Raw genomic sequence first — 53,305 nt, 5'->3', positions numbered from 1 at the left:
CTCAAGGAACTTTAAAAATTTCTCTCTGTTCTGGTTGGGAGACAACACAACACGAAATGCCCTGTTCTTGAAGCAGATGGCCGAAGTGCTTGGAATCAGCATAGAAGTTCAGGTTCAGGGAGGTCCCGGGGATCAGCAAAGAACTCTGAGTCTGGAGGGTGGGTGATGAGATTTCGTGGTCTGGCATGCTCCTTGCTTAGGCCAAATTGTAATGAAACATTGCTGAGGACCAACAGGCATGAGCTCTTAGTGTTTTTGGGGGGTTTTCAATAGAAATAACTATAGGTGCTTCACACGTGAGATTTAAATCCAGAAGAAAAGATTATATAGATGTATGTTTGAATTTCAAATGAATAGGTGCTGCGGTGCAGAGGACACATGAAGACCCAGGGCCAACCTGAGGTTACTGTCATTAGAGCGGGTATTTACAGTGGTGGCGAGGGGTGGGAATAGGATGAACAGGATAATGTTCATGCTGTGTGAGAAGTTGGAGGGAAAATGAGAGATTATCTTTTGTGGTGTAATGTTTCCAACTGTATTAACAGATTTTTTTTTGAACTGTGACTGAAACCATATCTGCTTCCTTCCAAAATTATGTTTAAAATGGGAAGAAAAGTAGAAGAATGTAGGAAATGCAGAATGGCTGTTGGGCCTTTTAGACAGGACTATGCTTTTTCAGGGGGTGTGGCTACCCCACCAAGGAGAGTCTAGGAAAAGCCAGATCTGATTAAATAGGAATAGGACAATGGGCATGTTCTGGAATCCACCAGGACTGGACCCTCTTCTTTGCTTCCAAGTCTTGAGTTACCACGTAGAGCAGGCTGGTCTCTGTGTCTGTTATCAATCAGGTGGTAGACTAATAAAGTGGGACGGTCATGAACCTGGAAGTGGGGTCACCAGAGGGATGGACACAAGAGCTGATCCAGGGAGTAATTTTAGTTTGCAGGTATCAATGTTTAGTATAAAAGCCTTATTATGCAGCATCTCTTTGGAATCCTCTCACCAAAGAAGAACGTCCTATAAGCATTGTAGATAAATGCAAAACAGCTTATCTGCAAATCTGAGTGCAGGCTGTTTTAAGTTATAGAGCTCGCTTAATTTTCCCTGTTTTACACCTCCCATTCCCTTACTATTTCATATGGGATGAACTGGAAGTCACTGACATTATGCTTTAGTCTGTCATTTTCAAAATATCAGTCTGAATGTCACCCCGAGATGCCAAACTTGGAACTGGATGCAGTAGTTGATGACACTTTGGGTGGTTCCTGTTTTGGGTGAAAGAGGGTACACATGTTTTTGTTTGTACAGGGATGGTTGCATGAGTGTCTTGTGGTGGCTGTAGGGATGATTGTTTGGAAATGCACGTGTGGAAAAGATTATGTTTCTGTTAGGCATCTATCCTCTGCATCTTTTAAACATCATTCTTATAGGTGGGGAATTTCTCACATTATAGGTCCCACCTCCCCAAGGTAAAAGATTGCTAGTTGACACTTGATATCCCATCTCCCCATCTTCTGTTGTCACAGAATCTCCACTTCTGCTGGGCATGTTACTTCCCAGGAAGACATCATTTCCAAAATGATTAAGTTCTAGCCAATGAGATACAAATAGAAATGTTATATGTTACTATCAGGAAGTTTCTTTAAGAGGGAAAGAGCAAGCCCCATTCCTCTTTCTCCCTCCTGCTGTCGGGAACACAGATGTGACAGGGCTTTAGCAGCCGTTTTGTGTCTATGAGGTGACATAGAGAATGGAAAACACCTGCTGAGGATGATGACGCATAAAGTTAAGAAACTAAGTCATTAAACCTACTATGAAGCCAACATTCTCAGTGCTTAACTATCTACCTCCACATCTTCTTTCACATGAGAAATAAACTTCTGTCCTATTTAAGCCACTGTTATTATTTAGTTATATACAGCAGAACTTAAAACCCTAACTAATTCACTTGCTCTTCCAGCCTCCCTTGTGGCTGAGGCATGGGCCTGTGACCCAGGCTCTGTTAACTACAGACGGTGGTACAGGACCTCAGTTCCAAAGAGGCAGGCCCTGAGAATTTATCTGGCATGGGTAGTGGTGGAGGGATCAGGATTTTGGAGGCAACAGTGGTGACACATTCGCCTCCAGTGCCACATGTCAGGGTTAGGAGTCCCAGTGTCTGTGCCCAGCAGTGGCTGTGGGGTTGTCTCTAGGACAGTCCCACTTGTGGTTAGGCACACTTCCTAGCTACCCAGCTTCCAATGCCAACTCCTTGGCCCTCCCAGGGATTCAGTGAGCTACCTGATACCTCTAAAAAATTATTTTCCTGTTTCAGCAAGAAGGAACACTAAAGGATATGCCACTCCCCTTAGGTCTATCTGAAGATAAACATCTTATCTTTAATACCTTAGTCTCTATCCTACCTGCTTGAAACCACTGGCTTAAACCCAAGGTTTCTGCTTGAGTTTAACCTTTAATCCTCAGTCTCCTGGGTGTGGGAGAGACTGCAGCTGTCCACCAAATCTATTCTTCTGTTGAAATATGTGTCTACCCTTGTGACTAGGTAAAGCCACACAACTGATCACAAATGGAATGTGATCACTTGTGATGTTCGCAACTTCTGCCTCACTTGTATAATGGGAAGTTGCTTCCTTGGGTTTGCTCTGTTTTCTTTCCCATACTCATGATAGAGCTGCAACCAAGGAAATGAGGAAGCAGCCTTACGAATGGCAGAGCCACAGGATGGAAGGAGCCTGAGTTCCTGAATAACTTCATGGAGCAAAACTGCCTCAACAGCCTGGACTATTCCCCATGGGACACGAAGGAAGACTAAACTTCCATTTTCTGTAGGCCGCTGGCTTGGGATCGCTATCAGCTTCGTCTTTCTCTGCTGATACAATGATAATGGAGGAATACTAGGCATGGAACTTGTAATTAACAGCAGGTAATTACAGGTCAATGGAGGAGACCCCAATGCAGGCAGCCATGTTCTCAGAATGTGTCTTGTTTTCTCATTCTAGAGGGAAAGGTGCACATTGAATGGTGTAGGAGCACTGCCATGAGGTGCCAAAGAATCCCAAGTCTTAAGAACTCTGCCAGATCCCAACCACCAGAAAATTCATCTTTTTTGGTTGCCTCAGTTTGAAGTACATACATTCTACTGCTTCTACCCCAGACTTTAAAATGTATGTCTTTACCTTTTATAATTTTGACCACAATGATTAGAAAAACTTCATTTGCAACTGACTTCATCATCACGTATTCCTTCTTTTCTTAAGGATTGAGTTATTTTGCTCCTTTTTTCCTTGATAATCACCTTTTACATTTCAAATCTAAGATTTAAGCTTTAATGTAGCTATGCCCTTTTAACTTGAGCTTCCAAATCATGAGTAGGGAAACTAAGGCCACCTGTTTTTGAAGTTCTGTTGGAATACAGCTCCATCCATTCATTTATGTATTGTCTATGGCTGCTAAGGGGACCAATTGTCACAGAGACCATATGGCCCGCAAAGCCAAAAACATTTACTGACTTATCTTACCAGTTTCATTAACTTTTAGCTCTACTAGACTTTATTTTCTTCATGTCAGATTTATTTTTGATCTGGGCATTTTTTCCCGCTCTCTCATGTCTTTTTTAAAAATTGAAGTATAGTTGATTTATGGTGTTGTGTTAGTTTCAGGTATACAGCAAAGTGATTCAATTATACACAAACACATTCTTTTTTTTCAATTCTTTTCCATTATAGGTTATAAAAAGATATTGAATATAGTTCCCTGTGCTATACAGTAGGTCCTTGTTGTTTATCTATTTTATATACGTAGTGTGTATCTGTTAATCCCAAACTCCCTAATTTATCCCTCCCTGCCCCCACCCTTACCCCTTTGGTAACCATAAGTTTGTTTTCTATGCCTGCGTATCTGTTTCTCTTTTGTAAATAAGTTCGTTTGTATCATTTTTTAGATTCCACATATAAGTGATATGTGGTATTTATCTTTCCCTGTCTTACTTCACTTAGTATGATAATCTCTAGGTCCATCCACGTTGCTGAAAATGACATTATTTCCTATTTTATGGCTCAGTAATATTCCAGTGTGTGTGTGTGTGTGTGTGTGTGTGTGACATCTTCTTTATCCATTCATCTGTTGGTGGACATTTAAGTTGCTTTCATATCTTGGCTGTTGTAAATAGTGCTGCTATGAATATTGGGGTGCATGTATCTTTCCGAATTAGAGCTTTCATCTTTTCTGGATATATGCCCAGGAGTGGGATTGCTGGATCATATGATAGCTCTATTTTTAGTTTTTTAAGGAACCTGCATACCGTTCTCCATAGAGGCTGCACCAATTTACATTCACAACAACAGTGTAGGAGGGTTTCCTTCTCTCCACACCCTCTCAAGCACTTAATATTTGTAGATTTTTTTGATAGTGGGCATTCTGACTGGTGTGAGATGATACCTTATTGCAGTTTTGATTTCCATTTCTCTAATAATTAGTGATGTTGAACATTTTTTCATGTGCCTATTGGCCATCTGTATGTCTTCTTTGGAGAAATATCTACTTAGGTCTTCTGCCCATTTTTTGATGGGGTTGTTTGTTTTTTTACATTGAGCTGTATGAGCTATTTGTATATTTTGGAAATTAATCCCTTGTCAGTCTCATCATTTGCAAATATTTTCTCCCCTCCCATAGGTTGTCTTTTTGTTTTGTTTATGGTTTCCTCTGCTGTGCAAAAGCTTTTAAGTTTAATTAGGTCCCATTTGTTTATTTTTTCTTTTGTTTCTTTTACTCTAGGAGATGGATCCAAAAAGTATTGCTGCAATTTATGTCAAAAAGTGTTCTGCCTGTGTTTTCTTCTAAGAGTTTTATAATATCTGGTTTTGTATTTATGTCTTTAATCCATTTTGAGTTTATTTTTATATATAGTGTTAGAGAATGTTCTAATTTTATGCTTTTACGTGGAGCTGTCCAGTTTTCCCAGCACCACTTATTGAAGAGACTGTCTTTTCTCCTTTGTATATTCTTGCCTCCTTTGTCATAGATTAATTGACCATAAGTGGTTTATTTCTGGGCTCTCTGTCCTGTTCCATTGATCTGTATTTCTGTTTTTGTGCCGGTGCCACACTGTTTTGATTACTGTAGCTTTGTAGTATAATCTGAAGTCAGGGAGCCTGATTCCTCCAGCTCCATTCTTCTTTCTCAATATTGTTTTGGCTTTTTGGGGTCTTTTGTGTTTCCATACCAATTTAAAATTTTTTTGTTCCAGTTCTGTGTAACGTGCCCTTGATTATTTGATAGGGATTGCATTGAATCTGTAGATTGCCATGGGTAGTATGATCATTTTAACAGTATTGATTCTTCCAATCCAAGAACATGGCATATCTTTCCATCCATTTGTGTCATCTTCAATTTCTTTCATCAGTGTTTTATAGTTTTTGGAGTCCAGGTCTTTTGCCTCCTTAGGCAGGTTTATTCCTAGGTATTTTATTCTCTTCTATGTGATGGTAAGTGAGATTGTTTCCTTAATTTCTCTTTCTGATTGTTGTTAGTGTATAGAAATGCAAGCAATTTCTGTGTATGAATTTTGTATCCTGCAACTTTACCAAATTCATTGATGAGCCCTACTAGCTTTCTGGTGGTGTCTTTAGGATTTTCTATGTATAGTATCATGTAGTCTGCAAACAGTGAAAGTTTTACTACCTTTCCAATCTGGATTCCTTTTATTTCTTTTTCTTGTCTGATTGCTGTGGTTAGGACTTCCAAAACTATGTTGAATAAAAGTGGCGAGAGTGGGCATCCTTGTCTTGTTCCTGATCTTAGAGGGCATGCTTTCAGCTTTTCATCAGTGAGTATGATGTTAGCTGTGGGTTTGTCATATATGGCCTTTATTATGTTGGGGTATGTTCCCTCTGTGCCCACTTTCTGGAGAATTTTTACCATAAATGGATGTTGAATTTTATCAAAAGCTTTTTCTTCATCTGTTGAGATGGTCATATGGCCTTCAGTTTGTTAATGTGGTGTATCACATTAATTGATTTGCAGATATTGAAAAATCCTTGTATCCCTGGGGTAAATCCTACTTTTTCATGGTGTGTGACCCTTTTAATGTATTATTGGATTCAGATTGATAGTGTTTTATTGAGAATTTTTGCATCTATGTTCATCAGTGATATTAGCCTGTTATTTTCTTTTTTTGTGATTTTTTGGTTTTGGCATCAGGGTGATGGTGGCCTCATAGAAAGAGTTCAGAAGTGTTCCTTCCTCTGCAATTTTTTGGAATAGTTTCAGAAGGATAGGTGTTAAGTCTTCTATAAATGTTTAGTAGAAAAAAAAACCCTGCATTCTACTCTCCTCCCCTCACAATTACTGTTTTCAATATCATATATTTTACATCTAATTGTTTTGTGTATCTCTTAACTGCTTATTTTGGATACAAATGATTTTATTATTTTTGTCTTTAACCTCCCTACTAGCCTTGTGTGTGGATGATTTCCTACCTTTACTGTATGTTTGCCTTTATCAGTGAGCTTTTTCACTTCATAATTTTCATGTTTCTATTTGTGGCCTTTCTTTTTTCACCTAGAGAAGTTTCCTTTAATAATTGTTGTAAAGCTGGTTTGGTGGTGCTGAATTCTTTTAGCTTTTGCTTGTCTTAAAGCTTTTTATTTCTCCATCAAATCTGAACAAGAGCCTTGCTGGGTAGAGTATTTTTGGTTGTAGGTTTTTCCCTTTCATCAGTTTAAATATATCATTCTACTCCCTCTGGCCTGCAGAGTTTCTGCTGAAAAATCAGCTGATAGGCTTATGGGAGTTCCCTTGCATGTTATCTGTTAGTTTTACTCTTGCTGCTTTTAATATTCCCTCTTTATCTTTAATTTTTGTCATTTTGATTACAGTGTGTCTTGGCGTGTTTGTCTTTGGCTTAATCCTGTATGGGACTCCCTGTGTTTCCTGGACTTGGGTGAATGTTTCCTTTCCCAGGTTAGAGAAGTTTTCAGCTATTATCTCTTCAAATATTTTCTCAGGTCCTTTCTCTCTCTCTCTTCTCCTTCTGGGTCCCCTATAATGCACATATTAGTGTGCTTGATGTTGTCCCAGAGGTCTCTTAAACTGTCCTCATTTCCTTTCTTTCTTTTTTTGTGTTCAGTGGCAGTGATTTACACTACTCCGTCTTCCAGCTCACTGATCCATTCTTCTGTATCATTTAGACTACTGTTGATTCCTTCTAGTGTATTTTTCATTTCAATTATGGTATTCTTCGTCTCTGTTTGGTTGTCCTTTATATTTTCTAACTCTTTGTTAACAAATTCTAACTTCTCACTCTGTACATCCATTCTCCTCCTGGAGAGAATGATATCTTTACTTAGTTCTTCTGAGATTTTATCTCATTCTTCCATCTGTAACATATCCCTGTGTCACCTCATTTTGTCTAAGTTGCTCTTTGTATTTTTATGTAAGTGGTAGGTTAGTTACATTTCTCAAACTTGGAGAAGTGGCCTTCTGCAGGAGATGTCCTATGCATCCCAGCAGTGCACTCCCCTCTCATCATCCAAGCTATATGCTCTAGGGGTTCCCCCTAAGAGGGCTGCATGGGTCCTTTTGTTGTGTCAGGCTATGTGGGTGGTCTGGTAAGCTTGCTTGTTGCCAGGTCCTGCCTTATGCAGATGCTCCAACTGCAGTTTAGCAGAGCCTGGCCATGAGGCAGCTGGTTACAGAAGCCTAGGGGCCAAGGAGCTAGTGCTGTCTCACTGGTTGGTAGAGCCAAGTTTCTGAAGACTCCAGGGCTGTTGCCAGATCCTGGGGTTAGTGCCATACTACTGGCAGGCAGAGCTGGTTCCTGGAGTCTGCCTGCAGGGCCCAGGGGTCCAAGACCTCATTTCAGATCATTGGGGAGGAGGTGGGAGCAGTTCCTGATACAGTTGGGTATGGGGTCCAGAGTGTCCTGAAGGTTGCATTGGCTGGCTAGTGGGCAGGGCCAGGGCCCAGCTGGTCCCAAGGTAGGGTATGGGCTGCTATTGGTGGACTCTGTGTGCAGGATGCAAGATCATAGTTTTCTTGATTCTGGTGTCTACCCCCTGATAGATGGAGCTGGTCTAGAGGCTAGTGCAGACTTCCTGGCAGGAAGGGCTGGTGCCTGCCCACTGGTGGATGGAGCTGAGTCTTGGCCTTCTGCTGGGCAGGGCCACGTCTAGGGGTGTGTCTAGAGGTGGCTATGGGTTCAGGAGTCTTTAGGAAGCCTGTCTGCTGATGGATGGAACACTGCCCCTGCTTAGTTAGTTGTTTGGACTGAGGCATCCCAGCACTGGTGCCTACAGGCTGTTGGTGGGGGGCCAGGGCTTGGTACTACTGAGCTAAGATGGCAGCAACCAACAGGAGTGTTTACTTTGGTTGAATGTTCCTAAATATGTCTGCCACTAGTATCTGTGTCCCCAGGGTAAGCCACAGCCACCCCCCACCTCTCCAGGAGGCTCTGCAAGACCAGCAGGTAGGTCTGACTCAGGATCCTAGCAAATTACTGCATTTGCTCTGGATCCCAGTATGTGTGATATTTTGTGTGCACCCTTTAATTCTTCTAGGTCTTTGTTAAACATTTCTTGCAGCTTCTTGATCCTTGCCTCCATTCTTTTTCTGAGATCCTGGATCATCTTCACTATCATTATTCTGAATTCTTTTTCCAGAAGGTTGCCTATCTCTACTTCACTTAGTTGTTTTTCTGGGGTTTTATCTTGTTCCTTCATCTGGGACATATTCCTCTGCCATTTCATTTTGTCTAACTTTGCGTGATTGTGGTTTCCATTCCACAGGCTGCAGGACTGTAGTTCTTCTTGCTTCTGCTCTGTATTTCTTTCTTGAGATTCCTTTCAAAAGAGGTGAAATTTTCACACCCTGTGTCACCTTTCACTGTTTCTCAGAGATCACCAAGGTCTCTGTTCACCCTCTTATCAGCTTCCTTGGTTCTGACAGGCTCAGGCCTTTCTTGTCTTTCTGTGGTGTTGAGAAAACACAGAGGGCAGCAGGGCTGAAAGATGAAGGGCAGCTCTGGTCTCTGCTGAGTAGGGACGGTCGACCAGAAGGAGATCACAGCAGCAACTTTACCTGCTGCCAATCAGCCTTTTGCCTGATCCACATGCCCAATTTCTCCAGCCACATGATGGTCAGGATCCAGGGGTAAGCCAAGAACTTCTTGTAGTGCAGCTGAGCCCCTTGACACAGCACAGACCACCGCCTAACTGTGCCCCTCGTTCTGGTCTAAGGGTGCTTGGTGCCTGTGATAGTGCAGGTCCCTAACTCTTTAGTTGGCTGAGACCAGCACTTCAGGGGGGTCCCTCCAGTTCATGTGCACCCTTTAAGAGTGAAATCTCTTTCCCCCTTCAGTTAATCCCCACTGGCCTTCAAAGCCAGGTGCTCTGGGGGCTCATCTTCCCAGTACTGAACCCCCAGACTGGGGAGCCTGATGCAGGGCTCAGAACTCTCACTCATGGTTTGCAAGCAGTTCCCTGACCCCAGCTACAGAGCCATGCCACAGCTCTGGGGACCTCACACACCTCAGCTAGGTGAGCTAGAGCTCAAAGTGTCTACCACTGTGTCACATTTTAGGATCTTTATTAACTATTTAATAATGCCATACATTTGTATAATGTTAGACTGTTTGTTTGAAAACATCTGTTCACATTCCATATTTCAATAAAATTGTATTGGTATTGGTAGAAAAAAAAAGGGTCATCCACATAGAGGGTATGGGATTTCATTATATCGGGAGTCCTCCCCTCTTACCCATCTTGTTGTGGTTCCTTCTTTGTGTCTTTTAGTTATAGAAGATCTTTTCTGGTAGGTCCCAGTCTTTTTGATTGATGGGTTCTTCTGCAGAGAGTTGTGATTTTGGTGTGCTCATGAGAGAGGGTGAACTCAGAGTCTTACTACTCCACCATCTTGGCTGCTCTCCGTTACTGGACTTTGTTTTAGCATACCACTTTTATCTTTAATCACTTAATTCTTAAAGACCTTTAACATTATTTTTACTGCTGTTTATGTAATAACTGCAAGAAATGGTCATCTGGACAAATATTCAACAGGATACCTCTCTAAAGCTACTCCCTGTTTTGAGCTAAGACTTGAGGCCGTGCCTTAAGATGGCCCAACTCCACTATCCAGCCACTGTTTGAGGAACCTGCTAATAAGATGGTACTCTAAAGAGCCCTACACTTTGCAGGTATCCCAACATAAAATGGCCACACGACCTCTTGACTGCACAGAGTGGCTACACTTGATCCAGCGCACTAGGCCTGCCCATTTCAGATCAGGATATCCAAGGGGCAGCTACAGCCTACTAAATGCTTAAGTTAGAGAGAGCTAATGGCTTTCCCCCAGACCTGTAGATTTTAAACCTTCTGAAATTGTATTCTTTATCTCAGATGGCTGAGATAACTATAGCCAAGGCTCTAAATCCATATAATGGCTGTAGAGTTCGCCAGGGCTTTAACGAGAAATAATTCTTTCAAATTTCCAAATTTCATTACATGTTTATTGTGCACCAGGCAGTATGATCGATATAAGAAGTATAAAGTCAAGTAAGACATGGATTCTCTCCTCAATGACTTTATGGTTGAGTTGGAGAGCAAAACAAGTAAAACAACAATTATAATACAGTGGGGGTATGTTTTATTGAGATCTAAGAACACAGATGAAGGGTATCTAAAGCAGGGAAAGCCTCCAGGAAAGGGTGACAGAAGGTAGGCCACCAGGATCCCACACTATCAGTAGACTACTCAAACCCCTTCCCCAGCACACCCAAGAGCCCCCTGAACCATGACACAGAGTACCACAAGCTGACAGGAGGCTTCCCATGAATGCTGAATTAAGGAGGGAACCAGGCACAGAAGGGCCCCCCTTCTGTAAAGACCCCATGCTAAAGAACAGAGGTACATGAAGTAGAAATAGAAAGGAGCAAGCAATAGTATAATCCCACCTGTTCCCAACCCCCCGCCACACACACACATGCATGCCCATCCACGGAGCCTCTGCAGTGGACAACAGAAGGAAAAATGGACACCCACACACACCCAACAGTCAGTCGTGACTCCAGGAAGCCAGGAGGGAATAAGACAAGACACAGCAGGTATCATTAAGGCTTTACTGGGGATCAGACAGGGCTGGGCAGGAACCACACTGGGAGGCAGGGCCTGCACCTGCACACCAGGCCAATTCTGATCTTCAGGGCAGTGCTGGGAGCTCAGAGCAGAGCTCTGTGGGCCAGGGGTCTGGTCGGGCTCCTCACAGCAGAAGCAACCATGGAAGGGAAGGATAGTCTAGTTGGCTTTAGTGCAGGAGGGATAATGTGGGGTGGGGGAGGAACTTTGCTGAAGAAAAGTGGGGAACTGAATAAAGGATGGATGAAAAGGGGGTTGGGAGGGAGATAAAGGGGGCCAAGACGGCATCTAAAGTGAAAAGAAGGAGAAAGAAAAAGACAGATGGTTCTGTGCACAGGGAGGTCCACCTGGTCTCCAGGACAATGGCTCCTCACTCCCGTCTCCTGGTTACAGGGCAGTATTTGTTGCCCCACATGGCAGTCTTTAGAAACAGAGGGCCTGGGAGGAAGCAACTGGACTTCATGTAGGCAGAGATCTTCTTCAAGCCCTGAGGGTGGGAAAAAGAAGGCCAGACCTCAGGTCTGCTGCCCCACTGGGGCTCATGCAGCTCTCCCCAAGTTTGGTACCCTGGTACAGCCCTTCCATGTGGGGTCAAATGTTGGGGCAATAGACAGCCTTTTGGGATGCTCAGCTCTGGAAAGTTGACCCTTCCAATTTCCTGTAATGCATTTGATTTCTTAATAAGACTTATCACATATGGAGACTCCACCCTGTATAAGGTGCTGTGTATCCACTAGAGATGATAATATAGGTTTAGAATCTCTACACAACTACCTGACAAGATAGGTTCTACTGTCACCATTTATCAGAAGGGAAACTGAGGCACACAGAGGATAAGCACCTCCCTCCTGGTCACACAGCTCATAAGTAATACGTCTAGAATGCAGCCTGGCTCGCTCTCACTCTCCATTCTGAGCTCTTTCTGCTGCACTCCCTTCCTCGCAGCTGAAAACAAAAAGAACAAGGTTCATTCATCATCCACTTATACAAAGAGTTAAGTCACCACTCAGGGCAGTTGCTCACCAACAGTGTGCCTGGAGGGGTATTCAGGATGGAAAAAACCAAGATGAAACATTCTGTATTTCGGATACCTGGCCCCTAGATAGTTAAGATGCATAACTCAGGAAAAACTCCAGTCACCTCAGATGTGTGCACCTTTCCATCCACAGAAAAGCACTAAAATCACTAACTTGAGATACCTGTTTTTGGGTGATTAGCAGTGATCTTTTACCAAGACTTAGAGTTGATTATTCTTATTTCCCAAACCTCCCCTCCTACTTCTTGAGAGCAGTTCCTCGGAGCTATCTGAGAGGCTGTCTCCCGGGATATAGTCCTCAGTAAGTTCCCCAAAAAAAGGGAAACCCACTGCTCTTACGTTGTTTGGGTTTTACTTTCCAGTAGACAGTTCTAGTGGCCACAAAGGGGCCCAGAGGAGACTTCTTCCCCTCACCGGAACTTTACAAGGATCTGGAGCCTTGGTACCAGCAAGGCCCCTTGTGCCGGTCCACCTCTCTACATGTCCATACGAATTTGGGTGAGTCTCTCCCGATCTCAGTTTTACCATCTTGGCTGACAATCCTGAGTTTTATTCAGTGGCAGATGAAAAAGGTACCTGACTTCTCAGTTCAGAGATACTGAGAAAGTACCCAGTCGAGAGCCACTGGGAAGGTTCAGGCTGGGTGAGTAGGTAAGGGGCTGGTTGGCATCTTTCCTTGAATTGACAACTTTAACAGAATTAGTTGGAATATAGTGTAGATACCATATAAGAGCTCTTAACTCCAAAGATAAGGGACAGAGCTCTTCCTGGCCAGGTACGGCTTTCTCAGGCAACTGAGAAACTTGCAGGAGTGGTGGAGGCCAGTCCTTTATACCACACAGCAGTCCCATAGGGAAACCCATTCTTTAATTTACAGAAAGTGGCCCATCTGGGGACACACAAAAAGATTTGGCCTCCAGTGTTCCCAGTGCCCATCGAGGCTTTAGACTGTCAGAGGGAGAAACTGAGACGTGTAAAAGACCTGAAATGACTCTAGGGTGACAACTAGGAGAGTTCAGCTCAAAAACAACACACTGGCCCACCACATACAGTTTCAATAGTAATTTATCCTGAAAAACAGACTCTGAAATGGGAAACAAAGCTTTCTAAACAAAAGAAAGAAGAGTGACAGATTGCTAACCTATGAGTAACACCACAGCCAGGTTTAGGTACATTACATACGGAGCTTATACTTGCAAATATGTAATTGGGGAAGCTATACCAAAGGAGATCTCATCCTAAAAATGGCCAAAACGGGGTTCTTTGGACATTCCAATACTGGGTTTTTTGGGTGTATACAGCTAGAGAAAGCAGGTTATAAGATCAAACAGACTGAATGGAATGCTCATTTCGATTGGTATTTAGAAGCTTCTAAAAGAGGAAATGAGAAAGTAACTTCTTGCAGAAAAGCAACAAAAAATGGCTTGAAATTATATCCGAATTTTTAAAAGGCCCCTGAAGCTGGACCTGCTCTCCATTGCTCCTCCCCGCTCCTCTGAGTGTCCACTGCAATGCTCTCCTTCATGCTATTCGTCTCTCTCTCAACTTCGTTTTTGTAACACCAAAATTGATTCCCCACAGAAAGCAACAATAATTCAAAAGCCTTGGTAAAATTGTGATTATTTTGGCCAAAAAGTTTTTAAAACTTTTTTTTTTCCAAAATTCTGACCTTAAGGAAACAAATGCCCTTCTAGGAGGAACGTGCATCATCTCCCCATGCCTTTGAGATATAAATATTCTACCTGATCTTAGGCATCTTCTACTGTGTTTTGGTAGCTTAGTCTCTGCAATTGAGAAGGTACACATATGGTATACATTTGGCAGAAAGTTGCATAGTCTGGGATTCCAAGCAGTCTTTTTGTCCAGCTACGCCAGCTTCAGGGAAACGTGTCATAAGTGGTCCCAGTCCATAAAGCGCCTTTGTTGTCTCAACCTTCCTTGTGTCCCTGTACAACAAAGGCCTTTATTTTCTTCGACTATATTTGGGAGTAAACTTTCTGGTTCTGGTGAAGGCTACATCCTTTGCACTCTCTTTTGGGGATGACTCTTGCATCTTATTGGTTTGAATCACAACTAAAAATCCTAACAATTGATCCTTTAAATTGGAAAAACTTCTAAATTGGTAAATTTTTAGAGACCTCTCATTGTAAACAGTTGTTTTATTGGTATCTATGGAAACCCAAACTAGAAGGTGGATACAAAGAAATATAATGGCTAACCTTAAGAACTCCCTTAGTTTATAGGACGGAAATCTTTAGATGGTTATTAAGAGATGGGATAAATGAAACAGACTTCGACAGCATTAAAACAACGGTTTTGATACAACACTACCAAAAAGGATGTTTTGGAGAGGCCAAAAAGACCCCTTATTGGTCCTCCTAATGTTAAAGGGTCCCAAACAAGTCCATTCTATTTACCCCAGTTTAGAAAAATTTTAAAGGCAAAAAGGTAAAAAAAATTACATTCAGATACTTGACCAGCAATTGCTCGGGGCAACATGCCAATCAATCAAGTTAAAGATTGACAAAAAGCCCTGGGTCCCTTGGCTCAACCCCTCACTGGAGACCCCAAAGCCTTTTATACAGAAATGGGTAAAATGGCCAGGGAATAAAAAGGAAAGTTTCTGGGACTCCTTATAAGACCAAGACTGGTTAATAGGGTCCAAGTGAGGGCAACAGTTAAAGGTATAAGAGTTGATAGAATTGAGATGAAAGTTTATTAAAAATTGGTGTATTTGTGTTTTTTTTAATAAATTTATTTATTTATTTTTGGCTGCATTGGGTCCTTGTTGCTGCGCTCAACCTTTCTCTAGTTGCAGCGAGTGGGGGCTATTCTTCGTTGCGGTATGCGGGCTTCTCATTGAGGTGGCTTCTCTTGTTGCGGAGCATGAGCTCTAGAGCACAGGCTCAGTAGTTGCAGCGCACAGGCTTAGCTGCTCCGCTGCCTGTGGGATCTTCCCAGACCAAGGCTCAAACCCGTGTCTCCTGCATTGGCAAGCGGATTCTTAACCACTGCCCCACCAGGGAAGTCCCAAAAAATTGGTGTATTTGAACAGGCTTTATGTAAGATGGTTCATCTCTTTTACCTGATATATTGTGGGGATGTACAATATGTCTCACTGGGGAATGCTCCCCTGCCTGGTATAAGACAGGGTATATAATCTGTCTCTCAGGCAATGTTAATTAAACATGATAAAGGAAACCAATAGGGTTACATGAGTCCACAGAGTATGAGGTAAAAGCTGCGGTCTAATATTCAGGGGCTAACAAAAGCAATAATGGAGTTTGGTTTGGGGGTTTTGTTTGTTTGTTTTGCTTTGTTTGTCCCTAGGGTAAATTGGTCTGAGTTTGACTTGTGCACTCAGAAAGAGGACCTTCTGCAAACATTTGAAGGCATGATACACTGATCCCTAAAGTTCTGGAATATGGAAATCTTTTGATTTCCAGTTTAGTTGGAAATTTTCCTTCTGATATAAGAAAACAAATTAAAGAAAATGTAGTTGGGCAAATCAATCTTTTGGTATCATTTAGGTGGCAGCCCAGTTCTTTGGGGAATTAAAAGCAACTGTGGGGACTTCCCTGGTGGTACAGTGGTTAAGACTCCAAGCTCCCAATGCAGGGGGCCCAGGTTCAATCCCTGGTCAGGGAATTAGATCCCACATGCATGCTGCAACTAAGAGTTTGCATGCCACAACTAAGGAGCCCATGAGCCGCAACTAAGGAGCCCACCTGCCACAACTAAGACCTGGTGCAACCAAATAAATAAACATTTTTTAAAAACAAAAAAATAAAAGCAACTATGTTTACCTTGCGAATCCCCACATTTCAGAAATGTAAATACAGCCCACAATGACCTGAGACTGAGCCTGATTAACTTAATAAGGTAGAACCTGAAACCAAAGGGAAAAAATAAAGGAAAAGAGGCCTTTTAAAATTCAAATGGTTAGAAAGCCTCCTTCACCCAAAATCTAATTCACAGCCTCTTTTAAGGATTTGTCAAGAATGAACGTAAATCTTAAGTCTTTTCCACGAATAGTAAAAAGCCTAAAGAGTTTCCCTCATTATCGGTTTTAGAAAGGAGGAAGCTGCAACCCACTGCAGTCACCCACTGACAGTGCGCCCTGAGGGGAATTCAGGATGGAGAAAACCAGGATGAAACATTCTGTGTTTTGGATATGGGGGACCTTAAAGAGTTAGGATGCATATCGAACAAAGAATTTCAGTCACCCCAGATTCGTGCATCTACCTACACATAGAAAAACACGAAAATCATTAACTTGAGATATTTGTTTTTCGATAATTAGCACTAATCTTTTACCAAGATGCATGCTTGACTACATGTACTTCCCAGCCAAAAATTCATATACCTACTGTCTCCTACCTTACGTCTTGAGAGCAGTTCCTCCGAGCTCTCTGAGAGTCTGTCTGCCGGGCTACAGTCCTCAGTAAGGTCCCCAAATAAAACTGAAACTCACTGCTCTTAAGTTGTGAGGGTTTTTTTTTCCAGTCAACATCTTGTTATGGGAGTACTCGTTCTTCTCATTCTGCAAAAACATCCTCTTTTTCAGAAAAGACTTCTAGGTTCCCAGGGTTTGCCCACAGAGGGATGGACACCTAGCAAAACAAAGGGTCTCAGAAAGTGCCCAAACAACTTGCAGAAGAGACCAGATTTCACTCAGCAAAACCTGGATGAAAGGTGATAGTGAAGCAGGAGATAGATGGGACCCAGGCCAAACAGCTGAAGTTCATCCCCTGTGGACAGAAACTCCATAATAGCAGAAACTCCATGAAAGCAGGATGATGGAGGAGGCTGGGCCCTGCCCAGATAAGAGATAAAAGACCACATATTCCTCATTCTCGAAGTCAAGGAGACCTCCCCGACTACACATGCACAGAAAGCCTCCTTGGAGGTCAAAAAGCAAGGGGGTGCCAACTCATAGTAAGTGATGTCAACTACCCATAGTCCTCTTCGCTAGAATCCATCTTGGCTAAGAGATGTGCAAGCACATAGGGGAGGACCCTAAGATACATCAAATACAGACTCAGAACCAGGCAAAGCAAGATGACTGGTCAAAGGAAACCTGGAAGAAATGCCCCATAAAAGTGATTCAAACTACCACAAGGGCGTGACTGTCTCTCTGAGCCCACCTGGGTGTCTATCCACACGTACTGTACTCTTTTTTTTTCTCCTAATAGACACTTTATTTGTTTCACTACTTTCCATCTTCGTGGGAATTCTTTTCTGCAAAGCCAAAGGGCCAGGGCCTTGTCACTGACCACTGTTCTAGCAGCTAGGATTTGGTGCTCTCAGCGCCACGACCCAACCTCAGTCTCTGGCCGGGAACCAAAACCCTGCTTCAAGCCGCTGCAGGCTGAGGCCACCTGAGATCTTATTTGGTGCCAAAACCAGGGAATTTAAGGTAAATTGCGGGCTTTGCCCAGCTGCGGCTTGAGGCCTCTGACTTTCACTCTTGCCCTCTTTCTCTTGCTCTCTGCTTCACTTTCTTTTCAAGTCCCACCCCTCAGGCCCTCAGGTCCTGACCCCCATGGCATTTTCCATTGCGGCCAACTCCAATTCCTCCAGAGTTCCCCCTTCACTCCAGGCGTTGGCAGTCTGCAACGGACAGCCTATTGGGTTGGCCACCTTCAAGCAGACTGCAGTGCTCAAGGAGAGCCCTGGCAATACACCAGCAGTGGTTCAAGGAACCCCTCACTTGAGGGACTGGGTAGACCAGAGATGTCTGGTCAGGGATCAGTGGGAGAGTAGAGGACACTCAAAATCCCACCAAGCACAGGATTTGAAGGAAATTCAGAGGACGCTCTGAATCTCCTTCAGGTGCCTCCTAGTAATGTTTCCAGAATGCTGGACTTCATTTCTAGGAGCGCAGTTAAGCCAGATGGGCTGAGAAAGGAAAGCTTAGGTCCTGCTGTAACATTGCCTGGCCTTTATTTAAGTAGGGGGATGGAAAAAAATGGCCTGAAAATGGGTCTCTTACAATTAGATCTTTACTGCCATAGTATGGGGAAATGGACTGAGGAAAACTCTCCTGACCTTCTAAATGATCCCTTCTAACTTCTCCCAACTCTCAGGGGGGAAACCAAGCTCCCCCCACTCCTGCAAGTTCCCTTACTCCTTCAGATTCTTTTGATCAAACTAAGACCCCCACCTCTCTGGAGGGACAATCCCTGCCAGGACAACATTTTATCAGCCAGTCTGCCCCTGTATCCAGGCCAATCTGAGCACTAAATTGGTCTAAATTTTAGCTATGAAACTATGACCAAGGAAAAAGAAAGATGATTTTTGAGTGTGGCCACAATATTCTTTAGTCTCTGGAGAAAACTGGTTAAGAAAAAAAACTTTTTTTTTTTTAAATTACAAAACTGGTTCTTTTTTCATGTGCAATTAGAAAAAGCTAGCTTGTTACTTTTTTCAGAATTCTGACACTGAGGAACAAGTCCTACTAGCAGAACTTGATTTTCTCTCCCTGTGCCTTGAGACCAGGGCTCTCAGGAACACTTACCTAGACCATCTCTAATTCCTGAAGCTGAGGAAAAAAACTGGAATGAAGCCTTTTAAATTTTTTCTTATTCCAACTGTTATTTATAAACTAGTGAGTTTTACATTGTGATATCTAATTCATGACTAAGTTTAGAAAATGAAGTTAGATCTCTCGTTGGATCTGTCTGGATATATGTATGTCTCAGTGTATGTCTTTGTCTTCGGATAATATTGCTGAGGTTAATTTGTAAATGAGCTCTATTTAATTGGCTTAAAGGAAAGTAAGCACTTACAAATCAGGCAATTCTAAATACAAGAGAAATTAAGCTAAGTGAATTTCAGGTTCACATGAACTGGGAAATATTCAGTATTAAATTAATACCTGGTATTAATGTTTAAGTTTGTTGATCTAATTAATATAGACATGTCTTTAGAGTCATCAACATTAAGTATAACACTTTTATTGCATCTAGGTTTAATATAAGCTAAATAAAATCTTGTTATATCCGTTGTAAATTTGTCAGCAAGGAAAGTAACTCAATGTGAACAAACTTCTAAGGAAAAAAATTCAAATGAGATAAGAGCTTCGGGTGAACTTTTTAGGAATAAAATAAGATACTGAAACATTCATTACTGAACACTGGCTTCCTTTTACAGAGAAACAAAAGGTCTAGAACTATTAATAAATATGTTTGGTGCCACACTGAGATATTTTCTGTAAGAAAGCACATTTTTCAGGAAATTATTATTTGGATTTATGTTTACCAATCTACAGAGTGCTGATACAAAGGACAGTTCATGGTTGCTTAAAGAAAGTAGGATGTGTGTTTTTAGTAAAGAAGATATGAGGAATGGAATTGCATTTTATTAAGGGAAAAAGAAGTAGGTCTGACTTACAGGTGGCTGTTTCTAGATGGAAAAATAAAGTAATGGATACAGAAACTGACAAAAAGCTTTGTGGAAAGTGGACCCCAAGAAAAGAGTTTTGAGAATGGTCAGGATTGACTAAGCTTAAAATAAATTTAACTGAGTAAATGAATTTTGAAAGTAAGCTGGTGCAAAACTTGAATTGGGGGACTTCCCTGGTGGCACAGTGGTTAAGAATCCACCTGCCAACACGTCCTCAATGGGGAAAAACTGAAACCATTTCCACCAAGATCAGGAACAAGAAAAGGTTGCCCACTCTCACCACTATTATTCAACATAGTTTTGGAAGTTTTAGCCACAGCAATCAGAGAAGAAAAAGAAATAAAAGGAATCCAAACCAGAAAAGAAGAAGTAAAGCTGTCACTGTTTGCAGATGACATGATACTATACATAGAGAATCCTAAAGATGCCACCAGAAAACTACTAGAGCTAATCAATGAAAGTGGTAAAGTAGCAGGATACAAAATTAATGCACAGAAATCTCTTGCATTCCTATACACTAATGATGAAAAATCTGAAAGAGAAATTAAGGAAACACTCCCATTTACCATTGCAACAAAAAGAATAAAATATCTAGGAATAAACCTACCTAAGAGATGAAAGACCTGTATGCAGAAAATTATAAGATGCTGATGAAAGAAATTAAAGATGACATAAATAGATGGAGAGATATACCATGTTCTTGGACTGGAAGAATCAACATTGTGAAAATGGCTCTACTACCCAAAGCAATCTACAGATTCAATGCAATCCCTATCAAACTACCACTGGCATTTTTCACAGAACTAGAACAAAAAATTTCACAATTTGTATGGAAACACAAAAGACCCCGAATAGGCAACGCAATCTTGAGAACGAAAAACGGAGCTGGAGGAATCAGGCTCCCTTACTTCTACAAAACTACAGTAATCAAGACAGTATGGTACTGGCACAGAAACAGAAGTATAGATCAATGGAACAGGAAAGCCCAGAGATAAACTCACGCACATATGGTCACCTTATCTTTGATAAAGGAGGCGAGAATATACAGTGGAGAAAAGACAGCCTCTTCAATAAGTGGTGCTAGGAAAACTGGACAGCTACATGTAAAAGAATAAAATTAGAACACTCCCTAACACCATACACAAAAATAAACTCAAAATAGATTAAAGACCTAAATGTAAGGCCAGACACCATCAAACTCTTAGAGGAAAACATAGGCAGAACACTCTATGACATAAATCACAGCAAGATCCTTTTGGACCCACCTCCTAGAGAAATGTAAATAAAAACAAAAATAAACAACTGGACCTAATGAAACTTAAAAGCTTTTGCACAGGAAAGGAAACCATAAACAAGACGAAAAGACAACCCTCAGAATGGGAGAAAATATTTGCAAATGAAGCAACTGATTAATTTGCAAATGAAGCAGCTGATTAAACAAAGGATTAATCTCCAAAATTTACAAGCAGCTCATGCAGCTCAATATCAAAAAAACAAACAACCCAGTCCAAAAATGGGCAGAAGACCTAAATAGACATTTCTCTAAAAAAGATATATAGATTGCCAACAAACACATGAAAGAATGCTCAAAATCATTAATCATTAGAGAAATGCTAATCAAAACTACAATGAGGTATCATCTCACACCAGTCACAATGGCCATCATCAAAAAATCTACAAACAATAAATGCTGGAGAGAAGGGAACCCTCCTGCACTGTTGGTGGGAATGTAAATTGATACCATGGAAGCAACCTAAGTGTCCATCAACAGATGAATGGATAAAGAAGATGTGGCACATATACACAATGGAATATTACTCGGTTATAAAAAGGAACGAAACTGAGTTATCTGTAGTGAGGTGGATGGACCTAGGGTCTGTCGTACAGAGTGAGGTAAGTCAGAAAGAGAAAAACAAATACTGTATGCTAACACATATATATGGAATCTAAAAAAAAAAAAAAAAAAAAGGTCATGAAGAACCTAGGGGCAAGATGGGAGTAAAGATTCAGACCTACCAGAGAATGGACTTGAGGATATGGGGAGGGAGAAGGGTAAGCTGGGACGAAGTGAGAGAGTGGCATGGACATATATACACTACCAAACGTAAAATAGATAGCTAGTGGGAAGCAGCCGCATAGCACAGGGAGATCAGTTTGGTGCTTGGTGACCACCTAGAGGGGTGGGATAGGGAGGGTGGGAGGGAGGGAGATGCAAGAGGGAAGAGATATGGGGACATATATGTATATATATTTATATATATATATATAACTGATTCACTTTGTTATAAAGCAGAAACTAACAACCATTGTAAAGCAGTTATACTCCAATAAAGATGTTAAAAAAAAAAAAGAATCCACCTGCCAATGTAGGGGACACAGGTTCAATTCCTGGTCCAGGAAGATCCCACATGCCATGAAGCAACTAACCTCATGCGCCACAACTACTAAGCCTGCGTGCAACAACTACTGAAGCCCGTGTGCCTAGAGCCCGTGCTCCACAACAAGAGAAGCCACTGCAATGAGAAGCCTGCACACCGCAACGAAGAGTAGCCCCTGCTCACCGCAACTAGAGAAAGCCCATGAGCAGCAACAAAGACCCAACACAGCCAAAGGTAAATAAATAAAAATCTACTTAAGATTTAAGAAGCCTAGCTTGTTCTTTCTAAGGACACAACGGTTTCCCAGACAAGATGACGGTGATGCAGAGATTCCAGACACTCCTTGGAACAGATCCTGCTGGAATAACAGCAGATGTCACCCCGGGTCGCTTAATGAGTCAGGGCGAGAGCTCTGTGACCCCAACTAGGTAGGGTCTGTGAGCCCCTTGACAGCCTGAAGAAGCTACAGAAGACAGACCTTTGCCTTTCGTCCTCCCAATAAAGATTTCTTGGGGTTCATGTCTCTCAGGGGGGGATTTGAGGCAGGAGATAGATGGGCCCCAGGCCAAACAGCTGAAGTTTGTCCCCTGTGGACAAAAACTCCATAAGAGCAGAAACTCCATAAAAGCAGGATGATGGAGGAGGCTGGGCCCTGCCCAGATAAGAGATAAAAGACCACATATTCCTCATTCTCAAAGTCAAGGAGACCTCCCCGACTACACATGCACAGAAAGCCTCCTTGGAGGTCAAAAACCGAGGGGGTGCCAACTCATAGTAAGTGATGTCAACTACCCATAGGCCTCTTTGCTAGAATCCATCTTGGCTAAGAGATGTGCAAGCACATAGGGGAGGACCCTAAGATACATCAAATACAGACTCAGAACCAGGCAAAGCAAGATGACTAGTCAAAGGAAACCTGGAAGAAATGCGCCATAAAAGTGATTCAAACTACCACAAGGGCGTGACTCTCTCTCTGAGCCCACCCGGGTGTCTATCCACACGTACAGTACTCTTATTTTTCTCCTAATAAACACTTTACTTGTTTCACTACTTTCCATCTTCGTGGGAATTCTTTTCTGCAAAGCCAAAGGCCAGGGCCTTGTCACTGACCACTGTTCTAGTGGCTAGGATTTGGTGCTCTCACCGCTGCGACCCGACCTCAGTCTCTGGCTGGGAACCAAAATCCTGCTTCAAGCCGCTGCAGGCCGAGGCCACCCGAGATCAGTATGAGGGTGTGGAGCACAGGCCAGGCCAAGCCAAACTCTAATTATTCCACTTAAAGGACAGAGTCCACCTGCCTGGCCTGGGACTGGAGCCCAGTCTCACTGGGCCCCAACCTACCACATCCCCAGTACTGCTGCAGCCAACTAGGCAGTGAGACACTCAGGTGTATCTGTGCACAGTCTTCCCAAGACAGACAGTGCCCAATAAGTTCCAAGGATTCAAAGATGCTGGGGGTGCCTGTACCCAACAGCCCAGGCCCCAACAGGCCACACACTGCAGCCCACATCTGTCCCCATCCTCCCTGCCGGGAAGTCATCCCAGCTCTTGCAAAATTCTCAAGGCCAATAAGCCTGGAGCAGAACCAGAGCTGATGAGAACTAGCTAAGAAAGCAGATTTGATGATGGGGCCGGGTGGGGAGTGAGGGTGGGAATAGAGAACAGATTGTACTGAAAAACCTATTGGATTAGAGCTTCAAATTCCCAAATCTGACATAATGCAGACTTTGTTGCTCTCCCACTGGTGGACTGAGGGTGACCGATGATGAGCTGGGAGGTGAGGTCAGGCTGTGCTCCTCCAGCACCAAGTGGTTCCACGCACACCACACAGCTCGGGGTTCCTGTAGTTCTCCAGCTGCACTGAGCCCCAGAAGGTGGGCGCCAGGACTGTGTTGCTTCTTCATCCCCACTGTGCCTGACACAGTGCCTCATACAGAGGAGAGGGTCAGATCAGTGAATGTTACTAAAAATAAATGTACCATCCCGCCTCTGAGATCGGAAACTTGGGTAACTGGAAGGAAGAAGGAAGGAAGACGAGGGAAGGAAAGTGCCCACTGTAAGAGGTGTCGAGATAAAATCCTTCCAAAGGACACCTATGTATGTACTCAAATCCCAGCACCAACTACAGTCCTGAGAATCTCAATACAACTGGCGGCGATTCACTTGTGCAGACCCCTCTGGAGATCTAGAGAAGATATTGTCTGTGTTTTTAGTACTTGATATCAGTCCTACGGTGTCTCAACTCTACTAATGCCAGCTGCAGGGAAACTCCTGAAGGTTCTGCTTCCTCCACACTTTCCAGAGCTCTGAACCAGACAGGAAAAGGACCTGAGCTTTCTTTTCCATACAGGAAAAGGAGAGCCACTCACTGCTGCCCATAGAAGCCAGATGCTCTGACTGGGAGCCCAGCACAGCCTGTACTGGCCCTGTGACCTTCAGAAATTATCCTTTCACCTTAACTCCTTATCTGTAAAATGAAGAGGATAATTCTTTTACCACGGAGGAATGTTACAAAGATTAAATTTGACACAATATATGTTAGATGCTGAGCAGAGATTCTGGCATAAACCAAGTCCTCATTAAATGTTATTCTTCATCTGGGTTCCAACTAGGAAAGCATCAGTGAAGAGAGGGAAGAGAAGAGAGATATAAATACTAGAGGGGTCGGGAGAATCACCTCCAAACGGGAAGTGAAGTCTTTCAGGTTTGGGAATTCATCCAGACACCTGGGCTCAAATGTGCGGTGCATGTCAAGGATGTCGTACGCCAGGAAATGCACGTAGGTGAGCTGCAGAAAGGCAAAGCGTGAATGGGCACCAAACTCTGAACACGGGAAAAATGACAGCTCTCCATCCCCCGAAGCCGTCCCCCTTACCTTGTCCCCTGCAAACCGGGGCCTCTTCCCCAGAAAATCTGAGAAGAGCTTCATCGTTTTAGGGATCTCCTTCAAGTAATCAGGCTTTAGTTTCTCCTGAGGCACAAAACAGCTGTCACTGCCCTCAGATATAGACGCCCTGGGCAGAGACCAGGCCTCCCAGGGCTGTGCCTGATCCCAGCTGCCAAGTACACCTGGGTCAGTGCCCAGGCTGCGATTTAACCCACTTGTGTTCATTAGACTCCTACCAGGTACCACCTCCCATCTGTGAGAGGAGATGGGAAGGCAAAGGGCAAAACAACACCGCGCCTGAACCTGTCACCACTCAGCTCCAAACACCTGCCGTGGGTCAGACCAGCAGTGCTGTGAGACCTGGCAGAGCGCAGGCCTCAGACCTCAGGAAGATCAACGCTCAAATGACTCAGGAAAGAAGTCCTAAGTTCCAGCGCGGGTGACAGAAAGGGTGTGAATGCCGATGCAGTCTCTGAACAAATGAGGAGAATCTGAGAGGCTGAAAGGAAGGAGGGAGAGGAACAAAGTCTGACCCCAGGCTGCCTGCTGGGCACATGTGTTTATGCCTGAGATGCCGAGGAGGAGGTGCTGGGCTAACGAGGAAAACACCCTGTCTAGGAACTGAATTTCCACCCAAGGATGTCTGGACTCTATCCTAAGATTGGTGGGAACTAAGTCAGAGTTTCCAAGGGAATGTCTTGGTGGATCAGTAGCTCCAAGGAGTTCAAAGGCAAAAGACCAGTGTAGACGCGACCCTGACCAGCATTTCAAACCCTGTCCGGCCCGGTGGGAGGGGACTCACAAAGTCAGAGCTGTAGCAGATCATGGCCATGCACAAGCGGACATCCATAACCTGGTTCTCCAATACGTCCACGCGAATCTTCTCTTCCTCTGTCTCCCCACCTGTGGCCACACAACAGGGACTCACCCTCAGGATCCCGCCCCAGACAAGCCCAGGGCATGGCCACCTGTGCCCCTCCCCCACCCACAGCTCCGCTCACACATGTTGTGCTTGCGAGCAACGTAGCAAAGGATGGCGTTGCTCTGGGTGAGCTTGTGAGCCCCATCAATTAAGTAGGGCAGCTGGAGGAACAACAGGCCAGGTCGGTTGGGCCACCAGGCTCCCCTGCACCCACTCCCTTGAGCAAGGGCAGAGATGAAACCTGGCACTCACAGAGCCTGGCCCATGGTAGACACTAAATAATATACTGTAAAATGAAGGGATGAGCTGGGACATACAGCATTAGGGAAAGGCAGTGAAGAGAACCAGGAAGCTGAGAGGCCGAGCAGAAGGCACCGGACCCTGAAACCTCTAAGCTGGGTAAGCAGATGGACAGGGACACCATCCACTTTCCCCCAGAGCACCCCAGCCCCTGCACCTACATTGGGGAAGTCCAGGCCCAGCTTGGATTTTTCATTCAGCTACTGGCTTCTGTCATAGTTGAGAGCTGTGGTAAAGAAGATGCAGTGAAACAAACTGCCCCGGAGTCCAACCCTCCTTCCCTGGGGACCTACCAAGGAGTCAGAGACAAGAGCCCCTGAACAGGTGGATCTGGAATCTGAACCTCTAAATCTCGCATGGAGTTTTGGGGGAAAGCACAATTAGACGGCTCTGGAACCCACATGAGTAAGATTTACAAAGGGTTAGTGCAAGCAATAAAGGGAACCCGTGCCAATGGCTGATACAGGGGCCCGGCCATCGGCTCTCATGGCCGGCCTTGGAGGCCAGCTAGACACTCAAAGAGTTCGGAAAGGGTTAGACCTCTCTCCAGCTGCTGGAGGGCAGCAGACAGAAATAACAGGGGCCAGGACATAGGTTGCTTGGTACCAAATCAGCATGAATTGAGCAGAAGCCAGGACATGACAAGGATGCCATTACCGTCCCCCAGCGGGTACTTCTTCTCCTCCTAGTTTGAGTCTGTGTCCTCCAGAAGCAGGCGGATGGCGTGAGCCAGCTGGGAGAGATAGCCGGGACAAAGGACAGACATGAGGTTTAACCGCGCGACTTTCTGTGCTCCGGGTCCCCTCCCACACTCCCAACCCTCTCCCCGACCAGGGAAGGAGAGGCGGAGGGAAGGGGCTGGGCTGCAGCGAGCCCCACAAACGAAGTTTCTGGCGAACCGGTCCCCAGCTGCGCAGCATTTCCCTGCCCGCCCTGGTGGACCCCCGCTCACCCCGCGGATATCCCAGTAACCCCGGATCATTGCCATGGTCAGGGTTCGTGGATCGGGGTACCCTCTCCGAACCGCTGTGGAAGTTCATCCGGGTGCCTAGATCAAGCCTGGGTGTGGCCTGAGTGAGGCCACGCCCCACCGCGTCTCTCTGCCCCGCCCCCAACTACTACCCAATCTCCGAGGCCTCCTGCGACCCGGGGCACCCGGGGTCCTCAGTGCGGTATCTGCACCCAGAGCAGTGGAAATAGTACGTGTCCCCATCCAGGCGCGGGGACTCGGGAGCCGAGCTCTGGGCGCCAGGACGCTGAGGGCAGCCTGGTTCCCGTCCCCAGTCAGATCTCAGGTAAATCGGGGGAGTTGGCAGTGAGCTCGGGGAACAAGCCTGAATCACAAGAGCACGAATCTTCCACCTCCCCTGCCCTCCCAGGAATCGCTCAGGCTTGCTCCTGGGCTGCCGAGTTCCCCCGGGCTCTGGGAGGCTCTGACTGCCAAGTTAAGTCCAAAGAGTGGTGTCCCTCATATCGAAACTTTAAACGAGCCACTAGCACAGGAAGATGAGGACTCCAAGCAATCCTAACGCTCCCCCGACTCTTTATAATCCCTGACAGCAGCATATCTTCTAGAACAGACTATCAATGGTATACAAGAAACACCCACGACAAGGTACAGAAAAAGTAAATGTGGTCAGTGCTTTCCTTTCAGGGACTATGGAGGACTCGTCCCTTCAGTCGTATGCCTAAGAGTGATAATGACCAACTGTTAATTAATCGAGTAGCTTTATGGCCTAAATAATGACTCTAAATTCAGAACCAGGCCCAGCAAAGAAGATATCCAGGTGCAGTCCAGAGATGTCCCGACAGCCAGCTGGATGACCCTCACGTTGACTGGGTTGACTGGGTCAGTGACCTGGATTGTGGTGGTCACAGAGGGATCTGAGTGGGGGGGGAGAGGGCTGTCCTTTGAGCAGCTAGGAGCCTCTCCTGCTGCAAGGGGGGCCAGAAGGGGGGACCAGCAAGGAGCCTGGAGGACTGGCACAGGACCACAGGCAGAGTGGGCCCAGCACACCTTGGCTGCCCAGGTCCACGGATTCCTGCCCTGATCCTTGGCTCCTGACCCGCGTGTGGTTTTGTGTAGGAGAGGGTGGCTCAGGTGGCCTTTGATGACGCTCTGTGATACAACCTCCTCAAGAACAATGTCCTACCTGCCAACTTTCCTCTTTGAAGCTTGAACGTTATTTCAGAATGAGGAGAATAGGACAAGGTTGGTCTGGGTTCACTTTTCCCTTGTTTAAAGTATATTACAAGGTAATGGATATATGAAAAGAGATAAGAACTTTTAAAAGCAAATGGATTTTACAAGTTAAAATGCAAGGTTGGTACACTACAGAAAAATAAGTTTAAATTTAGCTAACACTTTACAAGGATAGAAAGGTATGAACCCAGTATTCAATGAAGATTTCTGACCACCAAGATAGAGTATGGAGTGGGGGTTTGAGGAAAGCAGATATATTCTATCTAATCCCTGTTAATTCACAGAGTCAGAGTCTGCACATCTCTGCTAAGTTGGGGAGCTGGGAGACTGTGTCACCAGAGACCAGCAGAGCTCAGTCCCCATGGCAGATGCTTCCAGCCATTCTGACCTTGCCAGTCCTCAGGGCTCCAGGTTGAGGTCCAGACTCAGCATGCAGCTCAGGGTCAGGTGGATTCCTAGTTCGGTTTGCCCACAGGGAGGCGATGGTGGCCACACACACACAAAAGTGCGGGCCCTCAATAGTTATATTTTTCACAATATAAAGAAGTTGTCATTCTGAGTTTTACACATCTTGAGCTTGGAAAAGAAACATGACCAGATTCCACTGAGAAAATGATTTTCTTAAACTAACATTAAACAGTCATAATATTTAAAATATGTAGAACAGATATTATTACATTAGCATTCATCCATTCATTCTTTTTTTTTTTTTTAAGGCTGGAAAATACAAGGACAGATTTTAAAATATGGAAGAGATTTTAAGTGTTCAAACACTGAGAGGGACTAAGAGGGAGAGGGGTTGAAGGCAGGAGAAAGAGGCAGTGCCTGGTAGGACAAGGAACTGCAGACATAGGGACTCCCAGAGCACAGGTGGCCCCTTCAGGAGGAAGAGGACAATTCTGCAGGAGGATGAGGAGGGCTGGCCGAGCAGGCTGTCAGACTCAGCCCCCAGGCCCAGGGGTCACACCCGTAGGTGCAGTGGGTGTGAGAAAGGCAGTAGCAAGCAGTGGGGACTTGGGAAACTGGAGAGTGGGCTGAAGGGCATGATGCAGCCAGTGGCTGCATAGCCAGCGCCTATGTGGCCACATCTTCTGGATTACATGTGCTCTCTCTTGACTGTAGCGTGTTGATAAGTTCTAATCTTTTAGAGAACACTGTGCAGGACATCAAAACATGTTGTATCCAATATTCAGTTGAGAATTTGGTCTCTAGTCTGACTCTGCACTGCATTCCATCCTTCCAGCTATACTGCTGACATTATGAACTCTCAAAGTAAATTTAAAATTCTGTATAAAATAGCCACAGAATACAAAACAACACACTAAATAAATACCAACAGTAGTATTAAAATGTGTCCTACCATATACTAATTTTTTTAAAGGTTTTCAAAATATTGTCTGGGTAAACTTTGGTAATCCACGATGTAAAGAATATTTTTTAATCTGAATAAAAAATAAAAATCATTATTTATTAGCTTCTGTGATAGTGGAATATAGAAAATAAATTTTCTACATGTCTATAGTATTAAGAATAAATAAATACAAACCAAGTCTTCAAGAATTTAGAAAGCAATTAAATTTAAAATAAATAACATGTGGAATTCTATTTCTACATGTTTCAGTCCTGTTAGGTTTTGTGTTTCTAGGAACATATTTATTTTATTCAGATTATCCAATTTGTTGACATATGGTTGTTTGTAGTATTCTGCTGTGATATTTTTACTTCTGTAGAATCAGTAGTCCTGTCCCATCTTTCATTTCTGATTTTAGTAATTTGCATCTTCTCCCTTTTTTCTTAGTCAGTCTAGCTAAAGGTGTGTCAATTTTTTTAAACATTTCAAAGAAATTTCCTGAACCTTTTCATTGATATTCTCTACTGTTTTTCTATTCCCTTTTTTATTTATCCCTGCCATAATCTTTATTATTTCCTTTCTTCTGCTAGATTTGTGTTTAATTCTTTCCCTAGTTCCTTAATTTATTAAGTTAGGATGTTTATTTGAGATCCTCTTATTTTTAATGTGGGCATTTCTAGCTGTAAATTTCCCCCTTAGCAGTGCTTTTGCTGTGTTCCATTAGCGTTGGCATTCTGTGTTTTCATTTTCACTCATCTCTAAGTATTTTCTAATTTCCCCTGTGATTTCTTATTTGACTCATTATTTAAAATGTTTTGTTTAATTTGCACAAATTTGTGGATTTTTCCAGTTTCCTTCTGTTATTGTTTTCTAACTTCATCCCATTGTGGTTGAAGTAGATAGTTGATATGATATCTATTTTTTAAATTCCTGATGCTTTATTTGTGTCCCCACATATCTTGGAGATTGTGCCATGTGCGCTTGAGAATAATGTGTACACTATTGTTGTTGGGTTGAATGTTCTAATATGTCTGCTGAATCTAGTTCATTTATTATGTTGTTCAGGTCCTCTATTTCCTTACTTTTCCTTCTGTCCTGTCCATTATTGGAAGCATGGTGGCATGGTGTTTAAGTCTCCAACTATTATTGTAGAACTAGTTCTCTCTTCAATTCTGTCAGTTTTTGATCAGTTATTAGGTGTGTAAATGTTTATAATTTTTATATCTTCTTGCTTTATTGAACACTCTGTAATAGATAATGTTCTTATTTCTGTCTTATAACATTTTTTGATTTCAAGTCTATTTTGTCTGATATTAGTATAGCCCTGCTCTCTTTTGGTTACTGTTTGCTTGGAATATCTTTTTCCATCCTTTCACTTTCAACCTATCTAGGCCTTTGATCTAAAGTCTGACTCTTGTAGATATCATGTAGTTCAATCATGGTTTTTTAAGGCATTCTGCTTATCTCTGCCTTTGATTAGAGAGTTTAATTCATTTACATTTAAATAAATTATTGATGAGAGACTTACTTCTATCATTTTGCTATTTGTCCTCTATTTGCCTTATAGTTTTTTCTCCCTCATTTCCTGCATGACTGTCTTTTATGTGTAGTTGATGTTTTGTCATGAAACTTTTCATTTTCCTTCTCATTTTTATTTGTGTTTATTCTATAGCTATTTTTCCTTGTAGTTACCATTGGGGATTATATTCAACATCCTATAATTACAACACTCTAATTTGAATATCTACCCGCTTAATTCGAATAGCATTCAAATACTTTGCTCTTATACAGCTCTGTCCCCTCTCTTTGATTATTGATGTCACAAAATTACATCTTTATACATGTGTGTCAAAAAACATAGACTAATAATTATTTTCTAATGGACTAATCACTTAAATTATATATAAAACAAAAAGAGAGTTATAAAACAAAGTTATAATAGTACTAGCTTTTATCATTACACGTGTATTTACCTTTTCCAGGAGTCTTTTTTTCTTCACATGGCTTCACATAACTCTCTAGTCTCTCTTCATTGCAACCTGAAGGACTCCTTTTAGCATTTCTTGTAGGGGAGGTCTAGTGATAAAAAACTCTCTCAGCTTTCACTTATCTGGGAATGTCTTAATTTCTACTTAATAGTTGAAGGACAGTTTTGTCAGATATAGGATTCTTGGCTGACAGGTTTTTCTTTCCTTTATCACTCTGAATATGTCAACCCACTGCTTCTGGCTTCCAAGGTTTCTAAGAGAAATCTGATAATAATCTTTTTGGAGAGCTCTTGTATGTGATGAGTTACTTCCTTCTTGTTGCTTTTAAGATCTCTCTTTGTCTTTGTCTTTCAATAGTCTGATTATAATGTGTCTTGGTGTGCATCTCTTTGAATTTATCCTACTTGGAATTCCCTGACTCTTTCTTCTTCCTTCTTGAACCTTCCTTTGAATCCTTCCAGTGAATTTTTCATTTCAGTTATTGTAATTTTCAGTTCTAAAATGTATTTTTGGTTCCTTTTTTATGTTTTCTATATCTTTTTCGATATTTCCATTTTGTACACTTGTTTTTGTTTTACATCTTTATTGGAGTTCAATTGCTTTGCAATGTTGTGTTAGTTTCTGCTTTATAACAAAGTGAATCAGCTATACATATACATATATCCCCATATCCCCTCTCTCTTGCGTCTCCCTCCCACACTCCCTATCCCACCCCTCTAGGTGGTCACAAAGCACCGAGCTGATCTCCTTGTGCTATGCAGCTGCTTCCCACTAGCTATCTATTTTACATTTGGTAGTGTATATATGTCCATGCCACTCTCTCACTTCATCCCAGCTTACCCTTTCCCCTCCATGTCCTCAAGTCCATTCTCTACGTCTGCGTCTTTATTCCTGTCCTGCCCCTAGGTTCTTCAGAACCATTTTTTTTTAGATTTCACATATATGTGTTGGTATATGGTATTTGTTTTCCTCTTTCTGACTTACTTCACTGTGTATGACAGACTCTAGGTCCATCCACCTCACTACAAATAACTCAATTTCATTTCTTTTTATGGCTGAGTAATATTCCATTGTATATATGTGCCACATCTTCTTTATCCATTCATCTGTCGACGGACACTTAGGTTACTTCCATGTCCTGGCTATTGTAAATAGTGCTGCAATGAACATTGTGGTACATGTCTCTTTTTGAATTATGGTTTTCTCAGGGTGTATGCCCAGTAGTAGGATTGCTGGGTCATATGGTAGTTCCACTCATTGTTTTCCTAACTCTGTCCACGTCTTTTAGCTCTTCGAGCATCTTTAAGACTGTTGACTTAAAGTCTAGTAAGTCCACCATCTGGTCTTTCTCAGAAATAGTTTCCACTGATTTACCATCCCCCTCCCCTTGGAATGGGCCATACTTTCCTGTTTCTTGTATGCCTTGTGATTTTTTTAAAAAATGAATATTTGAATCTTATAATGTGGTAACTCAGAAGATCAGATTCTCACCCTTCTCCAGAAGTTGCTGTAGTGTATGTGTGTGTGTGTGTGTGTGTTTCAATTGTTATATGGTGTCTTTGTGTCAGGGATCAGTCTGAGATGTACATGTAAGGTCTGTGTGGTGCCTTTCTAAATTCCCCCATATATATGGTTGCTTTTGAATGTCCTAGACCTCAAATGTCTGGTTTCCAAAAGGAGAAAAAGTGAAACATTGAGAAGAGAAAAACCATGGCACTGGCCCTTTAAATCTCCTGGCAGCAGCAGGGCCAGTTGGAGAGTCCAGGTAGCCAGGAGGGAAAACGATAAGACACAGCAGGTGTTGGCCAGCCTTTACCTGGCAATCAGACATATCTGGGGCTGGGACCAGGCCAGCTGCTGCAGCTGAGAGCAGTAAGGGGCCCAGCTGGCCATGAGGCCTCCATACCAGGCTGGTACTTTCCTGGCAGGGCAGTGGAGAGCAACCTCAGGGTTAGGTATAGCAGGTGAGAGGTCTAGTTGAGCTCTTCAAAGCAGAGGTAATCACAGCATTTGCCCCAACTCCCCTCCTAAGTTGGGGACCCATTTACTGGGCAAGGGTACTACCCTTCAGTGACCCTGACAGCAGAAGAGAACATCCAACTGGGGCAAGTGCAAGGGAACTTACTGAAGAGAAGTGGGCAGCTGAGGCCTTAAAGGACGCCTGGAACTCTCCAGGGCTCCGGGGTCAGTTCTGCCCTGGGCTGGAAGGAGCAGCTGGCTTTCTGCAGGCAGAGATTCTCCTTTAGGCCCTGAGTGTGGGGAAGGAGAAGAGCCTGACTCAAGGTCTGGAATCCATCAGAGCACAGGCACTGAACGCACAGACTGCCCAGGGAGGCCCGTGACAGCTGTGCTCTGTGGGGTTAATATGACAAAGAAGACAGCATCTGTGAACTAAATCTCAGCTTTTCTTCCAACTTCTTTGCAACAAAAAGGGGAAACTGAGGCACACTGAGGTTAAGCAACTTTCTCATGCTCACATAGCTAGGAAAGGCTGGAACGCAGCCTGGCCCTGGCTCTCCCGAAGGTCTATGCTCTTTCTGCTGCACTCCCCTCACTGCCACCCAACCACCCCTGTCCCTCAGGAGGCCCCATCATTCACTCTGTCTCTACAATATTCTTCTGTTTCAGAAGGAGGCCCACAGCTTCCCTAAGGTGCAAACTCAGGAGGCACCCCAGAAGAACAAAGGAGCTCAGAAGGTTCCTGTGTAACTTGCAGGAGATGCTGAATGACTCAGCAAAACTGGATAAAGCTTGATGAGGGAGGTGCCGGGCCAGGCTCTAATTATTCCTCTTAGCGGAGAGAGTATTTAAAATTCCTTAGCCTGGTTTTGGGACCCTCTCGAATTTCCTAACTTGCTCCTGTAACTTTGTCACCTGGTCTCTGAGACAGGATGGCCCTCAGGTGTGTAACATGAGCAGGGGATTCAAGGATTAATAATTCCCTCAGAACCTGGAGAGATTAATGTGACCTCATCTTCTAACACTAAAACCTTCACGCTACTTCCTCCCACACTGACCTTGATGGAGTGAATGATCCTCCCGTCTTCGTGTCTTTGGCTGTCCTCCACCCACCTTCCAAGAAGCACCTTCTGGCTTGGAAGATAGGACCTAAACATCCACTGGGCTCCCATCTACAGAGACTGACTCGGAGGACATGTCCCCCTGGCCTTCTCTGCTCCCTTGTCCCTAAGGGTCATCGTTGACAGGACGGATGCTTCCACTGGCCTTAGCTGCAGCTGGAGCACAGAATCCTCCTGGACCGCCCTTCAAGGGGCTGCCAGGGTGGCTCCACCCACTCCTGCCCACCTGGCCTGCCAGGTGCTCTGAGACCTGGGAAATGCAGAGCCTCTAGCTGGAAACATCTGGGGAAGAAGTGAAATCTGTTTCTACCTCTCAGCCCCGGGGATCTGAAAAACCAAGCTCTCGAAGCTCTTAGAAGCCAAATGAGTGGGCGGAAACAAGAGCTGGGTTGGTGCTGGGGAGAAGGTTCTCTAAAATCTAAAAGGATTTAGGTGAAGGAGCTGTATTCCAGAGAAATGCCCTGGTGAACTGAACTGATCCAGGCAGCCTTTGATCTATAAATACGTTGTTATCCTCTTGCTTTTACCTTTCTTAGAAGTCCCAACTCTGTTAGTCACTCATTCAACAAACATTTCGTTACCTCTATGTGCTGGGCTCCATGTACGACTCTGAGAAGGCAAAGAAACAATCCCTACCCTCAGGAAGCCTATAGTTTAGAACTGAGCTGTGCCACGTGAAATCCACCAGCCACATGTGGCCATGGAGAACCTGAAGTGTGGCCAGTGCAGCTGAGAAACTCAAATCTTCATTTTATTTCATTTTAATTAGCTTAAGTTTTTAAACTGATACACAATTCAGTCACTGAAATCTTTTAGGTATATTTGGGATGATTTGGGTATGTGAATCAATTTTTTCAACTGTAAATGTTTTGAAATCTAGATACAGGTTAAAGTATTTCTAGTGAAAACTTAGGATCTGAATTGAGACGTGCTCTAAGTATAAAGTATACATCAGATTTCAAAGACTTAGTAGGGACAGAAAATCTTGTAAAATATCTCATTGATCATTTTAAGTTGATTTACATGTTGAAATTATAATTTTTGGATATAGTGGGTTAAATAAAACATACTATTAAAGTTACTTTTTAATGCGGCTATTAGAACAATTAAACAGGTGGCTAGCATTATACTAGTCTTCCTCGACTTTGGAGAGATTATGTCCATAAACTCACTGTAAGTTGAAAATGCATTTAATACACCTAGCCTACCTTAAATATTCTCAGAGCAATTACATTAGCCTACAGTTGGGCAAAATCATCTAACACAAAACCCATTTTATAACTGTGTTGACTACCTCATGTAATGTACTGAATACTGTACTGAAAGTGAAACACAGAATGGTTGTCTGGCACCGAACGGTGGTAGTGCATCGGTTGGTTACCCCCGGAGACCGCGTGTCTGGCTGAGAGCCGCTGACTGGCCACCCAGCCCAGTATCAGGAGAGAGTGTCATACCGCGTATCACTAGCTCGAGAAGAGAGCAAAATTCAATATTCAAAGCAGGTTTCCACTGGATGAGAAGGGGTTTCGCACCATCGTAAAGTCAAACCATCGTTAAGTTAGGGACCGTCTGTATTTCCACTGGATGGCGCTGGTGGAGAGTATGAGGAAATCCACAAAGAAGGGCCACCCGGCGTGGCAGCGTCCGGAGGACAGTGAACGTGGGAGAAAATGGTCAGGAAAGTCTGAGGGAGCCAAGTATGAGCGGCACCTTGGAAGGTGCACTCAGATGTGGGTGTCACCATTCTGCGCAGAGGGAGGACACAGAAACAGGATGCAATGGGCACCTTCCAGGAACTGCAGGGGCGTGGGAGGAGGCACGTCTCTTCAGCTCACCACCACCCCCTGGCGGCCACAGCCCATGGTCAAGGAGACAGCTGAGGACAGCAAAGGGACGGCAGGTGCTGGGCTGGGGGAGGGGGAGCTGCCCCTCTTCCCTCCACACTTAGGCCTCCCTCGATTTGAGGGTATGTTTGTGCTGCTTTCTTTGGGCTGCAGAATCGAGAGCCTACTGGGTCCTGAAGTCCATCCATCCATTTCAACATGGCACTTAACGATGTGAGCTAGACCCTATATCTAAAGGTAGTGCAGGGATCCCGGCTTGAGTTAAAGAAAATCCAAAACCTTGCCTTAGCATGGCGATGTCCTTTCTTACTGTGATGACGGGGGCGGGGGGGGGGAGTGATGGTGAATTCGACTTCTCAGATATGGCATTTGAAATGAGCACTGAAAAGTCCTCTGGGATGAGCCTTCGAGGGACTGCCGGCAAGCTGAGCTAAAGCGCTCTCAGAGGCTGCCTGGGGAGGGCATCCCTCAGAACCGCAGCAGCCTCACAGGAGAGGCTGAAACAAAGCCAAGTGGGAAGGCCGAGGTGTTGTGGAGACTCCCAGAAATGATGCAGATGGGGAGGGAGCAGGCCTCCTAAAATGCAGGTACTTGGAGTCGCATCAACCCCATTTTAATTCTGGGCTATTGGGTCCTGGGAAAATATGGACCACATTCTTTATGGAGCATAAAAAGAGGAGACGGGGAGAAGTACCCATTTTATTGATTCTAAGATGTCCTTATTTTTTCCACATTCTAACATCTCTAAAATCAGGATGTCCTTGTACACACTGCTATATTTAAAAAGGATAACCAACAAGGACCTACTGTATAGCATAGGGAACTCTGCTCAATGTTATGTGGCAGCCTGGATGGGAGGGGAGTCTGGGAGAGAACGGATACATGTATATGTATGTCTGAGCCACTTTGCTGTGCACCTGAAACTATCACAACATTGTTAATTGGCTATACTCCAGTATAAAATAAAAAGTTTAAAAAAATAAGAAGATAGGGGCTTCCCTGGTGGCGCAGTGGTTGAGAGTCCACCTGCCGATGCAAGGGACACGGGTTCGTGCCCCGGTCCGGGAAGATCCCACATGCCGTGGAGCAGCTGCGCCCGTGAGCCACAGCCGCTGAGCCTTCACCTCCGGAGCCTGTGCTCCACATTGGGAGAGGCCACAGCAGTGAGAGGCCCGCGTACCGCAAAAAAAAAAAAAAAAAAAAAAAAAAGAAGATAAAATCAGGATGCCTTACAGTCAACAGCGCTTTGTTGTTTACATGGTAGGGTTTCTAAAACTTATTTGTCCATAAAATAAAAATGCACCTCACTGTATGTCAGATGTTCATATATATTTTGCTAGCTTCATTTTGTAAGCAGTGTTGAAATATGCAAAGTGAAATAAAGAACAAAAGACGTTACCTAGAGTAAAACAAATCCTTTTTTTCCCCACTAACTGCTTAGATTGTTTATGTATAGACATATTCAGGTTTTCAAAAAAATTTTCCAGATGGTCATATGAAACTGTCTTTCCTCATATTGTTAGTGAGAATCAGTAATATTTGATTACATTAATTGATTGATATTAAACTTGACTTTTTTACCTGAAATGTACTATGAAACATAAGGTTATTTTTTTTTAAGAACACAAATAATTTGGGATAAGAATTTTTTAGTTGAATGATTTTTAAATAAAGGGAACTGAGTAAGTAGCTGTATGTTAGCAAATGTATTTAGTTCAAAAAATTCTTTATCTGCATTTCTTATAAAATAGGCAAGAGATTTTATAGGCAAGAGATACTAACCTCAGTCATCGTAAAGGGCAATCAGACAAGCCACAAGGTTTTAGACTAGGAGAGGGGATACATACTTCACAGCTCCTGTGAGATTTACAGCATGTAAAATAGACTTTTATGACCCTGGATGAGATTGTGCTTCAGTACTGGATGTATCCATTTTTTATGGTCATTAAAAGTTATTGAGTTAAAAAAAAAAAAAAAAAAAAATGCACCTCACAATTGATGAAATAGAGTCTGTGTGCTTTTTTCCTCCACTCTGACATTTTTTGGGCTACAGTCCGTTTCTCAGAGCAGACTTGTATATACCATTAATATTTTGTTATGCAAAGTGTGTGCAGGGCCTAAAAGAATACTCCAGCGCACCCATGGAATGACACTGGTTTCTTTAGTGGACCAAATGGCCAAGGGCCACTGTGATGTGGGGAACACCCACCCAAGCTAGTGACAGTGGGCTGTGTCACAGGATTTTAGGATATGGGCCATCAGTGAGGCATCTCTATCTCATTCCTCGCCCACACTAGGTGGCTAGTTGGTTAATTGGTGCCTTCAGGCTGAATGAAGGAGATTTTCTTCACCTAGAAAATAAGGATTATTATACCCATCCTATCTCATAAGGTGGCTATGCAAATCAAGTGACAGTGATCTGCAAACTCTAAAGTGTTATACCCAATATAAGCAAAGAAAGTTGTCATTTAAGAGGATTCAACTAAGAACAAGAAGATGGAAATTATATCAGAGAGACACAGGCAATCCCTTGTCCTCTAATCCAGGCACATGCCCTGGTTGTGTTGCTTAACTTTTATTAAAAAAATAAATAAAAATCAGCCTTTCCTCAAGCTCTGCTGACTTCAAAGCAATAATTCTCAACCTTGTCTGCACAAGAATCACCTGAAGAACTTTTAAAACAGTACTGGGCCCCGTCACAGACCAATGAAGTACGAATCCCCGAATGTGGTAGCATCTGTAGTTTTAAAAGCTCCCTGGGTGATTCTCTCGTGGACCAGGGTTGAATAGTTGCTTCACAGAATATGCTGTCTTCTTATCAGAAACACAGAATATCCACACTCCAGGATTTGGTCAGAAGACCTCAGTCTGAACTCTCTACCACTTGGTAATTATCAAATGCTCCACCGCAAGAAATAATATTCTTTATATTATTTCTGCAGTTCATTCATTCCTTTAGATACTTTAGGTTGTAACACTGGATTAAAACAGACTTTCAGAAAGTGAGTCTTTAGACCACCTTTTTTTTTTAATTGAGGTAAAATACACATAACATAAAATTCACCGTCTTAACCTTGACCACACTTCTGGGGCCACTCATAAAGCGTCTTTAACGGAACAGAGCTTTGGCATTTTGACTTCTGCCTGCTGTTATGCGAGAGCCTGGGTAAAGTCCCCTTTATGGGACTGGAGACCCTCTGACATCACCATGAAACAGGTGCTCCTGCTGTGACCTGCAGCTATGGGTTACTGTGACACTGGCCCTCGTGGCAGGGAGCCCCGTGATGCCCTACACGGTGTGATCGCGAGAGGCCATGTACAGCCCGGCCAGGAGGGGAAGACAGTCCTCAGCTCGGTGGATCCTAAACCAGTTCTTTAGAAGGATGTTGCAAGAAATAGCCTCCTGAAACCTGTCATTGAATTTCCCCTTGTGAATAATGTGGATAGTATTCACTGTAACAGGATCCTGCAGGAAACATTCTTCTAAGGGATCATTACCAGAACAGGGGCAATTTCCCCAAGCCACTTGTTCATTTTCAAAATTGTACAGGTACAGAATTGCATAACAAATTGTACTTCACTCCTTGCCTTTACTTCTAGGAAATTTACCACCAAATTTTGTCATTTGGAAAGAACACAAGGTCTCACAATGTTCATTCTGTATTAATCTGGCCTCTGACTCAGCACTATTTCTCTTCCTTTTATGGTACTTTTTTCCCAATTACCTTGCTTTTTAAAACTTTGTGTGTCTTTTTATGTCTCTTGAAATGCCTCTTGCAAAAAGGGAGAGACCAGAGTGGGCAAGGGAGAGACATGGGCACCTGAGAAGTACAACTGTTATAAAAGAAAGCAACACTGAACAACATACATCGCCAGACACAGAACTGTTTTGCTATATGGGCCAAGAATTTTAAATGGTGGGCACTGTCGCTGCCCTCCAGCCAGAGGCCACCAGGAACACAGCTGCCCTCCAGCCAGAGGCCACCAGGAACACAGCTGCGGTGGCCAGGCGGGTTTATTGATCTTTGCAGCCAGGGAGAACACTCAGGGACCAACAGAGTGTCTCAGGACGAGTGTTAGAAAGACTCTATCAGGGCATTTGGGTTCTGGTTGGCTAATCTGGGAGAAGTCCAAGGAAGCAGGGCCTACATCTAGATTTAATGCTGTCAGAAATTTGCAGGGGATGGGGAATGGGGGCAGCGATTCTGTGATTGGGTATTTTGTGAGTAACACAGTGACCTTGTTTTTGTCTGTGATTAGGTAAAATGATGGAGTGATCTTGTTTTGTTTCATTTTATCATGATCTCAGAGTAACTGTGAGGTTTTTACTCTGTGGGCTTATTGGTCGAAGAAGAGAACAGGGTCCTGCTGTCAGCATCAGAGCAGCTTGCAATAACTTTGAGGTCTTGCTCTGAATGTCAGATCAGTTCCGGACACCAGGGACTGCTTTCTTTCTTTCTCAGCGCCACCCCCAGCCCCAATCTTTGGGCCAAGGACAGACAAAGTCAGACCACAGGACGTTAATTCAGGAAATCCAGATTTTCTCCAGAGATTTTGCTAAGAGCAGAAGAGTGTGCATTGAGTGTCGTCTGCAGTTAAGCTGAAGTTAATCTTTTCCTCTCCTTCTGTTGCAGGATGAATGGTTGAACTATCTGATGTGACAATGGCTGTACAGTCATATTTAAGACTCAGGACGTGGGGACTTCCCTGGGGTACAGCGGTAAGGAATCTGCCTTGCAATGCAGGGGACACAGGTTCGATCCCTGGTCAGGGAACTAAGATCCCACATGCCGCGGGGCAACTAAGCCCGTGTGCCACAACTACTGAGCTTGCACGCCTCAACTAGAGCCTGTGTGCCGCAAACTACAGAGCCTACGCGCTCTGGAACCCACACGCCACAACTAGAGAGAAGCCCGCGTGCCACCACAAAGAGCCTGTGGGCCTCAACTAAGACCCGACGCAGCCAAAAATAAATATAATAAATAATTAATAATTATAAAATAAATAAATAACACATCTAAATCTTTTTTAAAAAGACTCAGGACATGATACATTAGCCAACTGTCAAATAGGCAATTATCAGAAACAAAATGACTTTCAATCCTTATAATACATCTCCAAACCAAAAGGTAAAGTAGTACTTTCCTTTTCAGGAAAACAAAGTAATTAAATTATCCTCTTAAATAGAATCGATGCTATTAGTTGTTTAATTGACATAAGTTGATAAATTGATATCAGAATGTTAATCTTTTTTTTTTTTTTTTTTTTTTTTGGCTGGGCGGCATGCAGGATCTTAGTTCCCTGACCAGGTATCAAACCCACACCCCCTGCAGTAGAAGCGTGCGGTCTTAACCACTGGACCACCAGGGAAGTCCCAATAGCAGAGTGTTCATCTTGATCTGAAGTCTTGAGCAGAAGCTGTCCACTTCTGAAGTCAGCAACTTCTGGAAGATTCCTAAGAATCTCAGTTTAAGATTTCCAGTGGAGTGGACATCCAGTAGTCAGAAGGAAGTGTTTATCTTTTGAGGTGGGAAATATTAACCTAAGGATCAATACTTTGGAGTTTTGTTGGTCTGTTTTTAACTGTACCTTAATAGGTCATTTTTATCTAAGTTCAAGGGCAGTTTATCTCAGGTATCTTTTCCAGAACACTGTTGCAAATGAGAAGTGAGTGGTTTGGAAATGTAGCTTGTAACCATTGATGATAAAGCTGGAGGTACTGTATGTGTTCCTTGGGTACTTGATCATATTTCATTGCAGTAGGATAGAATTTAGATTGAGGGTGAAATTTTTAAAGGCATGGACCAGAAATTTATTAATTCATAAGGAGATAAACTGCGAGTCCCAGAGGGGGTTGATCTTATACACCTTAAAGCCAATGGCAATATTTTAGGCCATGGAAGTTTAAGGGAGCTTATTAATTTCAGTATTTAGAATTCCATTAGTTCTACTTTTCTTAAGGACTGTGGATGATAAAAACAGTAAGATTTGGGCTTCCCTGGTGGCGCAGTGGTTGAGAGTCTGCCTGCCGATGCAGGGGACACGGGTTCGTACCCCGGTCCGGGAAGATCCCACATGCCGCGGAGCGGCTGGGCCCGTGAACCATGGCCGCTGAGCCTGTGCGTCCGGAGCCTGTGCTCCACAACGGGAGAGGCCACAACAGTGAGAGGCCCACGTACAGCAAAAAAAAAAAAACAAAAACTAAAACAAAAACAAAAAAAAACAGTAAGATTTGGAGTTAAAAGGCAAACATTATAGATTTCCTTAATAATGGTACCAGTAAAATGAGTGTCTGTCATTATTAGAGAGATAAATGGAAATTCCCCAGGCCAGAAAACAAAATCAAGCAAAAAAAGTTTTTTTTTTTTTTTTTTTTACAATTAGAGCCACAGCTCTCTGGCAAGGGAAAGCTTTAACCTACTCTGAGAAGAAACCAGAAAATAACGAGAACATAGTATTTATAATCCATTGCAAGAGACATTTGTATAAAGTCCATTTGGAGGATTGGAATTTGGTCCTTGTCCGTAACCTACCTTTACAATTTACCAGAATCACATCGTTGGCAGTAGGATGTGTTTTAAAAACATCTTTGTCAATATCTTTAAAGTTACCCCACCACTGTTTGTTTAGTATTGTCAGTGTATCTGCTCCTATAAGTAATATCATGAAGCATTTTTGCTAAACTCCAATTTAAATTATTTGATGTTATGAGTCAGCCATTCTGAGAGCACCAAAAGTTATCCTTATGCAACTTTCCCCACTTCTGAATTTTTCCAGTTTCCATTTTTCCAAATTAGGGATTTGTCTCTGACAGTTAAGAATAGCCTCTTTGAATTCCTCCAAGGCCTCTCTTTTCTTTACAATTACAGGAGCAATTGTCTTGGTTACCACTGCTTATGTAGCAGAATGGTCAGCTAAAAGCATTACCAGGTGGTGGTGGGTCTTGGTGCTTTGAATGAAGTTCTACTTTTATTATAGCTATTTCTTTAGGTAACAGCAAATCAGCTAAAAGGTTTTTCATAACTTGTCCAATTTTTATATGTTTTGTCAAAATTAGAAAACTCTTCACGTCTAAAGAATTCCAAATTTGCGGACTACCCCAAAAGCATATCTACTATTAGTATACATGCTTGTTCTTTTACTTTTTAACCAGCTGGCAGGCCAAGGTGAGGGCAAGTATTTTAGCCTTTGGAGCTGATTTAATTTCTGGACTGGTCTATATTTTAAGGGTGAATTTAGATCTGTGATAGCATTTTAAACTACAAACGAAATTAGGTAAGGACTAACCAAGAGAATTTCCAACAAAATGATTTAAGAGTATGAGAAAAGCACTGAAAGTTATGAGAATCATTTGGTTAAAAAAATAAAAGGAACCTCTGCTAATCTGGGCATAAAATAATTTAGTCATTTTACATGAAAGATCGAATTCTAATTTTACTCCTTTGGTACATTATTTTTGTAACAGATTGTAGTAAAGGATCTATTAATATTCCTTTATTTGTATGTATTTAGGCATATGTAGATATATAAATATAAAATAGATAATTTAAAGCTTTTAAATATAGCTTTAAAATATAATTAACTTTTCCATATATTAACTAAAACAATATGTGTCATATTAAATTTATCATTTGAATAAATTGTAATAATTTTTCTAAATAAACAGAAAATCACCTCTTATTCTGTGTATATACCTATATCTCTCTGCAATTACTATATCTAAGACAATTAACTAACTACACTAATTATTATCTTTAATTACAGTAACCAATATTTTTTCTTGTTTTTAGACACAAGAGAAACTCAGAGGAAAGTTTAGAAGCCATCCAGCTGTCTTTTATGAGCATTTATTTCACAGCATGTAAACATTTTGAGGTGGCCAAAACAAATATACATGCATTAGCATCCATATTCTGTTACTTTACTGGCATTTTAAGAAATAAGGACAAATTTAAATTATGTTTAGTAACCCGTGTTTTTGTATCTTTCCCCTCCTCTTAGAAACCACCTTAGTTCTGTCTGCCTGGATGCAGGAGCTCGTCCGACTCCAGCTGGGTGATGCTTGGTCTTTGACCAAGTCCCAGAGGTGCAGGTCACACTGAATGTTTTTATGGATGGTCACACTATAGTTCTCATGTTGGCTTTTCCATCTGAAACTGTGCCCCCCTCCAAACCAAACACCAGCCCCATTCATTCTTTCCCACTATAATGCTCATTCCTGTGTATCTTTCTAACTGACACAGTTTCACCAGACAATTTGAAACTCCACTGGCCACTTTTGGGGAACTTTACGACGGACAAATTGTTCATTTGACAGGCACCTTAAAATAATACAAACAGGACTTCCCTGGTGGCACAGTGGTTGAGAATCTGCCAATGCAGGGGACACAGGTTCGAGCCCTGGTCTGGGAAGATCCCACATGCCGCGGAGCAACTAGGCCCGTCAGCCACAACTACTGAGCCTGCCCGTCTGGAGCCTGTGCTCCGCAACAAGAGAGGCCGTGATAGTGAGAGGCCCGCGCACTGCGATGAAGAGGGGCCCCCGCTTGCCGCAACTAGAGAAAGCCCTCGCACAGAAACAAAGACCCAACACAGCCAAAAATAAATAAATTAATTAATTAATTAAATAAATAAATAAAATAAAACAAACAAAATCCCCAACTGTCCAAGTCAGCTTTCTTTAATTAGTGTTAGGAAACTAGCTTCTAAAAGTAATTCAGACTCAAAAAATTTCCTCCCTGAAATATTCTTCAGCTAGCGCAATTACAGAACGTGAGAAACTGTCTCCCTAAACATCTCCTTTAGACATTAATCAGAATTAGCTCGTGATGTTATTCTAATTCCCTTCCCACTTTTTTGTTGATGGTTTAACATCAAAATGTAAACCAAAATTGGAAAATCACTCCATTGCACGAACTTCAGCTTTTGGTTAAGCATCTTAAAGAGATTTTGAAGACCAAAAACAAAAGAACTGCCATGAGAAATTGTTTGTCCTCTTTGTCTAAAGAGATCACTTTGTTTAACGTGGGAGGCGTGCCCTCCTTCATACTTTGGGGGTCAGTAGGTGCTTATGCTTTAATCTTATGGCAACTTTTTGTGTCCCAGACAAGGTGAGAGCCTCAGAGCTGGGCTGGGATGTCCCTCTTTAGTGCTTACTTAAGCCCCAACCCAAACCTTGAGAAAAGTGACGGTGAACGGTGACACCTGTCAAACATGAGTTTTTGGAGTCAGACCACACCTTGAAGTGGAAAAGGGAGAGGATTTCCCCGAAGGGGATATTTGTTCCCCATTTGCTCCACTAATGGTCAGAGGACTGGAAGAGAAGGATGGGGGAGGGATGGAGTGGGGAGTGAGGCAATTTGACCTGGAATCCCAGGTGTGGGGAGCCATGCTGATAGAGGCTGAATTTGCATCTCCTGTTTAAAGTCTTCTGAGAGTTACATGGGACTCTCAGTAAGGTTTGTGCCTGTGGCTGCTACGTGTAAACCCTCCTAGAGACACACTAGCTTCTTCGGCTTAGCTGCCTGAGGTTGAGATATTAGTTTCCTCATCTGTTCAATGGGGATAATAACAGTACCTACCTCATTGGGTCGCTGTGAGGATGAAATGAAGCAGTTGGAGCTGCCTGGCACACAGTGTTAGCTGTGAAGATGATGATGATAGCAATGATGGTAATTCCTTCCATTATTCTCACACCTGGAGGAAGTTCTTGTTAACTGCTTTCCACCTGCTTTCAGTTCAAGGCTCTGAGGTGGAAACACTGGGGTATGAAGGATGTCACCACAGGAGACAGCTGTGCCCGGCTTGAGGCCGTCACACTGGAGTCAGAGCAGGGGAACAGGGGACACGCATAGAGCAGTGCTCTGGGCAGCTAGCAGAAAGGAAGTATATATGAGCTGGCACCTGGGTCAAAGAGGCTCCTGCCATTCACAAATCAGCGTAAAAATGAAACGTTATCTCAACGTAGATTGGGAACATACAGGTTACAATATCCCAAGTAGTTCTGCACAGCAAAAGAAACAATCGATAAAATGAAAATGCAACCCACAGAATGGGAGAAAACATTTCTAAGCCATATATCTGATAAGAGGGTAACATCCAAGATAGGGAACTCATACAACCCAGTAGCAAAACCCCCAAAAACCTGATTAAAAAATGGTTAAAGGACCCAAATAGACATTTTTTCCAAAGACGATATACAAATGACTAACAGGTGCATGAGAAGGTGCTCAACATCACTAATTATCAGGGAAATGCCAATTAACATCACAATGAAATATCACCTCACACCTGTTAAAATGGCTATCAAAAAGATAAGATATAGCAAATGCTGGTGAGGATATAGAGAAAAGGGAACGCTTGTGCACTATTGGTGGGAATGTAAATTGGTGCAGCTTCTGTGGAGAACAATATGGAGGCGCCTCAAAAAGTTAAGAATAGAACTAGCATATGATCCATCAATCCCATTTGTGGGTATTTATCTGAAGGAAATGAGATCACTACCTCAAAGAGATACCTGTGGGGCTTCCCTGGTGGCACAGTGGTTGAGAGTCCGCCTGCCGATGCAGGGGACACGGGTTCGTGCCCCGGTCCAGGAGGATCCCACATGCCGCGGAGCGGCTGGGCCCGTGAGCCATGGCCGCTGAGCCTGCGCGTCCGGATCCTGTGCTCCGCAATGGGAGAGGCCACAACAGTGAGAGGTCCGCGTACCGCAAAAAGAAAAAAAAAAAGAGATACCTGTGCTCCCGTGTTGATTGCAGCATTATTCACAACAATCAAGAGGTGGAAACAACCTAAGTGTCGACAGATGAATAGATAAAGAAAATATGGTGTGTGTGTATATATAGATATACACACACACACACACACACACACACACGGGAATGATATTCAGCCTTGAAAAAAATAAGGAAAAGGAAATCCTGCCATTTGTGACAACATGGACAGACCTTGACCATTATGCTAATTGAAATAAGTCAGACAAAGAAAGACAAATACTGTATGATCTCACTTATATGTGGAATCTAAAAACACCAAACTCAGAGAAGCAGAATAGATTGGTGGTTGCCAGGAACTTGGAGGTGGAGGAAGTGAGGAGGTGTTAGTTGAAGGGTACAAACTTATAGCTGTGCGAGGAACAAATTCCCGGGACCTAACGTACAGCATGGGGACCATAGTAAACAATATTGCATCGTGCACTCAAAAGTTGCTCGAAAGTCTACTCGAAGTGAGTAGATCTTAGATGTTCTCACCACACACTGTGCGGAAATGGTAACTATGTGAGGGGGTGGATTTGTTAACTAACCTTGCTTTGGTAATCATTTCACAACATATACATACATCAAATCATCACATTGTATGCCTTAAACTTATGCAATGGTATGTGTCATTTATATCTACTTCCATAAAGCTGGGGAAGAAAATCCCAAGTAAGCCTCCTGAGCACATTAGTTCTTTTCACAGAATCAGCACAGTAACTCTAAATGCATCCTTTCATCTCTTTGTCATATAATCCCAAGTTAAGGAAACCTGGCAAGACAGAAGAGCAGTTTGTCAATCAAGGCCCACATCAGAATCACCGGTGGACAGAGTCTGTGAATGCACTTCCCTCAACTCTCCCCCAGACCTGCTGAATTCGAATCTGGGGAGGGTGGTGGTACAGGGCACTTGCATATATTTATTCCAGACCCACAAATGCTGCTGATGGGCAGCGAGGGTTGAGAGGCCCAGACTGGAGAGAACATCCCCAGGCTGGGCAGGGCAATGCTCAAAGCCCTCCAGGCTCCAGAACCAGAGAATGAGCGGGTTCCGGGGCTGAGGCAGGAGGGGGAATGGTGAGAAGTGGGTAGAGGGAGAGGAGGGACGGTGCGGAGAGGTGGGGAGCAGAAGAGCCCCCAAAGTGAAGTGGAGACCCAGCCACACCGGTGGCTACTCTCTTTCTAGCTTATCCTTGATTTATTTCCAAGTTAGTTTCTTCTCTAACAGATGACCCCTTGTAATAGGGAAGAAACTTTGCTATTACAAGTTAATCACTAAAGGGATTAGTGATTACAAGTCACCTGTAAGCTTAAATTATACATAATGGCCCATTTCTGGGAGCCCTGCCTCCCAGGTAATGAGCATTAAACTAAAATACCTTTGTTTAGCTCACAGGAAACACCCTGACCAGGCCCACCTGTGAATGACTGCAGGGAGGAAGAAACTAACACATGCCCTCCAGCTGACCAGAACCAGGACTTTACTCCCAAACCTTTCAGTATAAAAGAAGGCTGAATTCTAACTCAGGCAAGATGGTTCTTCCAGACCATCTTCTCGGTCTTCCAGCTTTCCGAATAAAGTCGCTATTCCTTGCCCAGCAGCTCGTCTCTCGATTCATTGGCCTGTCGTGTGGTGAGCAGTACAAGCTTGGACTCAATAACACCCTCACAGGCTGCCCAGAAGGAAGGGCAGGTTCAGACACTATCACACCCCTTTCTCACATCCTCACTGAACGTGCAGAACACGCTTGGACAGCCCAGAAGGATTTCCAATTGGATGCAAATCCACCAGCCTTCAACCCTGGAGATCTAATTCCCTGCAACACCCTTGTCAGGAAAAATTAGAGTCTGCAAACTTGTAAACCAGACCTTTTATTGAAATATAGGAAAATTGTATTCTGTGAAAATGGGAAATCAAGGGTAGGTGAAGCTAAGTGCCCCAAACGTAACTCTCCTGAGGTTACAAATATCTACAGATAGCCAAGGTAGGAAAAGCTCCAAGTAAGCAGGTCACAAGAAGGGAAAGAAACTGGTCAGACGTTCTGTGAAAACAGGCAGTGGGGAGATTGGGAATCCAGAGGCTTGAAGACAGCTTCTCACTGTGGCCTGGGTTCCAGTCCTGACTTGGCCCTTTACCAGCTGGGGAATCTTGGGCAATTACTTAATCTCTCTGCATACTTGAATTTCCTCTGGCAAACCTCACAGGGTTTGTTCATTCACCGAGTTTGTACCAGGTATCAACTATGTGGCAGGAACTCTTGTGAAATTCAACAGTGAACAAAATAGACAAAGTTCGGATTTCACAAAAGCCATTCATGGGGGGTGGCTTGGGAAACTGAATCTCCTAACATGTGAAAAGCACTTTGATCAGTGCCTTGCACGTGGCGAATGTTCCGTGAGTGTGTGTCATCCTCAGGCCGGGCCTGGCTCGCTGCCTGTGGGGTCTGCAGCCACTCTCCTAAGACTGGGGCCTGAGTGCTCATCTGAGGCCCCTCAAAGCTCTGTTATTCTCTGAGGTTTGATCCCACGTTTGGCTGCGGGCCTTTTACCTAATTCCTCAGAACAACCCTGCCTCTGCCTCACCCAGCCCAGATGGAGGGCCCAGCTCCTCAAACCAGCAGAAGTTGGAAATGGCCTTTCTCCTACTTTTGTCTGAGGGTGCAGGTCCCTAGCACCACGTGGCAACGCCTCTCCCCTGCACCCTGAAATACCCCTCTCCCTGACCTCTGCTCCTGGATGTCTTGGGGAACAATAACTTCTTGGCAGCCAAAGATGTTTGGAAAAAAGCTGTCTTCCTCTGTAAAGGAGGGGTCTGTTTGCATTGACTAATAATCCCAGCCAATATTTCTGAGTGCCAATCACATCTACTACATATATTCTCTCAATGAATTCTCGAAAATTACATATTTCTCCCCCCATTTTATGGATGAGGAAACTAAAGCTCAGAGAAATTAAGTAACTTGCCCAAGGACACACAGCTAGTAAGTCACTGAAATGTTTTTGATTAAGTCCAGCCAACCCCAAGGCCCAGTGCTACCCAGGACACCACACTGCCTGAAAAGCCTGCAGAGTGAAACCACAGGACCGGAAGATCCGACAGTGATCCAAGACTGTTTCCAAACACTGTGGGAGCTGATACTAGACAAACTTGGCAGTAAGCAAAGGACCCTCACACACAAAGCACAGTGGATATTTCTTAGAACGCTTTGTGTCCCTTGTATCCCTTATCGGCAAGAAATGCAACTTCACAAGGCCAGAATATTTCAGTGTAAGTAGATCTTATAAACACTTGAAGTGGTGTCAACAAGGTAACTGATACACCCGAGAGAGACCATAAGCCAGAAAGAATGTGCTGGAAAGATTCAAAGCAGTGGATTGGGGCGCAGAAACCTCACTGGGCTGCAGAAGACCCGTTGTATCAAACCTCTGGGCTTTTGCACATCATGATAAGATTAGTGAAGTAAACTTCTAAGTACAAAGAAAGTGTCAGAGAAAGGCTGGGACCATATGGAGGGAGGTGTAAACAAAGAAGAATAGAGAGCATTGCTCATCACCCAGTTCTACAAGGATTGACGCACTGCAGTTGCGGACTGATAGCGTACTCTGTGCTCCAGACAGAGGAAATGACTATAATAACAGGATGCCCTGTGCTTTGGACTTGCAGACCTCTTAGATGTATATCTCAAGAAGAATTTTGATGACCCCATATTCTTGTACCTTCCCATACATAGGAAAACACTTAAATCATTAACTTGAGGTATCTGTCCTTTGTGACTAGCAGTGATCTTTTGCCAAGATGTATGCTTGACTGTACATATTCCCTAGCTAAAAATCACATATAAACTGGCTTCTCCCTCCACCTCTTTGGATTAGTTTACTCCAAGCTACTGAGCGACTGTCTTCTGGGCTACAGTCCTCAGCAAGATGCTGAATAAAACTTAAACTCACAGCCTTACATTGTGCCTCTTTCTTTTGGTTAACAGTTTTGGTGACCACAAAGGGACCCAGAGCAAACTTCTCTCCTTCCCCTGAACTCTACAAGGATCCAGAGCCTTGGTACCAGCAAAGTCTCCTTGTGCCCATACACCTCATCAGCAAGTCCAGTCAACTGGGTAAGTCTCTCCTGGCTTCAGATCTCACATCTTGGTTGATGATCCTGAGTTTTATTTGATGGTTGGTAAGCTCCTTGCTATGAGGAGAAGGTTTCTCTGAACTTAAGGCAGTGCAGGAAGAGGTACCTGGATTCTCAGTTGAAAGACAGTGAGAAAGTTGCTCCGTTGAAAGACACTGAGAGGGTTTGGACTGGGTGACTAGGTAGGGGGCTGGCCTGGTGTTTTTCTTTAATTAGCTACTTTAACAGAGTTTGTTGGAATAAAAGTGAAGATATCATATAAGAGCTTTCAGCTCCGAAGATAAGGGACAGAGCTCCTACTGGCCGGGTACAGCCTTCTAAGGCAACTGGGAAATTTACAGGAGTGGTGGAGCTGAGTCCACATACCGTGCAGTGGTCCCATAGAGAAAACCACTCAGTAATTTAAAAACTGCTTGTCTAAAGTGAGAGAGTGGCATGGACATATATACACTGCCAAACGTAGAATAGATAGCTAGTGGGAAGCAGTCGCATAGCACAGGGAGATCAGCTCGGTGCTTGGCGACCACCTAGAGGGGTGGGATAGGGAGGGTGGGAGGGAGGGAGACGCAAGAGGGAAGAGATATGGGAACATATGTATACGTATAACTGATTCACTTTGTTATAAAGCAGAAACTAACACACCATTTTAAAGCAATTATACTCCAATAAAGATGTTGAAAAATAAATAAATAAATAAAATAAAAACTGCTTGTCTGAGAGACACACACATAAGGATTGACCATCCAGTGCTCTGAGAGCCACAGTGATTTTAGACTGCTGCAGTGAGAAGCCAGACACGTAAAAGAGCTGAAACGACTCTCGGGTGACACCTAGAGGAGTTCAGCTCACAAACAGCACACCAGCCTGCCACACAATTTTCAGTAGTAATTTTATCCTGACAAACCAATACTGAAATGGGAAACAAAGGCTTCAACTAAAAAGAAAAAGGGGCGCCAGATTGTCAAACCCCGACTAACACTCCAGCCGGGTTTATGTATGTACAGAGCTTGTAATACTTAGAAGTACTTACTTAAGTGAGAACTAAAGGAGATCTCGCCCTGAAATGGTCAAGACGGGGCTCCAAACTGTTTGTGTGTGTATGCAGCTAGAGAAAGCCATATTGAAAAAAACATCTTTTCAAAGTTCTGACCCTAAGGGAACAAAAGTCCTTCTGGGGGGAAATTACATTTATCTCCCTGTGCCTTTGAGATGTGAATGTTTCTCCAGGTTTTCTCAGGACGCTCTTATCTAGACCATCTCCAATTCCTGAGACTGAGAGGGAAAAAAAGGGAAAATAGGCCTTTTAAAACTCAGACAAGTAGGCTTAATTTATTCCAATTGTTATTTATAAACTAGTGAGTTTTGTATTATACCTGTTTCATAACTAAAACCTTAAAATGAGAGCTATGCCATCTCTGTGTCTATCTATTATGTCTGCGTATACACTATAGATATGATATGTTTCTAACTCCGGAGAGTATTGCCAAAATTAATTTGTAAAGCAGCTCTATTTAACTGGCTTAAAAGTAAATGTTTATGAATTAATTTTTTTTTTTTTTTTTTTGGCCACACCGTGTGGCTCGTGGAACTTCCCTGACCAAGGATCAAACCCATGTCCCCTGCCATGGAAGTGTGGAGTCTTAACCACTGGATTACCAGGGAAGTCAGAATTAAATATTTCTAAATGTAATAGAAACTAACCCAAATTCTTTTAAGATCACATGACCTAGGATTAATCCTTAGTAAATAAAAACAAGTTTGTTGGTTGGTTTAATTAAATAGGCCTATCTGTCGAGTTATCAACATTAAATGTAAAACTTTTATTCTACCTAGGTTTACCAAAAATGAAATGTTCATGTTATCTCTTTAACAAAATTTGTCAGCAAGAAAACTA

The 53,305-nt window shown here is 43.2% G+C and overlaps 1 protein-coding gene and 1 long non-coding RNA gene across 2 annotated transcripts; one reads left to right on the top strand and one right to left on the bottom strand.

Moving 5' to 3' along the window:
• Positions 1-10,523: 10,523 nt before the first annotated feature.
• On the bottom strand, positions 10,524-27,044 carry LOC132434985 (glutathione S-transferase Mu 1-like). Its single transcript, XM_060026823.1, is given in 7 exon segments — positions 10,524-11,613; positions 24,823-24,918; positions 25,637-25,737; positions 25,836-25,917; positions 26,218-26,282; positions 26,714-26,789; positions 27,009-27,044. Coding segments are annotated over 7 exon segments (573 nt in total). The 3' UTR covers positions 10,524-11,496.
• A 13,288-nt stretch (positions 27,045-40,332) lies between these two features.
• LOC132421833 (uncharacterized) lies at positions 40,333-44,401 on the top strand. Its single transcript, XR_009518780.1, has 3 exons — positions 40,333-40,439; positions 41,157-41,242; positions 44,313-44,401. It is a non-coding gene; the product is annotated as an uncharacterized lncRNA (long non-coding RNA).
• The last annotated feature ends 8,904 nt before the right edge of the window (positions 44,402-53,305 follow it).

The sequence above is a fragment of the Delphinus delphis genome, chromosome 1 (assembly GCF_949987515.2).
Source record: "Delphinus delphis chromosome 1, mDelDel1.2, whole genome shotgun sequence".
NCBI classification, from domain to species: Eukaryota; Metazoa; Chordata; class Mammalia; order Artiodactyla; family Delphinidae; genus Delphinus; species Delphinus delphis.
The sequence above is the reverse complement of the archived record's forward strand: the minus strand, read 5'-3'. Positions and strand labels throughout refer to the sequence as shown.